Source organism: Dipodomys merriami, unplaced genomic scaffold, assembly GCF_024711535.1.
Source record: "Dipodomys merriami isolate MVZ:Mamm:240054 unplaced genomic scaffold, mDipMer1.0.p SCAF_15, whole genome shotgun sequence".
Lineage (NCBI taxonomy): Eukaryota > Metazoa > Chordata > Mammalia > Rodentia > Heteromyidae > Dipodomys > Dipodomys merriami.
In genome coordinates this window covers 18,213,108-18,284,766 of record NW_027202826.1, presented here as the reverse complement: position 1 = coordinate 18,284,766, position 71,659 = coordinate 18,213,108, and the positions used below count along the sequence as shown (strand labels likewise).

At 39.3% G+C, this 71,659-nt stretch overlaps 4 protein-coding genes and 1 pseudogene across 4 annotated transcripts in view; all 5 read left to right on the top strand.

Moving 5' to 3' along the window:
- LOC138826928 (alcohol dehydrogenase 1-like) overlaps window positions 1-5,722 on the top strand; it is a 37,308-nt gene extending 31,586 nt beyond the window's left edge. Inside the window, exon 10 of the transcript XR_011371906.1 lies at window positions 5,663-5,722. The gene's annotated coding sequence lies outside the window, so the exon portion shown is untranslated. The remainder of the gene's footprint in view (window positions 1-5,662) is intronic.
- A 2,843-nt stretch (window positions 5,723-8,565) lies between these two features.
- Window positions 8,566-23,357, top strand: LOC138826927 (all-trans-retinol dehydrogenase [NAD(+)] ADH4-like). Its single transcript, XM_070022321.1, has 9 exons — window positions 8,566-8,678; window positions 9,922-10,023; window positions 11,069-11,210; window positions 13,388-13,475; window positions 15,194-15,425; window positions 16,914-17,174; window positions 18,917-19,052; window positions 20,164-20,302; window positions 22,263-23,357. The coding sequence occupies exons 1-9, from the start codon at window positions 8,661-8,663 to the stop codon at window positions 22,285-22,287; spliced, it is 1,143 nt and encodes a 380-aa protein (XP_069878422.1). The 5' UTR covers window positions 8,566-8,660; the 3' UTR covers window positions 22,288-23,357.
- Window positions 23,358-32,034: 8,677 nt separating this feature from the next.
- Window positions 32,035-36,368, top strand: LOC138826732 (large ribosomal subunit protein eL32-like). Its single transcript, XM_070021974.1, has 2 exons — window positions 32,035-32,090; window positions 36,014-36,368. Exons 1-2 carry the CDS (start codon window positions 32,035-32,037, stop codon window positions 36,366-36,368), a joined length of 411 nt encoding a protein of 136 aa, XP_069878075.1.
- Window positions 36,369-38,721: 2,353 nt separating this feature from the next.
- Window positions 38,722-52,803, top strand: LOC138826926 (all-trans-retinol dehydrogenase [NAD(+)] ADH4-like). The gene is made up of 9 exons (XM_070022320.1): window positions 38,722-38,826; window positions 40,045-40,146; window positions 41,434-41,575; window positions 43,262-43,349; window positions 45,103-45,334; window positions 46,666-46,926; window positions 48,791-48,926; window positions 49,741-49,879; window positions 52,218-52,803. The coding sequence occupies exons 1-9, from the start codon at window positions 38,809-38,811 to the stop codon at window positions 52,240-52,242; spliced, it is 1,143 nt and encodes a 380-aa protein (XP_069878421.1). The 5' UTR covers window positions 38,722-38,808; the 3' UTR covers window positions 52,243-52,803.
- A 5,765-nt stretch (window positions 52,804-58,568) lies between these two features.
- Window positions 58,569-66,949, top strand: LOC138826925 (alcohol dehydrogenase class-3-like; annotated as a pseudogene).
- The last annotated feature ends 4,710 nt before the right edge of the window (window positions 66,950-71,659 follow it).

The following is a 71,659-nucleotide window of genomic DNA, read 5'->3' as shown; positions in this document are numbered from 1 at the left end:
ACAAAAGATGTTATTACCATTCCTGTTATTATTTTCACTGTATTTTTATTTGTTGAGTACTAAAGTGATAGGTACTATCCTAAGCAGCACATAATACCTTAGCTTTGTTTCAAAACATCCTTGGAAGCTGGGAGCAATTGTTCAAGCCTGTAATTCTAGCTACTCTGGAGGTGAAGAACAAGGCCAGCAAAGGCAAAAAGAAAGTTAGGAAGACCCCATCCCAATCAATAACTAGGCTGGTGACACAAGCCTGTCATGTAGCAAGAGGGTAGTGGTAGGAGGCCAGCAGGAACAAAATCTTCAGCCCACTACCACAAGAATAACTAACGCAATAAAGGAATAGGAGCATGGCTCAGGAGTTAAGAGTACATTCTTAGCTAGTGCAAAGCTCAGAGTTTAAAGACCAGGTAGCAAATAAATAAACATCTCATAAGATAAATGTTATTTCACATGAGGTTGGGGTCCTGAAGGAGTCCTCAGTTTAAAAAAAAAAAAAGACAGGTCCCTTCTTAACACCTAATGAACATGCAGATGTCCAGGCATCTGGTGTATGTGCTACTAATGTTGATAATGCTCCATGAATTTGCAAGTGATAGCCATCAGCTCTTGTCTATTCACCTAGAATCTATTCTATGGTTGTTGGCACAAGCTGCTGAGAATGATTTTATTAAATTCTGTTTTATTGTAAAGATGCTGTACAGAGGGGTTACAGTTACATGAATAACGTAATGAGTACATTTCTTGTCGAACATTGTTACCCCCTCCTTTGTTTTTCTCCTACTATCTCGCTCCTCCCCTGCCTCCTTCACTCCTCCCCCCCCCACCGAAGTTGTAAAGTTAATTTCCAACATAGTGTCTTGTGAATATTATTGTTGCAATGGGTCATCCTGTGTCCTTATTACAACATTTTGTTATTCTCCTTCCCCTCCCCAAATTAGGTAAGTGTAAGTACAAGATGCAGAGCACCGAAGTCAAATACGGTGACAACAGGGAATATACTATAGGAGGAAGAACATACAAAAGAAACAAAAACATCACATAATACATTAAAAGCAAACAAACAAAAAAACCCTCTGTGTCCATATCTTAGGGCTCATTTCTCTTAGCATCATTTTATATGGTCTTATGTACATAGCTTTTAAACTTTTCTGCTCATCTGATAAGATTATCCTAGACATATACTAATTGTTGCAAATAAGGGAAACCATGGGACCTATATTTCTTTGGGTCTGGCTTACTTCATTTAATATGGAATGTTTTAAGACTCTCAATTTCCTATTAGCTGTAAATTACACTAGGGTTCCCTCTATTGGTAAGATCTGACATTGACCTACACTATAACATCAAAATCGTTTTTTGAACCACTACTTCTCTTTAAAAGCATTCATAAACCCAGATAAACTATCACATAATGACGGGCATAATCCTGAAGAGATTCATTGGTTTGTCTTTGTCTTTTTGATGAGCCTTGGCAGTCATTTAATCATTATTAACGCAAAACACATTTTTTACTATGTGCAATAATGGGGACTGGTCTAGCTTGACATCTAAAGAGAACTACACAAATACTCAAAATTCAATATCAGAAGCTACATGCCAGAATGAATATCCAACCAGTAAACAGGAGGCAAAAGATATTTCTGTAGAGGACAGATGAGAGAAAACTTCAGAGAGGAGATAAGCCTCTGTGAGGACATCAGCTTTTGCCAATTAAGAAAACACTGAGAACCTTGGTAACAGCATGAGAGAAGTTCAAGGTGATTAAAGCGTTTGGTCTGGGGATGGGGATGGGGCTCAGTGGTACAGCCTTCACCTCGGGTGACCAAAGCCATAGTCACAATCCCTAGCAACACTAAAGCTAAAAGAGTGCAATCTGTCATCATGCACACGACGAGAGAGGTTTGGCTGAATCTAAGAGAAGAGAAGCACAAGAATTCTATAGCTTAGGAATGGCCACATAAAGTTCTCAATAATTTAATTCCATAGACTAATGACAATACCAAAAGTGTTTCAAGGAAAATTTGGCATGTTCAAACCTGTACATCAGAAAATATGATTGGTAGCACTATGGAGAATAGTGTAGAAAGCAGAGTGGGAATAAGAAATATAATTCAGAAGCTGTGTATATCAGTAGATTAGAAAAAAAAATCTTCATCTGGGCATGGTGACTCATGCCTATAATCCCAGCATGTAGGAGGCTGAGGCAGAAGTATACTAAGCCTGAGGCCAGTCTTTACTACAATAGTGAATCCCAGGCCTCCCTGGACTACATACTGACATCCTGTCCCAAAGGAAAAAAGGAAGGGAAGAGGAAGAAACGGAAGGAGGGAGGAGGGAAGAAAGGAAAAAAGAATGAAGGCAGGAGGAAGGAAGGAGTGAAAGAAGAGAGGGAGGGAGGGAGGAAAAAGAAAAAAAATCTAGGAACTATAACTAGGCCATTTGGAGATGGTCACATGAAGCAAATCAATTTTACTTCCCATTCACTAACATCACAATGTTGGATTAATACCTCCAGCCCCTGAGCCAGGTGGGCACCGGTGGCTCATATGTGTAACCCTAGCTACTCAGGAAGCTGAGATATGAAGATTGAAATTTAAAGCCAGCCCAGGAAGGAAAGTCTGAGGACTCATCTCCAATTAATCAGCAAAAATTCAGAAGTGAAGCTATGGCTAAGAGTAGCAACCTTGAGTGAAAAAGCTGAAGAGTAGCACCCAGGCCCTGCGTTCAAGCCTCAGTACCTACACACAAAAGAACAACAACAAAGAAAAAGACCTTCAAGTCCTGACAACTAACATACAGTTGGCCCCTTACCTAGCTGCTCACCTCTCTCTCCCTTGAAGTGTACTATTCTCATGAAGACAGCTGACTTTTAGCTAATTGCCTCTCATGCTTTGAGGTGTACTTATGCTTTACTAGGAAATCACTCTTGAATATATATAAAAGAGAGCCCAGAGTGGTGGTTCATACCTGTAACCCCAGCTACTTGGAAGGCAGAAACAGAAGGAGTACAGTTCAAAGCCAGCCTGGGCAAAAACGCGAGACTCTACCTCACAAAACCAAAACACAGCAAAAGGCAAAGAGAATTGTGCTCAAGTTCAGGACTTGCACATAGAAAGCACAAGGCCCTGAGCTCCAATCACAGTGGAGTTGGCAAGGGCTAGGAGGGGAAGGGAGCTGGGAGTTAGTGTTTATGGGCATACAATGTCATTTGAAAAAGAAAGGATGGCAAGGATAGTTCCACAAACCTGAGTGCACCTGAAATAGCCAAGCTGTCAAGATGGTTAGAAATGGGTTGGATGGTAAACTTTATGCTATATACTTTATCACAATACAAATGCACTCATTAATGGCATCGTTCACTTCCTTGTCCCACCTGCCCTCACGAGGCTACTAGAAAGTGTTCCATTCACCCTTCGGACATTGCTATTAGAAGTCATAATACCAAAAGTCTAATTTGGGGCTTCTAGGGGAGCCCAAACTAAGATAGTATTACCAGAAACAGGACTAGCACAAAGAGCCTAAGGACAAGAGTCAGGACTCAGATCACTTTCCCGCAAGATAGCAAAGGGGTATGAATGTGGGCTGGGGTAAGATAGACTCCATTTCTGAGCAGGTCAGACTTGAAAGTAAACGTTAAAAGGATTATGAAGGAAATACAAACATGGTTTGTAACCCAAAGGGCTCTGCCCCAGCCTGCAAGACTTGAAGAAGTCATGTTTACCATGAAACCTGAAAATAAGGTCAAATTGTATTTACCTGGTATCCAGCGGTACAAATAACCATTTACTAGTATGAATAGTTATCTTAACAGACATTCCTCCTAAAATGAAAGAAACCATCTTTTCTCCTGTATTCTAAGTTCTAGAGTACAAATGTCATAAAGCAATTATTAACAAAATTATAAACATAAATTGAACAATTATTAACTTACAATTATAAATGTAAACTGAACAATATCGCAGAGTTCAAAATTCTATTCTCAGATAATAATAGGACAACTACACAGTCCAAATTTTATCAAACAACCGAAAACTTTCTAAAGTGGTGATAGCTTGACAACAAATATGAACTTTGTAATCAAACAAACTGCAAATCTAACCCTAATCTAAACAATGGGGGTGATACCAGACTGTGACTATGTTTCTCATTTGACAGTAAAGAGAATAATATCTCATAAAGTTGTTGTAAGAATTAAATTGATTAAATGAAGGTTAAATTAAATTAAATGAAGATTAAATTAAATTGATTAAATGATAGTCACTGGGCATTAGTGAGTGACAGTTAATTCCTACTAAATAAAGCCAGATGGCAATAATGCTATTTTCTTTTTTTTTTCTTTTTTGCTGGCCATGGGGCCTGAACTCTGGGCCTGGGCGCTGTCCCTCAGCTTTTCAGCTCAAGGCTAGTGCTCCACTCCAGCTACAGTGCCACTTCCGGCTTTTTCTGCTTAGATGGTGCTAAGGAATTGAACCCAGGGCCTCATGCATGCAAGGCAAGCACTCTACCACTGAGCCACCTTCCCAGCCACCTTCTTTTTCTTTTTGAGACAGGTATTTCTACATAGCTTAGGCTTGCTTGGAACTTGTGACTCTCAAGCCAACCTCCTGCCCTAGCCTCTGGAGTGCCGGCATTATAGGTGTGCACCATCATGCTCAACTCGGCAATGATTTTCTCTGAGATAATCACTTAAAGAGCAAAAAAATATATATAACAAGAACAAACTATTATAAAAAATGAATCTGTTAAAGGAAAAAGTTTGTCCTTTGCCTTCTCCATGACAACAGGAGCAAAGGTCCTTTGAACCGGCATTCAAGTGAGACCTTGCCAGACTGGGCACTTCTAAGTCTGTTTTCTGGAAAACAAAGAAGTGCCACTGAAGAGTCAGTAGCTCTATTACTAGAGCTCTGGCTAGCCCAAGCACTAAATTAAACGACTTACAGATGGAAGAAAGACATGAAAGCCTCATCCAAGGTGACAATTAAATGATCCTCTCCTTCTCAATATAATTTTAGAACATGTATTTCCTGAGAATTAATGCTTATTCTTGGGTTATAGGTTTGTGTATGTTCTATATGTATGACAAACTCAAAAGATCACTCTTCCAATGGGTACAAACCCATGTAGAAGACCCATGCTCACTATACTTGAACTGGGACCCTCAAATTACCCCACAAATTTTTCTGGGAAATAGAGGGATGTAATTTAATATTAGATTCTGCTGCCCTGGTCCTGAAATTCTAGTCCTGTTTTGGCTGAAGATTTGGGGAAATTACAGAACTGCAAACCATGTGTCACAGTCTAAGAAGAGAACATCAGATCCAATGAGTGAGACTTCTGAAGTCTCAGTTTCTCAAGGGTGCTTGTATCTTGCTACAGAAAACATCTGACAAGGCCACAGGGGAATCAGACAGAAACATGGGATTTCAAAAGGCTGAGTTCTGAATAATCATAGTTTGAAGCCAGTCTGGGCAGAAAAAACCAATTAGCCAGCAAAAAGACAGACTCAAGGCTTGCCTCAAGTGGTAGAGTACCAGCCATGAGCAAGAGAGCCTACCAAAGCCTGAAGCCCTGGTGTCAGATAGATAGATAGATAGATAGATAGATAGATAGATAGATAGATAGATAGATAGATAGATAGATAGATAGATAGATGGATAGATAGATAGATAGATAGATAGATAGATAGATAGATAGATAGATAGATAGATAGATAGATAGATAGATAGATAGATAGATGACAGACAGGCAAATAGATACAGCAACAAGAAAGTCATCAATTTGAGTTAAAGCAATAAAGCAGTAGTGAGCAATAAGGAACAAGTGCTTCTGAAAAAAGAAAAGAGTTTACAGTGAAACATTGAGGCATTGATAGAAGAACACTGTTCTGCATACTTACATTTGTAACTAGCAACAGTAATTTGCAACAGCAATTACTTCTTTGACTTCTGTCTTATAGCCGACAATGAACAAGAGCTCAGGGAACAAAAAGGTACAATATAATGGAGTTGTTCTCAGGGTAGAACATTTTGCCACCTTCTCAACCTTGTAAATGAGCTACTTTGGCAAGGGTAATTGCATTCCTCTTTACATTACAGCATGGAATCCCATGTAAGAAACTCAGTAATAGGTGGTTGCACTAAGAAAAACCAAAAAAATGAGAAGACACATGCCAGAATACTTAGACTTTGTTAGCCAGGGCAGTAGAAAGATGGGGGGGTTTTAGAATTATAAGAAAAAAGAAAGATGCTTATGTCAAAACAAAGAAATCAAAATTGCTGTTTTGAAGCTGTGAGAGAAAATAATGCAATTGCTTTGTGAACATAAACACTATTAAAATAGAGATGTTTATCAGCAACCAGAAACTGCATATAAAGTTCATATTTATTATTTTTAAAGTAAAAAAATAAAATGGAACAGGGAGAAGACAAAGGCTAGAAAAGTTAGATGATATGGGAGATTGTGTGTGTGTGTGTGTGTGTGTGTGTGTGTGTGTGTGTGTGTGTGTGTGTGTGTGTTCGCGCGCGCGTGCGCATTGGTGGTGGTGCTGAGGAGCAAATTTAGGGCCTTGAACTTGCTAGACAAACTAAATCCCCACCCCAACAAGGGAGTTTTTTATAAGACTAATTTTGGACTTGTTTGGTTGATTTTGTCTTTTTTTTATGAAACAACAATTCTCAAAGAAAAAACAGTCTCAGTATAATAATAAAGATGGAACTAAATGAACTAAGAACTTAAACCTAGGGTAGTAAGAAATTGGAAGCAAAGAAAGTTGGGACAGTCTTCAGACCTATCATCTTAGCCACTTAGGAAACAGAGATTAGAAATAAAGCCTCTCTAGGCCAGCCTAGATTTTATATAGATATATAATTAATATATGATTATAATTTAATATATATTACTATATAAATTAATATACATATGTATACACTAAGAAACCTATGTACATACCTTCTCAAACAAAAGGCCAAGCATACTAGCATACACCTTTGATCCCATCTTTGATCCCATCTGTGAGACGTGTTGTAAGTGAAGGGTCATAGTCTAAAGCCAACTCTAAGGACAAGTAATGTAAGAATTTATCTGAAACACAATTAAAGCCAAAAAAAAAGGATTTGGGATATAATAAAGTATGTATGTAGCTAGCACAGGCCCTGAGTTCAAACTCCAGTGCTAAGGAGACAGAGGAGGAGAAGAGAAGAAAGGAAGAGGAAGAGGAAGGAAGAAATAGAAGGAGGGAGAGAGGGAAAGAGGGAAGAAAGGGAAGGAGGAAGGAAGGAGGGAAGGAGAGGGGGAAGGAAGGAACAAAGGGAATGAGGAAGAGAAGGAGGAAAGGAGGGAAGGGGAGAGAGGGAAGAAGGAAGTAAGGAGTAATTTAGAAGCTAAATCTGGAGGAGATAGTGAAATTCTATGAGACCATGAAAAACAATGACACACACTAAAAAAATAAAAAATATTGATAGTGAAAATAGTAAAATTATTAAAAAATGGAATACAGAACATTTACACACCTAAGATCAAGCTTTAAAATATGTACAGCAAAAAGTTAAGAGAAGCACTATAAGAAATCCACAAATGCTAAAAGCACTTTTAAACAGTATAAAGTATACATCTCTAGAGCTTTTCCTCATTATTACAGAGATGTAAATTAAAATCCATTTGCATAGCCTTACGCACCACCAGAGTATCAAACATTTCTTAAGTCTGGCAGCGTGAACACAGGGAGGATGGGATAATGAGAGTCTTCCACTGTTGCTCATGGGGACATCCACTTTGTAAATCTCTTTGGCCTTGACTTTCAAAGTTGGAGCACAACATGCATGCTACTCATAAACTGATGTGTTGTATGGCTCCTTTCTAAAATTAAAATAATAATTGTTGGAAAAGAGTGAGAGCCAGCAACTCCATTCCTAATCACAATAGTTATCGAGCAATAGGAACAGCCATACAAGTGTGACTCCAGGGGACCTCAGCCCATAGCACCAGAGGTTGTAGCCGGGGGGCACTAGGCTTTGGTCCCCAAGGTTCCAGAGGATAATCAGAGACTTTTCAGCAATGACTCCACAGCACTCCCCAGGAAAAAAAAAAAAGCAGCTAAAAGGAAAATGGATGAATAAAATAGTCAATTCATACAGTTAGAATATTCAAGAATCATGAAAATGAAATGCAACAAAGGCAGCATCTCACTAACAGGTCAGAGGGAAGCACAGGAAAGAATACATACATTCATTTTTAATACATTAAACTATTGTATAGGGAAATAGAAATATACAGAAAGACTATACCATCCTCAGGTAAATGGCTCTCAAGGAGAGAGAAAAGAAGTTCTAGAGCAGTGGGGATGCCCGTAATAATTATTTGTATAACTCAGCCCAATATGTTTCATGCACTTTTCTTTATTATTTTAAGTTTTGTGATGAAAAAAATTCTTGGAGCTCTCCAGAGCAATAAGTTTACAGCTGAAACATGATAACACAAATCACGTGGGGAATGCTGAGCTAAGCTGTGAAGCAATAGAAAGGCAAGTGATTGAAGGAGGAAACAGCAGGACTAGTATTTATTCAGACTTTTCAGTGCAGGACACAGAGTATTCTGGATAGAGGTGGACAGCTTCTCACGCCAGAAAGAAATTTCCAAGGCAAGCTTCCCTAAAGGAAAGAGAAATGAGCACCAAGGGAAAAGTAAGTACATAACCTGTATCTGTTCAGTTTGTGCATTTGAGGGATTACCCTCAGATCAGAGCAATTTACTGCTGATTAAAAGGAAATGAGTAGTCCCTATGCTAAGAATTTATTCTAAGGAATTAAGTATAGATTTGCCAAAGTGTTTACTAGAAGGATATTTTAAATTAAATATTATTTAAACAGCAAAATGTTATTTAAGCAACTATGCTATCACCATAAAATAGAATATGTACCTATAGTGTATAAATATAGATTAAAAATATTATCTGCAATATGATCCTATTCAGGGAGACACACAGAATAAAATGAAAAGATAAAATGAATTTAAAGTATCCATTTATACTTTTATTTTCCATCTGTATTTTATTTTTATTTTGAAACTTTCTGTAATTAATGTGAATGTCATTTGTAATGAAAGTAATGATATTTAAAAATAGTGCAGAATTACATCTGAATGGTTGAAAAATAGATACTCAGTGGTTAAAAGATGAGATACTTGAAATTCAAAATAAAAATTGAGTTTTAATCTAGGAATCAGCAAATCCTCAGTATTTAATTTCTTTCATTGCCTTTTTATAATTCTTACATTGAGATCATATTTTTTCTGTACTTATTCATTTATACTGTACTGATTAATTTGGTAATTATTTAAGCTTCACTTCTCAGACTTTTGATGAACTACCTAGAGTTTATGTTCAAAATGAGACTTCATTTGATTTTAGGCAAGACTTTCTTCTCTAAGAATTCTCAGGTTATGAGAACACCTGATCTGAAGACTAAACTCAAGTAGCAAACCTGTAAAACACATCTGTGCTCTGAGAAATATAACTGATCATTCACATTGGAATGAGATTGGTTAACCCAACACATCATTTTTGGTCACTTACCAAAATCTTTAAGTCCTATAAATACATACTCTTTCTTAATGAAGGGGGGGGAAATCAAGTCATTATATCAGAATAAACTTTAAATATAACCATTTGTTAAAAATAATAATTTAATGTAATGACCATAACATAAAATTTGATTTATATGCAACTGAAGATCCCTTGTCTTCAAAAACAATATAATTATATACAACAATCTGCCAAAAACTTCTAAACTGTTCATCAACAAATTACAATAGGCGCTTTCCCCTCATGATACTGTATTCCTTTGCCTCTCTCTTTCTCTCTCCATCTCCTTTTCCCCTCACTTCCATTTCTTCTCTCTCTCACTCCTTCATTCCCCTCTCTTTCAGGTTATTAAATGCAAAGCAGCTGTTGCCTGGGAAGCAGGCAAGCCCTTATCTATTGAGGAGGTTGAAGTAGCTCCCCCCAAGGCTCATGAAGTTCGAATTCAGGTGAGTGAGGACTTTCTCTGGTAGATATACCCATACCCAAAGTGCAGGCTTGATTTCTAACAGTTTACTCTGACCTGGTATGAGTGAGAGGCCTTAGAGTCTCCTCTCCCCCAGTAGTTATAGTATATAACTTGAGTTATACTTATAGGTCCAGATTAAAGTAGGCATTATCTCATTTTTTACAATGGGCTTAAAATCTGAGAATCAGCAAAGGAATTCACTTAGAACTAGGCTTTTGTTGTTCTCCATTTACCAATTATTGAAAAGTGTTATTAAAGGAAAGTAGAAGCCGGACACCTGTGCTTCATCTCTATAACCCTATCTACTCAAAGGCTAAAATCTGAAAATGGTGGTTTGAAGCCATCCCAGGCAGAAATATCCTCAAGACTCTATCTTCAATTAACCACCAAATAAGCTGGACTGGAAGCTTGGCTCAAGTGGTAGATTACCAGCTATGCACAAAAAAAAATGTGAGGAACAGAATAGGTTCTCAGTTCAAGCCCCAGTACCAACACACACACACAGCGAGGAAAAGAAAAGGCAGAGCTGTGGACACAGGTAAGTTCTTCATTTTTGCTCAAGACATTATAGGTTTGTATGTGAGAATGAATGGAACAATCTTTTTGTCAGATACTAAAGAACAATTACACAAAGATACTCTGATGATTCATTGGCAATATTTTCATTTAACTATAAAAATGTTATTTCCTCAACATTATTTCATGTAGTTTCAACAGAATTTGAACAAGCCATGGAACCTATTTTCTCTCTCTGCCTAATAGATTTTATTCTGCTCTGACTACTTGCATTTTTCCTCTGCTGGAGACAATAACAGCCAATCCTACATCTTAGGTTTTTCAACAATGATAGTTAGAATACTTGCCCAGACTATTTTTATTTGCTCTTTGGGTTTTTTTTCTAAATGTAATTCTTAAGTTCCAGGGGTGCTGTAAGGTTTCAAGATGATATGAGACCTAAAATTATTGTAACATCTATCTCAACAGTAACTATAGAAATATGACTCAAGTCTGTAATTACTTTGTAGGTAATGGCCACTTCCATCTGCCACACTGATGCCTTTAATATCGATCCTAATTTCAAGAAAGGTGTGTTCCCAGTGATTGTTGGCCATGAGTGCGCAGGAATTGTGGAAAGCATTGGGCCAGGAGTGACCAACTTCAAACCAGGTCATTTTGCCTTCTGATTCAAACTCAATAGAAAAACCAGGCTTTTTCAGTGATGATTTCTGGTGGTGTCTTGGCTTTGCATGCTGTAAGTGATCTCTGTTAACATAAGAGGACCAACCATCTTTTCCCAAATCAAAAGTGAGACATAGAACCTATAGTTAACATGGAGATGGGATATTTGAATTTGGAAGTGTCTTTATTTATATATTATGCTAAGAAAAATTTTCTGTAACACAAAATTTTATGATTAGTTAAAACTGAAGCAACCATGGTTCAGAAACTATATACTTCTGAAACAGAAAACTATTTCAACTACATTAACATTATATAAAGAATAAGAAGGAGGCTTAGGGTGAAAAGAGCCACTATAATGTACATAGCAATGTTGGTGTCATGTTCTTTTGAAGCCTGTAAGATACATATAATACCTAATAAAGCATGTCAATGGCTGAGATTATTTTCTCACCTCACACTGCCATGTGACCTATGTACTACTCTCTTGTCTCACAGGATAAACCCTCTTCTTTGATGAGATTGCTCCAGACTTAGATACATGGCAATGGTATCAAATTTCCTATCTCTATCTGGCCTATGTACCCTCTATATTAAGAAAGGATCTGCTTTTCTATTCATAGTGGTTGAAAATATAAGTAATAATAGTCATGCCACAAAGAATTACAGTGAAAACACAGGAGTCTGCAAGAGATAAGACCAACCAATCTGTCACTTGACTGCCCAGTGGGGTATTTAAAAGAAAAACCAATATGCCATCTGTAATCCCACCTACATAGAAAGCCATAAGAGAATCACAGTCTACGGCTGACCCTTGGGCAAAAATGTGAGACTCTATCTGAAAAAAAAATAACTAAGGCAAAATAAAGGCTGGGAGCATGGCTCAAGTGCTAGAACACCTGCTTAGCAAGCACAAGGCCTTTGGTTCAAATGCCAGTACTACCAAAATAAACAAAAAGACAACATATGCAATACATAGAAGAATCCATACTCTTACATTTTAATGAAATAAAACATTTTAGCTACAGTACTTTCTAGGGAATATGTAAAAGTGATAGGAGTGACTTTGATCATAACTTGAATATCCTTTGTATAACTACTGAAAATAGTTTAAAAAGGAAAGAAAAGGGCTTGCCTAGCATGCATGAAGTCCTGGGTTCAATTCCTCAGCACCACATAAACAGAAAAATTGGTGCTGTGGCTCAAGTGGTAGTATGCTAGCCTTGAGCAAAAAGAAGCTCAGGGACAGTGCTCTGGCCCTGAGTTTAAACCCTAGGACTAGCAAAAAGAAAGAAAGAAAGAAAGAAAGAAAGAAAGAAAGAAAGAAAGAAAGAAAGAAAGAAAGAAAGAAAGAAAGAAAGAAAGAAAGAAAGAAAGAAAGAAAGAAAGAAAGAAAGAAAGAAAGAAAGAAAGGAAGAAAGGAAGGAAGGAAGAAAGAAAGAAAGAAAGAAAGAAAGGAGAGAGAAAGAAAGAAAGAAAGAAAGAAAGAAAGAAAGAAAGAAAGAAAGAAAGAAAGAAAGAAAGAAAGGAGAGAGAAAGAAAGAAAGAAAGAGAAAGAAAGAAAGAAAGAAAGAAAGAAGAAAGGAAAGAAAGAAAGGAAAGAAAGAAAGGAGAGAGAGAGAAAGAAAGAAAGAAAGAAAGAAAGAAAGAAAGAAAGAAAGAAAGAAAGAAAGAAAGAAAGAAAGAAAGAGAAAAAAGAAAGAAAGGAAGGAAGGAAGGAAAGGAAGGAAGGAAAGAGAGAAAGAAAGAAAGAAAGAAAGAAAGAAAGAAAGAAAGAAAGAAAGAAAGAAAGAAAGAAAGAAAGAAAGAAAAAGAAAGAAAGAAAGAAAGGAAGGAAGGAAGGAAGAAAGAAAAAAAGAAGGAAAGAAATTTGAAAAAAATTAAATGGTGTTCTCTTCTACACAGGTTTTGGTTTTGGTTTTTGTTTTTTTGGAGGGGGATGGAGTTAGGTATAGAACTCAAGGCCATGCATATGATAGATAAACACTCTACCACTGGGCCCCATCTCTAGCCTTGCTGCTAGAAACTTACAATACCTAAGGATGTGGATCAGTGGTAGAGTACCAGACTAGCAAATGAAAGGCCTTGAGTTCAAAGCCCAGCACTGCCAAAGAGTCAGTAAATACTACCTTCAGGATCACCCAACATATGGTCTTTCTTTCTAGGTGATAAGGTAATTCCATTCTTTGCACCTCAGTGTAAAAAATGCAAGTTCTGTCTGAGTCCACGTACAAACATTTGTGGAAAACTGTGGTAAGTTCTATATGCTGTTAATAGCAATGTAGATTACATAAATATTTTAACAATGGATTAGCCATACCTAAATGGAGTTCAGAACAGGCAAACGTTCTGTCCACTAATTCTACTTATAGTGTATCCCAGACACTGCTCCAAATATGCAGTCATATACTGTAATATTCATTGCAAAACTATTTACAATAGCAAACAAAAGGAATGTCATATAATAGAATGGATTAACAAACTGCTGTATGGTGACACAATGGAAAACTACAATGAAAAGGTTTAAATTTGAAATATTCATATAAACATAAAACAATCTGATGTATATATAATATTTTTCACACACATACTAATATTAGGGAAAAAGGAAGTAGCTGAAGAATATATAGTAGATGATGTTATATAAAAATGCAATACATTGTTTATGTTTAAAAGTATATGCAGTAAAAGTAAATAGATATCACTGAGATGATAAATGGCAAATTCAGAACAGTATCTACTCTATAGGAATGAGAGTAGAATCATTTACTTCATAATTTCATAGCTTACTGTCTCCTAAGAGCATGACTTGAGTCTAAATCTTAACCACCTTATTTTTATTTTACTGAAACCATAAAAAGACCTATTGTTCTTAATGCTAGTTGAAGCTAGTTATCTCAGAAATTAGAAACTATAATACTCTTATGCCCTGCAGTTTGGCAGCAAAGTAAGGAGACTATTTCAAAAGCAAAATACAAAGGAAAGGGCTGAGGTTGTAGTTCAAGTGGTAGGCTGCTGGCCTAACATGTGAAAGACCCTAAATTCAATCCTTACTACCAAACAAAACCACAACAAACACTATACAATGCTTGTACTACTTCTGTGCTTCAGTTTCCTCACCTATAACATGAGGATAGTAATAACATCTGATTTGCAGGGCTGTTATCATTGTTCAAAAAACCAAAACCACACTCTTGTGCAAACCTTTAATGAAATAACAGATTTGGCGATGATGAGATGATCAGAATCTGTGTCCTTCCAGATGAAATTCATCACATTGCCTACCTCCTTCTCCCCAAAAGAAGATTTTAATTAGATCAAGTGTTTAGGTCATAAGTGTTAGTTTAGGAGGAAACATATTAACAGAAAAATATGTTAAACACAATTTCAGATACATCATCAGAAAAATTCCCTAGAAAGAACACTCAGACAAATAACTTGTTTTTAAAAAATTAAATTGAAAACCTAGGAGAAGAGAAGCTACATATGAAAGGCTACCAAGAGACTTACCAACCATATGTAATATGAAGAGCTAAAATAATCTTTTGGAGATATATACTGAAATAATTCAGTGTAGATGAAATAGTGATGTCTGGAATTCATATTAAAACATTCCATACATATTGTGGAAAATAACAGATGAACTAGACAGACTATGAGTTGATTGTTACTGAAGCCAGGAACAGACACACAGTCTTCATTATACTCTTCTATTTTTATAACTGAACTTTCCGCAATAAAAAATGTGAATTAATACATACCAATAATTCCACAAAAGTTTGTTGCTATGATCTTTAAATTTCATCCAAAAGACTATATATTACTACTTTAGTTTACCATTTCCTCCATGTGAATTCCATAAAATTGTCATGATAGATAATATAATAACCAACATCTTTTTTTTAAGTGAGCAGTGTCCTATTTACTTTCTTCTTTGTATCTCTCACCCCTCTCTCTTTTTAATTGTCTAGTGATTTTAAAACTCCTACTGCTGATCAAATACTAATGGAAGACAAAACCAGCAGGTTTACCTGCAAAGGAAAGCCAGTTTACCATTTCCTGGGAGTCAGTTCATTCTCTCAGTACACTGTGGTGTCTGATGTCAACCTTGCCAAAATACATGATGATGCAAATTTAGAGCGTGCATGTCTGTTTGGATGTGGGTTTTCATCTGGCTATGGTGCTGCAATCAATACTGCCAAGGTAAATCGTTAAAAGGTCCAAGGTTTACAAACAGAGATTACTTGGAGGTAAAATAAAGAAGCCTGCATTAATTATCTTCAAATCTTGGCTATTTGTTTCTTACTTTGTGATAAATAATTTAAACTCTCTAGAAAAATACCCTCTGGTAATACTTGTAAAAATAATTAAATTATAGCACCTGTGTAAAATAGCTGGCCTCATAGCTGGCATAGGCTTAGCACCTGTTTCATGTTATGTGCTATACCAGCCTGCTAGATTATAAATCATCCTGATAAAGCCTGATCAAATATGTTTCATATTATCTTATCTCAGGACAACGGACCCAAAAGGCAACAGAAACAATAGAAACTGTCACCATAACCATTCAGGCTCCTACTTCCTCCCTAATGTAGGGGATTCATGTTCAATCAATAATAATTTATCTTGGATTCCCATCCCTTTATGAGTACAAGTGACTGTATCTTCTGCCACTCCTGATGGTAGCAAGATATGGCTCTGGAATCCCACATTAGAAAAAAATTTACCAGGATGTTTAAGCTAGATATGAGAGATATTGAGAAAGTTTCTCCTAAGCGAATGTCTCAAATGTTGCAGGGAAGACTTCCTCAACCTCTCAGATTCTTCATTGTCAGGCAAGGCATCTGGATTCCATTCCATCTTCTAAAGAAATCAGTGATCTGGAATCATAAGTGCATCAATCACGCGAGATCTAATTTTTAAAGGGCAAATATTACCTCCTTAAAATATGTGGACTTTTTTTTCTGACCACACTGAAAAGTAAAATAAGGGAATTATTTTTATTTGAAATGTTCTTTATGAACTGATCATCTTTTTTTTTAATTTAATTTTATTTTATTTGAGAACATACTGTACAGAGGGGTCACAATTACATTGGCAGGATAATGCATACATTTCTTACCAAGCATTGCAGCCTCCTCCTTTGTTTACCCTTCACCTCCCTTCCCAGCCTCCCCCCTCCCCCCCACCCAATCATACCCCCCTCCCCCACACACACACGGACATTGTAAAGCTTGCTTTGACATGACATTTTGTAATTCTCCTTGTTGCAACAGGTCCACCTAAATCCTTAAACGACTTGTTTGTCCCCATCTCCTCCACATGTTATACTGACATCAAATAAAGTGAAAGCGGGGGGTTACACTGTGGGGGAGGGACATACAAAGCAACAAAGAAATAATCTTATAAATGCGTTAGAAACACATGCATGAAAGAAACGAAAACATTAAAATACATATTTAAGGTGAACTGATCATCTTCATGGCCCTTAAATAATTCTCTAAACTTAGAAAGTAATGCACTGATTTTCATATTGGCAGATTTTTTTCATTGAATGTATCATATAGTTATATAACAAGTAGTCTTAGGCTTGTATTTTGGAGGCTTCACCTCACCCTACCCTTTAAGAAAAACTAAAACTGTGGAGCCATCTGCTATAAAAATTATATTCTATAATTTTTCTGCCTGCAGGTCACCCCTGGTTCTACCTGTGCTATCTTTGGCCTAGGAAGTGTAGGTCTTTCTGCTGTAATTGGCTGTAAAGTAGCAGGAGCTTCCAGAATCATCGTTACTGACATCAACAATGAGAAGTTTACTCGCGCCAAAGCCCTGGGAGCAACTGATTGTCTAAATCCTAGAGAGCTAGACAGACCCATCCAGGAAGTCATCATTGAAATGACCAATGGCGGGGTGGACTTTGCCATTGAGTGTATAGGAGGATATCAACACATGGTTTGTACATTTTTTTCCTTGTGTATTTTCAATGTGTTCTTTAATCATCAAATGATAGATGAAGATGGGCTGCTTGCAGTTGGTATGATTATTCCTTCTTAATCTTTTCAAACAAAATAAGAACTGTCAGCCATAATTCATTTAAACATGCCCTCAGCCTTCCATGCCCACTGACATATCCTATATTCATCTTCTTTCTGTTACCAACAAGGAAGTATCTGAGACTGGGCACTTATATAGAAAAGAGGTTTGTGTGCGGTTATGTAGGCTAGAAGTCCAAACTGTATAAGGCTGTCTACAGTCAGGATGGCCCTCAGGGCTGACAGCATCTGGGTGGGAATATGTATGAGGAAAAAGTCACATGGCAAGACAGGAAGCCAGAGTGAGGATCTGGGCCAGTAACAACCACAAACTGGGCCATTCCTCTTCATTTGAGATCCCTTTTAATTGCTCAATATAACATATTATTAGACTGAAAATAATTTTCAATTGTGTTTTCCAATTTCCTATGTCTTTTTTATTTACTTTTTTCTGACTTTCATAAGGAGGTTAAGATTTCATGGGTCCAGTGAGGTGCCCAGTACTTCCTGTTTAGAGTCACCCTTCCATCATTCTTCCCCATCCCATCTGTTCTCTCTCACCAGGCTCATTTCACATTGCCTGCTTTCTTTACCACATAGGAACAGTTAATAACTTGGCTGTATTTGTCCCCTGTCCCTTCTCCTTTGGGAATAAAAAAAATCATTTTTGTTTTGTAGCCAGGTTGGCCTCAAAGTCACTGTATAGCCAAACTGGCCTTGAATTCACAATGTTCCTGGAATAATCCTCTAGTACTAGAATCACAGGCTTGTGCAACCACACTGGGCTATCTTATTCATTTGTAATTGGCCAAGAAAATGCCCCTTTGACTATTAAATAAAATAAGGTAAAAAGTCAACTACAAAAGATAGACCATGAACAGAAAAGGTACCTTGCTATAATGCCCAGCATTATTCTTCACTAAATATTCATCTAATATGCATTTGTGCAAAGACACTAAACTGAGGGGAATTTTTTGTTTTGTTTGCTTTCTGACTGTTTATGAAATGATCAAATAACTGAAGAGAGCTCTAGTATAATACCCATACAGAAAGAAAATGAATTTATAAAAATGAATTATTTGTTCATGCATTCTTCTTGTTTGGTTAGTGGGAGTTACAAAAAGCAGTTGTGGTCAGGGACCAGAAGCTCAAGCCTATAATCCTAGCTACTCAGGAGGCAAAGATCTGAGGATTGCAGTTCAAAGGCAGCCCAGGCAGGAAAGTCTGTGAGACGCTTATCTGCTCAAAAAAAGCCAGAAATGGTGCTGTGGGCCAAGTGGTAGAATGCTAGCCTTGAGCAAAAGAAGCTCAGGGACAGAGCTGAGACCTAGACTTCAAGCCCCAAGCCTGGCAAAAAATAAAATAAAAATAAAAACTAGTTGTGATTTCATTCCTTTTCACTTACACCTTCACTCAGCCTGGTTCCTAAACACTCCTCTAAAGAATAGATAAAGAATAAAATTCAACATCTCCAGAAGTGGACTTCGTAATGTGTCCAACCCTGAATTTTATCTGACTGGTGCAATCCCTAGAAGAGAGAATGAAAACCCAGGAAGAACTGTGATGAGAACGATGTTCCCTAAAATATTGTGTATTTCCACACTGGAGTCCATGCTCTGCTCTTCTACTGACTCTAGAAATCTTTTGTGTTTGTCCCTTCAGAGAGCAGCTCTAGACTCCACATCAGTAGGTGGGGGAACCTGTACTTTGGTCGGCGTGAAGGCTGGCGACAAAGCACTGGACGTGTCTCCAGAGGAGCTAATAATGGGCCGTACTCTAAATGCAACATTCTTTGGAGGTTAGTACTTTTTTACCTTCATGGATTTTAATTTTCTTGGTAGCAGTATGAAATTGTTAGACTGGGCTGGGAAGGTGGCCCAGTGGTAGAGTGCTTGCCTTGCATTCATGAGGCACTGAGTTCAATTCCTCAGCACCACATAAGCAGCAAAAGCCAGAAGTGGCGCTGTGGCTCAAGTGGTAGAGCGCTAGCCTTGAGCTGAAGAGCTGAGGAACAGCGCCCAAACCCAGAGTTCAGGCCCATGACCGACAAAAAAAAAAAAAAAAAAGAAATTGTTACACTGAGGATTATTGAATCATCTGCTTAAAATTGAGAACCTAAAACATATCTGGAGAAAAACAAAGGAGGGGGCAACAATGCTCAACAAGAAATATACTCATTACCTTACTCCTGTAACTGTAATCCCTCTGTACAGCATCTTTACAATAAAATAAAAAAATTTTAAAGACTATATAAAAACTACTCATTATATGAAAGTAAATGGAATGTTCATAGAAAGATGATCACAAATGACATATTAAAATTCAAGTTGCATTCAAATGAACCAATATAGAGAAGCAGAACGTAAACACTGACCTAATTGAGGTAATTCCCTACCCAGAGTAGAAAATAATCTTGTGTGTGTGTATGTGTGTGAGTGTATGCAGGTATGTGCTTGTGCATGCATGCCAATATTGGGGCTTAAACTCAGGGCCTGGGCACTGTCCCTAAGCTTTGTTGCTCAAGATCAGTGCTCTATCACTTTAACCACAGCTCCACTTCCAGCTTTTCTTTGATAGTTTAGCCCACAGAGTTTCCTGCTTGGCTGGGTTCAAACTGTGATCCTCAGATCTCAGTCTCCTGAGTAGCTCCTGAGTAGAATTACAGACATGAGCCACTGGCACCTGGTTTGAATATTTCTTATAAAGAAAAAACTAGAGATAAAAAATTAAAGCTATATAGAGAGTATAGAATATTAAAGATGTACACAAAATTAAAGAGGAGAAGGTGTATAATGTATTTGAAACTTGGGTTCCTTCAAACTGACCTAATATTAATTCATTTAACTCATGCTTATTAAACTACTTCTTCATGTGACATCTTTTTATTTGGTATTTTGGCCATATTACAGGATGGAAGAGTGTAGATTCTGTACCAAAGTTGGTTAACGACTACATGAATAAGAAATTCAATCTGGATCTATTTGTGACCCACAACCTACCTTTTGACCAAGTCAATGAGGCATTCGACCTAATGAACCAAGGAAAAAGGTAAATCACTAGATAGATGATTAAGTAGTTTAGAAACCTTTGTGATGTCTTTTTTTAGTATCATGTAAGCCCTAACCATTTTCCTTTTCTGACTTTTCTTTTTGTAATTACTAAATGTGCTTCATCGACTAAACAATGGTCAGTTTTGAGCTGGGAGGAGAGAGGGGCAACTGTTAGTTCTATAAGGCACCCTGTTACTTACAGTATGATGTGGAGCACTAGTACAAACTGGTGTGTGCTTGCCCTTTCACCAGTGTTCACTAGGTGGCATTACTCCCCTACAAGGAGAGGCTTCTCAATATAATGTTAGACCCCTCTGGTTCACTGTACTCCTGAGTCTGGAATGTGTATGTTCTGCAATTTGACATGGAGTGTCCACACCAGACCCTACATGAAAACGCCCTGCGACACCACAGGGATATGAGCACACAGTGGCAGGTGTCAGACTGGTGAAAGATCCTTTGACTCTGTCATTATCTTGCTCTGACACTTTCTGACCCACAATTTTAGATATCAGCTGCTCCCTTGTCTTGGATCCTAGGAACTGATTTATAGCCATGTTCCTACTGAACACTACCCTAGGAGTGGAATGTGGGTACGGTTAGGATCAATTATTTTACTTAAAATGTTCAAGCATAACCTTGATTAGTAGAAGTAAACAGTAAAAAAAAAAACAAAAACAAAAACAAAAAAAAAACAAAAACATGAGGATTCAGGTTACTGATAAGAAATACAGGGCAAGGAGGAAAAGGAAACTTGAAGGCCTAGCAAGGACATAGGAGGAGCTTATGAGAAGGTAAAAATAACAGGAGTTCACAGAAGAGAATAAATATTTTAGAAAAAGAAAACAGGTCTATGGTTTGAGTACCCAGGCTGTTTCACAGAGAAGAAATCTGAGAAAGCCACAACATAACAAAAAGTAGCTCTATCAAAACAAAAGAAAAAATGAAGAATATCTTTAAACTATACTATATAAACTGTACTAAGCTAACATAATAAGCCCTAAAATAATATGCACATCTCACTACAGCTCAAAATATGTGTTCTTCAAGTTAGTAGTTGGGTATGGGTTTGGAGCCTTATGCCTGAAGTTCATAGCTCTCTACCATGACCCCTTAACCTAGAGATCTCACAGTCACAGACTGTACCAAAGGGAATGCTAAGTGGGGGACAAATGGTAAATGTTCCATCACTTTATCAGTAAGTTGGCAGGTCTCCATTTCTGCACGAAGGCTTCCCTCATAATTAGCGCTGAAGCAGAAGCCTATACTTCCTATTCCCTAGCTGGCCCCCAGATGAAACCATCTTACTGTCCACACAGATGGAAAAGTAGCATCAGGAAAGGAACTTAATGGTCCCTCCCAGGTATACTCACCATATGGGTACAGATGCTCCTTCCACAACTGCACAGAAACAAGGGAATAGAATAGATGGAGGGAGATGGGACACACATCTGTTTACCCTGGCTTGTGACGAGGAAAAGGCTGTTTCTCCTACTACATAAAGATGTCACTTCTAGTTTCTGGGTAGAGAAAATATGTAAGCATGGTACCCTCCTGATGTCAGGAAGTCTACAGTAATCTCTGAGATAAGGAATTCTCTGTCCTTGAGGCTTATCCCCTTCTTAATTCCCACACTTTGAAGTTATCAAGGATTGAAAACAACTGGGTTGTCAGAAAGTAGCATCCCAACACACAGAATTCCTCTCATGAGCATCTTTGCCTTGGCAAAGGGAAAGCCAAGAGCAGTGACTAGCCTCCTCCTCCCTCCGTGGTTGCCCTACTCATCAACAGCACCAGAGGGCAACAGGACGCCACAGCTCAAATGAGATCACAATTTCCTGAATGACTATGAAGAAAGATTAGACCAAATGCTGAACTGAAAGAGCAAATATTACTTGTGAGTTTTGGGTAAATTGTTCAGGTAAATTAATTTATTATTGCTTTATTTTTATTAACAGCATCCGAACAATTCTGACCTTTTGAAGACCCCAGGAACAATTTAGAAGATAAGATTGTCTGATTAATATGATAAATCAAGGAAAGTATGACTTGTAAGAAATAGTCTTAGTTAATATCGCAGCATAAAATAGCATTTAATAGTAGAAGAATCTCACCCAGGCCCAGAGTTCAAGCCCCGTGACTGACAAAAAATAAAAAAAAGGGAGATATGAGTGATACAAGAAAGTGATTTTTAAAAAAGATACAAAAAATAGTAGAAGAATCTGTAATCATAAATGTCTTCAGGGCTGGGAAGGTGGCTCAGTGGTAGAGTGCTTGCCTTGGATGCTTGAGGCCCTGGGTTCGATTCCTCAGCACCACATAAGCAAAAAACAAAAGAGCCGGAAGTGGCACTGTGACTCAAGTGGTAGAATGCTAGCCTTGAGCTGAAGAGCTGAGGAATAGCGCCCAGGCCCAGAGTTCAGGCCCCACGACTGGACCGCCCCCCCAAAAAAACAAACAAAACAAAACATAAATGTCTTCAGACTTACCTGTGTTAACAATGATAACAAAAGTGTTCAAGAATAGACTCACAGTGTGTCTACGAATTGTCTAAAACTAGTTTTGGGGAGAAAGAATGCAGGAATAAATAAACCTAGATTTTTATGTTTATAATTTTTAAGTTCACTAATGAATATATGGAGGTTGATTATACTAATCTCTTCACTTTTCTCTATGTTGAAATTTTTCTACAAAATAAAATCTTACTGGGCACTGTGGCTCAAGTGGTAGAGTGAATGCCTTTAGCTGAAGAGCTCAGGGACAGTGCCCAGGTCCAGAGTTCAGGCTCCACAACTGACAAAAAGTAAAAAGAAAAAAAAATCTTACTGGAAAGTATCACCATGTTTATCACTATATTGATCATATACATATATAAAATACTGTTATATGATTTGTGTTCCAATAAGCCAAAGGCACTCTTTGTAAATAAGCTGCCAGATTTTTTCCTTTTTAATCTGTGTCATCTTCTCATGTCCCCACTACTATAACCAGAAGTAATGAGATGCCAGAACCTATATTAATAAATATTTATTTAAAGAAAAATGAGTCTATACTCTGAAAGTTGTTTCCTAAAATATCTTCCATTTTATCTTTGATAATTATCATAACTGTAATATGTAGTGCTTTGAAGATCACTCTTACTATATTCAACTAAAAGTAACAAAGAGCAAAGCAAGTTGGTCTCCAGTGGGTCACATTTGTTTTTTTTGTTTTTTTTTTTTTTTTCAGTGGGTCACATTTGTAATCATACCTACTAAGGAAGCTGAGATTTGAGGATCAGGGTTTGAAGCTAGCCCAGACAGGAAAGTCTATGAGACAATTAATCACTAAAAAAAAAGCTAAAAATGGAACTGTGGCTTAAATGGTAGCATACTAGCCTGGGCAAAAAGGCTCAGAGACAGCACACAGGTCCTAAGTTCAAGCCCCAAGACAAACAAACACAAACCAAAAAGAGCAGTGCATTACCATAAAGTCATATAGAGGAGGAAGACATTTATGATTTTATAAGATTCAACAGTAAGACTAATGTAGGAGGAGCAAGTCGGACTTTTCTCTTACCATGATAGATGTTAGAATAGCTGCTCACAAAAGATGAGTTACATAATTCAGGTCAGAGTAAAAGTTACTAGCTTCCAACCTGGAGTAGTTGCTTAAATCCACCTGTTTTCTTTAAAAACTTGTCTACATTTTGAACTCTGAGAGAAAACCATCTCTGAAGTTTTAGCTGATGTGAGTAGTAATGACACAAAGCAGAAACTCACATTGCTGCTTATTTAAGATTTTAATTCTTTGGAAATAGAAGCCAGTTCATCTGTAGATGCTGCTTGTGTTGGCATTATGGAGACTAACATGTACCCCGCCATTGGTTGCCTTTCTCACACTATTCTCTGGGTGGTAGTCTTCTCTCTCCTCATCCTCTGTCTCTTTTCCTCTGCTTTTTAAAATTTCCTATGATCAGTTTGGGATTTACCTCTTCTTCAACTCCTCTCAGCCACAAAGCTACTTTCATAACCTGGTCTGCTTTGACTTCTTGTCTCTTTGCTAAGGCATATGCTGATTTTGTAGTTTTTCATTTGTTTGTAAACTCCTTGAAATTAGAACAATCTCTACACTCAAACACACTCTGTACACACTTCTTAATATCGAAAGTTTATCCTCATGAATGTGTAAATAGTTCATACTTTTTAGAATACAATTTTTCTAATACATTTTCCATACCAAAACTATGAAATTTTCAGGGAAAAATAATTAAATACACAAAATAATCAGATTCTGAATTTTCTGGATCTGAAATTATTACACATATTTAAGCTGCAAAGGTGCACAAAATTGAACCACCAGATTGTTTTCAAAGTGTGCTATAGCCCCCTCTTGTGGTAATTCTTCATTTCTTCATCTCCTAGGTGCTATCTTCTCCATTCCTTGCAATTACTAGGCTTTCTGGTTCATGGCTGTTCACAAAGAGCACTCTACCATTTGCTGGAGCAATGCCTCCAGTCAAGCTTTTCATTGGATAGTTTTGAGGATGGAGTCTCATGGATATGGCTGCCCAGAATGGCTTTGAACTGAGATCTTCCAGATCTCAACCTCCTCAGTACCTAGAATTATAGGCATAAGCTACTGGTATCCAATGCTGACATTTTAAAGAGCACTTTCATGTATTATTTCTTCTGCTCCTCAAACATTTTTAACTGTGCCATAAGCTGCCTTTGAGGTTTTCCAGCTATTCACCCAGAGACAGGCAAGATAGAATTTATTCACATTATTGAGTGAAACTTGTATTACAGGAAACACACTGTTTTCTAACTATCCTGTGGAACAGGCTGGAGACTGTTGTTGTCATTATGAGAACAGGAAGGAAGGAAGGAAGGAAGGGAGGGAGGGAGGGAGGGAGGAAAGGAAGGAAGGAAAGAAGGAAGGAAAGAAGGAAGGGAGGGAGGGAGGGAGGGAGGGAGGGAAGGAAGGAAGGAAGGAAGGAAGGAAGGAAGGAAGGAAGGAAGGAAGGAAGGAAGGAAGGAAGGAAGGAAGGAAGGAAGGAAGGAAGGAAGGAAAGAAGGAAGGAAGGCTGCTGAAGGGGTAGTAATTTCACTCTCGATAAAAATAGAGGGGGTATGGGAAGGAGAAACAAAGGAGGAGGCAACAATGCTTGATAAGAAATGTACTCATTATCTTGCCCATGTAATTGTAACCTGTCTGTATGGTATTTTCACAATAAAAAAATTTTAAAAATAAAAATATATAATGGTAAAGAGAAGACCCTTTATATCCTGCCTCAGGATATTATCATGGAAAGATATTGCAGGCTAGAGCTACAGATGTCTTGCAACTATTGTGGGAAAGATAAAGCCATGGCAGAAAAACTAGTGTCAGGGAGCAGCACTTTTGCCACCCCCCAAAATCATGGTAGATCAGATAACACTACTTGGCAAACTGATCCTGCTGCCTGACTAGTGAGGGTGCCTACTTTGCCTCTCTTGCCTCGCTAGTTGGTCATGACTACCCCAGTATCTGGTACCCTGGGTAAAACCAGACAGCCATCTCAACCATAGCATCCTACCAACCTAGAGAGAAAATTAGTCACCACATTCTTCCTCCACAATAGGTTTCCCAATACTTGTGTGAATGTTTCCTTTTTGCTCTTTCACCTTCCCCTTAAGGAAGAAGTAAATGGATTAAGTGATCAGATAGAACATGGCAGATTATTTCCAGCATTCGTCTTCCTTTGTAATCATTTTCTTTATACTCATTCCTTTACATTATCACCAGAAGATCTGAGAGCTCAACTTCATTTAACGTGCATTAGTGAGGTTGGGTTTCTATGTATAAATAGATGATTTTAACCATTCATGTTACAGCTGTGCCATAAAGCACCCACAGTGCTCCTAATAACACCTAAAATTATGTTCTGCAGAAATTAGTTCCCTATGTGCATCCATCCAGGCATTTAGAGGACTCTGTAACATGACATGAAGAGGCCCAGCTATTTTTGCAGTTGTCATACCTTGGCAATGTGTTACTAGTTTTGCATGCATGCAGAATGCAAGAATTACAGAGTAAAAGAGGAAACGCATTTCAAAGCAAAGTGTGCAAGGCCAGACTGTAAGGCAGAGTTTGAGACCTTACTAAAAGTCTCTGAGAGGACAATACATGAAGCTGTAAGAGAAAGCCCAAGCTGTATGAACACCCCAAGAAGCTGGAGAGACCAGGAACCTACCTACTAAAGAAAGCTACAGATACCCAGCCACTGGTGGCTCATGCCTGTAATCCTACTCAGGAGGCTGACATCTGAGGATCTTGGTTCAAAGCCAGCCCAGGCAGGAAAGTCTGTGAGACTCTTATCCCCAATAAACCAACAGAATACTGGAAGTCGCACTGTGGTGGAAGGGAAGGGGAGGGGAAGGGAGGGGAGGGATCTACAGAGAACAGATTCATAACTAGAAATAGACATGGGATTCTGCCAGCAAGGCTAGGGGTAGGAATGTTCAAGTTCATTAGACCTCACATCATGTTCTCTGGTAGGCAGAACAGTATGACTTTGAAAGAATTCTCACTAAATTACTCCATAACAAGAGGCAGCCAGATAATTGTTATTTACAAGCCAGAAATTTTAAGTGAGATAAGACTGGATACATTACCCAATAAAACTGAACTTTGTACTTTCAGTGAAATCTTGCAGTTTGGATCTGAAATAAATTACCAAAGAAAGTATTTACAAATCCTGGTAATATAGGCTCATTTCAAAAAATGAAGAAAAACATTGGCTGTTTTTCTGGCTGAACATGATTAATAGAAGAAAACTGAACTTTTGTGAGGAAATTATTTCAGAATGCCAAGGTTGCTTTCTTTAGGGTCTTGCAGAAATAGCGTATTGTTGGATTGCTTGGTTCTGTCTTCTAGTCAACTATATGAAAACTAAAGAACGTGCACTTCCAATTTGAGCCCTTTTCCCAGCATGCAAAATGTTTTTATTTTTCACTGTACAAGAACTCTGATCAGAAAAAAAAGATACAGCAAACCCTTTCTCATTGTCTTGCTCTGAGAAGTAGCTTTTGACAATAACAAATGGGACAATGTCTATCACTCTGTTAATATGCCATAGTTTATACAAACATCTACCTGTCCCCTTTAATGTCCAATAGAATTCATACCAGGTGCCAATAGTTCATGCCTGTAATTCTAGCTACTTAGGAAGCTAAGATCTGAGGCTCACAGTTCAAAGCCAGTATGGGAATGTAAATCCATGAAATTTTTTTTTTCTAAGTGGAGCTGTGGCTCAAGTGGTAGAGCACTAGGCCTTGAGCAGACAGTCTCCAAGTCCTAAGTTTTAACCCCAAAACTTGCACAGAAAGAAAGAAAGAAAGAAAGAAAGAAAGAAAGAAAGAAAGAAAGAAAGAAAGAAAGAAAGAAAGAAAGAAAGAAAGAAGAAAGAGAGAAAGGAAGAAAGAGAGAGAGAGAGAAAGAAAGGCAGGAAGGAAGGAAGGAAGAGAGAGAAAGAAAGAAAGGGAAAGAGAAAGTTGTTGGTGGGAGTGAAAACTTGTTCAACCACTTTGGAAAGCAGTATGGAGGTTCCTCAAAAGACTCCACATAGAGCTCCCCTATGACCCAGCAATCCCACTTTTGGGCATTTACCCAAATGATCACAAACAAGGCCACACTAAAGCTACCAGCATGACTATGTTTATTGCAGCATTATTTACCATAGCTAAGATATGGAACCAACCCAGATGCCCCTCAGTAGATGAATGGATCAAGAAAATGTGGTATATATACACAATGGAATTCTATGCCTCCCTCAGAAAGAATGACATTGCCCCATTTGTTAGAAAATGGAAAGACTTGGAAAAAATTATATTAAGTGAAGTAAGCCAGGCCCAAAGAATCATAAACCCATGGTTTCCCTTATTTGCAATAACTAGTATATGTCTGAGTCAAGCAGAAAAGGTCAGACAAGTTGATGTTAGGGAAATGAACCCTAAGCTATGTATTCAAATGTTTTTTTTTTCTTTCAGGTGATTGTTTCTAACACATTTATATGATTATTTCTTTGTTGCTTTGTATGTCCCTCCTCCACTTTCACTGTATTTGATGTTGGTATAATTTGTGGAGGGGAAGGGAAAAAACAAATCATTTAAATAGGGATACAGGTGGACCGATTGCAACAATGAGATGTACAAGTCGTTATGTTGAAAACGAACTTTTCAATTTTGGTGGGGGGGAGGAGAATTAGGTGGGGGGGGACCGGAGGAGGATGGGAAGGGATGGGAAGGGGAAACAAAGGAGGAGGCTACAATGCTTGGTAAGAAATGTACTCATGATCTTTCCCATGAAATTGTAACCCCTCTGTACAGTATTTTCACAATTTAAAAAAAAAAGGAAAGAGAAAGGAAGGAAGAAAAAAAGAGAAAAAGAATAAAAGGAGGGAAGGATGAATCTTTACAAAGTTTATCTGTGTCAGCAACAGTTCTTACAAAAGTTGTTATTACCATTCCTACTGTTATTTTCATTGTGTTTTTATTTGTTGAGTACTAAAGTGATAGGTACTATCCTAAGCAGGACATAATACCTTACCTTTGTTTCAAAACATCCTTGGAAGCTGGGAGCAATTGTTCAAGCCTGTAATTCTAGCTACTCTGGAGATGGAGAACAAGGCCAGCAAAGGCAAAAAGAAAGTTAGGAAGACCCCATCCCAATCAATAACTAGGCTGGTGACACAAGCCTGTCATGTGGCAGAAGGGTAGTGGTATGAGGCCAGCAGGAACAAAATCTTCAGCCCACTACCACAAGAATAACTAACATAATAAAGGAATAGGAGCATGGCTCAGGAGTTAAGAGTACATTCCTAGCTAGTGCAAAGCTCAGAGTTTAAAGACCAGGTAGCAAATAAATAAACATAAGATAAATGTTATTTCACATGAGTTTGGGGTCCTGAAGGAGTCCTCTGATACTATAGAGAAGAATTATTTAAAAATAGACAGGTCCCTTCTTAACACCTAATGAACATGCAGATGTCCAGGCACCTGGTGTATGTGCTACTAAATGTTGATCATGCTCCATGAATTTGCTCCTGTCTGTTCACCTCTTTTCTATTGTTGGCACACCTGCTGAGCACCCTCAATTTCCTACTAGATGTAAGTAGCAATAGGGTTCCTTGTAGTGGTGAGATCTGACATTGACCTACACTATAACATCAAAATAGTGTTTTGAACTACTACTTATTTCTCTTTAAAAGCACTCAAAACCCAGATAACCTATCACACCCATGACTTGCATCATCTGTAGAGGTTCATTAGTTTGTCTTTGTCTTTCTAATAACCTTTGCCAGTCACTTAATTAGTCATTATTAATGCAAAACACATTTGTAAGTGTATGCAATAATGGGGACTGGTCTAGCTTGACATCTAAAGAGAACTACACAAATACTCAAAATTCAATATCAGAAGCTTCATACCAGAATGAATATCCAACCAGTAAACAGGAGGCAAAAGATTAGTTCTGTAGAGGACAGATGAGAGAAAACTTCAGAGAGGAGATAAGCCTCTGTGAGAACATCAGCTTTTGCCAATTAAGAAAACACTGAGTACCTTGGTAACTGCATGAGAGAAGTTCGAGGTGATTAAAGCGTTTGGTCTGGGGATGGGGACGGGACTCAGTGGTACAACCTTCACCTCGGGTGACCAAAGCCATAGTCACAATCCCTAGCAACACTAAAGATAAAAGAGTGCAATCTGTCATCATGCACACGACGAGAGAGGTTTGGCTGAATCTAAGAGAAGAGAAGCACAAGAATTCTATAGATTAGGAATGGCCACATAAAGTTCTCAAGAATTTAATTCCGTAGCCCAATGACAATACCAAAAATGTTTCAAGGAAAAATGGGAATGTTCAAACCTGTATATCAGAAAATATGATTGGTAGCACTATGGAGAATAGAGTAGAAAGCACAGAGTGGGAATAAGAAATATAATTCAGAAGCTGTGTATATCAGTCAATCAGAAAAAAAAAGATTTTCATCTGGGCATGGTGACTCATGCCTATAATCCCACCAGTAGGAGGCTGAGGCAGAAGGATACAGAGTCTGAGGCTAGTCTTTACTATAATAGTGAATCCCAGGCCTCGCTGGACTACATACTGACATCCTGTCGAAAAAGAAGGAAAGAAGGAAGAAGGGAGGGAGGCAGGAGGGAGGGAGGAAGGAAGGGAGGAAGGAAGGGAGGAAGGAAGGAAGGAAGGAAGGAAGGAAGGAAGGAAGGAAGGAAGGAAGGAAGGAAGGAAGGAAGGAAGGAAGAAGGCAGGCAGGCAGAAAGAAGGAAAGGAAGGGAGGGGAAGGGAAGGAGAAAGGGAAGGGAAGGAGAAAGGGAAGGAGAAAGTGAAGGGAAGGGGAAAGGGAAGGTAAGGGGAAAGGGAAAGGAGGGAAAAAGAAAAACCTTGGAACTATAACCAGCTTATTTGGAGATGGCCACAGGAATTGAGTCTCATTTCAATTCCCATTCACTAACATCACACTGCTGAATTAATACCTCCAACCCTGAGCCAGAAGGGCACTGGTAGCTCACACCTATAATCCTAGATACTCAGGAAGTTGAGATACGAGGATTGTAATTTAAAGTCAGCCCAGGCAGGAAAGTCTGGGAAGTCTTATCTCCAATTAACTAGCAAAAACTCAGAAGTGAAGCTATGGCTCAGAGAGTAGAGCAGCAGTCTTGAGTGAAAAAGCTAAAGAGCAACACCCAGGCCCTGCATTCAAGCCTCAGTACCTACACACAAAAGAACAACAACAAAGAAAAAGACCCTCAAGTCCTGACAACTAACATACAGTTGGCCCCTTATCTAGCTGCTCACCTCTCTCTCCCTTGAAGTGTATTATTCTCATGAAGACAGCTGACTTTTAGCTAATTGCCTCTCATGCTTTGAGGTGTACTTATGCTTTACTAGGATATCACTCTTGAATATATATAAAAGAGAGCCCAGAGTGGTGGTTCATACCTGTAACCCCAGCTATTTGGAAGGCAGAAACAGAAGGAGTACAGTTCAAAGCCAGCCTGAACAAAAAACGCGAGACTCTACCTCACAAAACCAAAACACAGCAAAAGGCAAAGAGGATTGTGCTCAAGTTCAGGACTTGCACATAGAAAGCACAAGGCCCTGAGCTCCAACCACAGTGGAGTTGGCAAGGGCTAGGAGGGGAAGGGAGCTGGGAGTTAGTGTTTATGGGCATACAATGTCATTTGAAAAAGAAAGGATGGCAAAGATAGTTCCACAAACCTGAGTGCACCTGAAATAGCCAAGCTGTCAAGATGGTTAGAAATGGGTTGGATGGTAAACTTTATGCTATATACTTTATCACAATACAAATGCACTCATTAATGGCATCGTTCACTTCCTTGTCCCACCTGCCCTCACGAGGCTACTAGAAAGTGTTCCATTCACTCTGCGGACATTGCTATTAGAAGTTATAATACCAAAAGTCTAATTTGGGGCTTCTAGGGGAGCCCAAACTAAGATAGTATTACCAGAAACAGGACTAGCACAAAGAGCCTAAAGACAAGAGTCAGGAGTCAGATCACTTTCCCGCAAGATAGCAAAGGGATGTGAATGTGGGCTGGGGTAAGACAGACTCCATTTCTGAGCAGGTCAGACTTGAAAGTAAACGTTAAAAGGATTATGAAGGAAATACAAACATGGTTTGTAACCCAAAGGGCTCTGCCCCAGCCAGCAAGACTTGAAGAAGTCATGTTTACCATGAAACCTGAAAATAAGGCCAAAGTGTATTTACCTGGTATCCAGCTGTACAAATAACTATTTACTAGTATGAATAGTTATCTTAACAGACATTCCTCCTAAAATGAAAGAAACCATCTTTTCTCCTGTATTCTAAGTTCTAGAGTACAAATGCCATAAAGCAATTATTAACTTACAATTATAAACATAAACTGAACAATTATTAACTTACAATTATAAATGTAAACTGAGGGCTGGGAAGGTGGCTCAGTGGTAGAGCGCTTGCCTTGCATGCCTGAGGCCCTGGGTTCGATTCCTCAGCACCACATAAGCAAAAAGAAAAAAAAGCCAGAAGTGGCGCTGTGGCTCAGTGGTAGAGCGCTAGCCTTGAGCTGAAGAGCTGAGGGACAGCGCCCAGGCCCAGAGTTCAGGCCCCATTACTGGACCCAAAAAAACAAAAAAAAACAAATGTAAACTGAACAATATTGCAGCGTTCAAAATTCTATTCTCAGATAATAATAGGACAACTACACAGTCCAAATTTTATCAAACAACCGAAAACTTTCTAAAGTAGTGATAGCTTGACAACAAACATGAACTTTGTAATCAAACAAACTTCAAATCTAACCCTAATCTAAACAATGGGGGTGATACCAAACTGTGACTATGTTTTCTCATTTGACAGTAAAGAGAATAATATCTACCTCATGAAGTTTAAATTAAATTAAATGATTAAATTAAATTGATTAAATGATAGTCACTGGGCACTAGTGAGTGACAGTTAATTCCTACTAAATAAAGCCAGATGGTAATAATGCTATTTTTTTCTTTTTCTTTATTATTTTTTGCCGGTCATGGGGCCTGAACTCTGGGCCTGGGCGCTGTCCCTCAGCTCTTCAGCTTAAGGCTAACACTCTACCACTGGGACCACAGTGCCGCTTCTGGCTTTTTTTTCTGCTTATGTGCTGCTGAGGAATTGAATCCAGGGCCTCATGCAAGCCAGGGAAGCACTCTACCACTGAGCCACCTTCCCAGCCACCTTCTTTTTCTTTTTGAGACAGGTATTTCTACATAGCTTAGGCTTGCTTGGAACTTGTGACTCTCAAGCCAACCTCCTGCCCTAGCCTCTGGAGTGCTGGCATTATAGGTATGCACCATCATGCTCAACTCGGCAATGATTTTCTCTGAGATAATCACTTAAAGAGCAAAAAAATATATAAAACAAGAACAAACTATTATAAAAAATGAATCTGTTAAAGGAAAAAGTTTGTCCTTTGCCTTCTCCATGACAACAGGAGCAAAGGTCCTTTGAACTGGCATTCAAGTGAGACCTTGCCAGACTGGGCACTTCTAAGTCTGTTTTCTGGAAAACAAAGAAGTGCCACTGAAGAGTCAGTAGCTCTATTACTAGAGCTCTGGCTAGCCCAAGCACTAAATTAAACAACTTACAGATGGAAGAAAGACATGAAAGCCTCATCCAAGGTGACAATTAAATGGTGCTCTCCTTCTCTTTTCAATATAATTTTAGAACATGTATTTCCTGAGAATTAATGCTTATTCTTGGGTTATAGGTCTGTGTATGTTCTATATGTATGACAAACTCAAAAGATCACTCTTCCAATGGGTACAAACCCATGTAGAAGACCCATGCTCACTATACTTGAACTGGGACCCTCAAATTATCCTACAAATTATTCTGGGAAATAGAAGGATGTAATTTAATATTAGATTCTGCTGCCCTGGTCCTGAAATTCTAGTCCTGTTTTGGCTGAAGATTTGGGGAAATTACAGAACTGCAAGCTATGTGTCACAGTCTAAGAAAGGAACATCAGATCCAAGGGAGTCTCAGTTTTGGCTGAAGATTTGGGGAAATTACAGAACTGCAAGCTATGTGTCACAGTCTAAGAAAGGAACATCAGATCCAAGGGAGTCTCAGTTTCTCAAGGGTGCTTGTATCTTGCTACAGAAAACATTTGACAAGGCCACAGGGGAATCAGACAGAAACATGGGATTTCAAAAGGCTGAGTTCTGAATAATCATAGTTTGAAGCCAGTCTGGGCAGAAAAAACCAAGAGACTCCATCTCCAATTAGCCAGCAAAAAGACAGACTCAAGGCTTGCCTCAAGTGGTAGAGTGCCAGCCATGAGCAAGAAAGCCTACCAAAGCCTGAAGCCCTGGGTTCAAGTCCTAGTGTCAGAGAGAGAGAGAGAGGGAGAGAGAGAGAAAGAGAGAGAGAGAGAGAGAGAGAGAGAGAGAGAGAGAGAGAGAGAGAGAGAGAGAGAGAGGATAGATAGGCAAATACATGATAGATTGATGGATAGATATAGGCAAATAGATACAGCAACAAAAAAGGCATACTTTGAGTTAAAGCAATAGAGCAGTAGTGAGCAACAAGGAACAAGTGCTTCTGAAAAAAGAAAAGGGTTTACAGTAGAACATTCAGGTATTTGTGACTGCGTGTGTTCACCTTTGTAGCTAGATTTGTCTTGCACCAGCAAGTACTTCTTTGAATACTGTTTCATAAGTGGACAATTTACAAGAGTTCAGGCAAGAAAAAAGATACAACATAATAGAGTTCTTTCTCAGGGTAAAACATGTTGCCACTCTCTCCGCCTTGTAACTCAGCTACTTTGGGAAGGGAAATTGCATAATTGTTTGTTACAGCCTGTAAGCCTATATAGGAAACTCAGAAAATGGTGGTTACTCTAATAAAAACCAGAAATTTTGTATGGCCTAATAATAATAGGAAAAAGAAAATGATAGACACATGACGGAACACTTAGACCTTGTCATTCAATGATATATGATGATGGGGAAGTTTTAGAATTATAAGGAAAAACAGAGATGATTGGGTCAAAACAAAGAAATCAAAATTGCTGTTTTGAAGCTGTGAGAGAAAATAATGCAATTGCTTTGTGAACATAAACACTGTTAAAATAGAGATGTTTATCAGCAACTGGAAACTCCATCTAAAACTCATATTTATTAAAGTAAAAAAATAAAATGGAACAAGGGTGAAGCTAGAAATGTTAGATGTTATGGGAGATTTTGTGTGTGTGTGTGTGTGTGTGTGTGTGTGTGTGTGTGTGTGTGTTGGTGGTGGTGCTGAGGATCAGAACTCAGGGCCTTGTACTTGTTTAGACAAGCTAAACCCCACCCAAACATTTGGGAATTTTCTATAAGGCTAGTTTGAGACTTGCTTGGTTGATTTTGTTTTGTTTTTATGAGACAACTAATAATTCTCAAAGAAAAAAACAGTCTCATTAAATGATAAAGATGGAACTAAATGAATTAAGAACTTAAACGTAGGTAATAAGAAATTAGAAGCAAAGAAGGTTGGGACAGTCTTCAAACCTATAATCTTAGCTACTTTGGAAACAAGAGGCAGCCCTCAGACCTCTGGTGAAGCCCAAGATCATCAAAAAGGGGACCAACAAGTTCATCCATGTTGGGAGCCAACAGTAAAGCTCTAAGGTCATCTTGACCCCTGTGCTCACTTGAAGGCATGTACAAGGAGCTGGCTTACTTAAAAAACACCGGTGCCCAGGATTGTTTTGCTATGTCTGCAGAGTTTGTTTTACTTTCTACCAGTTGACCTTGTCTTGTTTTACTGCACTCTGTTTTTACTGAAATTTTCCTTGTTTTTCTGGACTATTGTAACTTTATGTTACCTCTTGACTTCTAATAGTATATATTTTAAAAAGTTAAAAATAGGGCTGGGAAGGTGGCTCAGTGGTAGAGCGCTTGCCTTGCATGCCTGAGGCTCTGGGTTCGATTCCTCAGCACCACATAAGCAAAAAGAAAAAAGCTGGAAGTGGCACTGTGGCTCAAGTGGTAGAGCACTAGCCTTGAGCTGAAATGCTGAGGGACAACGCCCAGGCCCAGGCCCAGTGCTGCAATCTTGAGCTGCAGACCTCCCGACCCCATCTTTTGTCTTATGTCTTTATTTTTCCGTCCTCGCCACCTAATTCAGGATTCCCTTTTGTTGCAGGCAGGCTCCGGCACATCCACCACCAGTCAAGATTAAGCATAACTGGCAGAAACCCAGGGGCATAGACAACAGGGTGCAGAAGAGATTCAAGGGCCAGATCTTGATGCCCAACATTGGTTATGGGAGTAACAAGAAAACAAAGAACATGCTGCCCAGTGGATTCTGGAAGTTCCTGCTCCACAACGTCAAGGAGCTGGAAGTGCTGCTCATGTGCCACAAGTCTTACTGCGCTGAGATTGCCCACAATGTTACCTCCAAGAACCGAAGAGCCATCGTGGAAAGAGCAGCCCAGCTGGCCATCAGAGTCACCAATCCCAATCCCAATGCCAGGCTGCACAGTGAAGAAAACGAATAGATGCCTCACATACACCTTTTATTTGGGCTTAAATAAACCACAGAAACAAGAAAGAAAGAAAGAAAGAAAGAAAGAAAGAAAGAAAGAAAGAAAGAAAGAAAGAAAGAAAGAAAGAAAGAAAGAAAGAAAGAAAGAAAGAAAGAAAGAAAGAAAGAAAGAAAGAAAGGAAGGAAGGAAGGGAAAGAGAGAGAGAGAAAGAAAGAAAGAAAGGAAAGAAGAGAGAGAGAAAGAGAGAGAAAGAGAGAGAGAAAGAGAAAGAGAAAGAAAGAGAGAGAAAGAAAGAGAGAGAGAAAGAAAGAGAGAGAAAGAAAGAAAGAAAGAAAGGAAAGAAAGAGAAAGGAAAGAAAAAGAAAGGAAGGAAGGAAGGAAGGAAAGATCGCCTCCCTAGGCCAGCCTGGATTTTATATATAATATATGTTTATATAATATAAATATAATGTGATTATATTATAAATATATGCTAATATAATGTATACTAATATACACACTAATATATATATATATATATATATATATATATATATACACACATACTAAGAAACCCATGCACACACCTTCTCAAACAAAAATCAAAGAATGCTAGCATACAACTTTGATCCCATTTTTTATCCCATCTGTGAGACAGGTCATAAGTGAAGAGTCACAGTCTGAAGCCAGCTCTGAGGGCAGGCAATGCAAGAATCTACCTGAAACACAATTAAAGCAACAAAAGGATCTGGGATATGGCTCAGATGGTAAAGCATTTGTGTAGCTAACAAAGGCCCTGAGTTCAAATTCCAGTGCTGAGGAAACAGAGGAGGAGGAAAAGGAGGAGGAGGAGGAGGACGAGGAGGAGGACGAGGAGGAGGAGGAGGAGGAGGACGACGAGGACGAGGAGGAGGAGAGAAGAAAGGGGAGGAAGAAACAGATGAGAAGGAAGGAAGAAAGAAAAGGAAGGAAGGAAGGAAGGGAGGGAGGGAGGAAGGGAAGGAGGGAGGGAGGGAGGGAGGAATGATTTAGAAACTAAGTCTGGAGAAGATAGTGAAATTCTATGAGACCATGAAAAGCAATGACACACACTAAAAAAAAAATACTGACAGGGAAAGATGTTTAAAAAAAACTGTTAAAAAGAAAATATGTGGGATGCGTAACAGCTGCACACACCTAATATAAAATTTTAAATTATGTAAAGCAAAAAGTTAAGAGGAGTACTGTAAGAAATCAACACATGCTAAAAAGCAATTTAAAACAGTATGGTCTATGCATCTCCAGTGCTTATCCTCACTAGTAACCACAGAAACGTAAATTAAAAATACATTTGCATACCCTTACGCACCTCCAGAGTATCAAGTGTTTTTTAAGTCTGGCAAAGTGAGCACGAGTGAGGGACATCCACTCTTGTAAATCTCTTTGGCCTTGACTTTCAAAGTTGGAGCACAACATGCATGGTACGCATAAACCGACATGTTGTACAGCTCCTTTCTACAACTACAATACTAATTTTTGAAAAAGAGTTGGAGAGCCAGCGATTCCATTCCTAATCATAATACTTACCAACCGTTAGGAGGCATTCCACTTCTTACAAACGGCCGTACAAGTGTGACTCCAGGAGACTTCACTCCACCTCAGTGGTTGCACCTAAGGGGTACTTGGCTTTGGTCCCAAAGGTTCCAGAAAAACCTGTGTTCTAGAGGATAAGCAGAGAGTCCCAAGGAATACTGAGAGGAGCTTTTTGGCAGTGACTCCACACCATTCTCCGGGACTTTGAGTTTTTGTGACTGGGTTTTTTCTAGTATGCTAATTATCTTAACAGTGGACTTATGAGTATTAGTTCTAAAGAGTACCTAAGGAAACTCAAACCTATATGCATCAGGAAACATGAACAGAACTTTCACACAACCACTGACTCATCTTCAGCAAATAAAGAATAAAATAGTCAATTCATACAGTAGAATATTCAAGAATCATGAAAATGAAATGCAACAAAGGCAGCATCTCACTAACAGGTCAGAGGGAAGCACAGGGAAGAATACATACATTCATTTTTAATACATTAAACTATTGTATAGGGAAATAGAAATATACAGAAAGACTATACCATCTTCAAGTAAATGACTCTCAAGGAGAGAGCAGTGGGGATGCCTGTAATAATTATTTGTATAACTCAGCCCAATATGTTTCATGCACTTTTCTTTATTATCTTAAGTTTTGTGATGAAAAAAAATTCTTGGAGCTCTCCAGAGCAATAAGTTTACAGCTGAAACATGATAACACAAATCACGTGGGGAATGCTGAGCTAAGCTGTGAAGCAATAAAAAGGCAAGTGATTGGAGGAGGAAACAGCAGGACTAGTATTTATTCAGACTTTTCAGTGCAGGACACAGAGTATTCTGGGTAGAGGTGGACAGCTTCTCACGCCAGAAAGAAATTTCCAAGGCAAGCTCCCCTAAGGGAAAGAGAAATGAGCACCAAGGGAAAGGTAAGTACATAACCTGTATCTGTTCAGTTTGTACATTTGTGAAAGAAGCTTCCTTCAGGGGTTAAGCTCAGATCAAAGAAATTTAAAGCTGATTAAAAGGAAATGAGTAGTCTCCATGCTAAGAATTTATTCTAAGGAATTAACTGTAGATTTGCCAAAGCATTTACTAGAAGGATATTTTAAATTAAATACTATTTAAACAGCAAAATTTAAGCAACTATGCTATCACCATAAAATAGAATTGTACCTATTGTGTATAAATCTAGATTTGAAAATATTATCTGCAATATGATCCTATTCAGGAAGACATCCAAGATAAAAATCTGCTGGTTTGAAGACTAAACTCAAGCAGCACACCTACAAAACACATCAGTGCTCTGACAAACAAAACTGTGATCACTCACAATGGAATGAAATTTGTTAAGCCAACACGTCCTTCTGGCCACTTACAAAAATCTTTAAGCACTATAAAAACATATTTTTTTCTTTTTTGGGGGGGGTGTGGTTGTGGGGCCTGAACTCTGGGCCTGGGGGCTGTCCCTCAGCTCTTCAGTTCAAGGCTAGCGCTCTACCACTTGAGCCACAGTGCCATTTCCGGCTTTTTTCTTTTTTGCTTATGTGGTGCTGAGGAATTGAACCCAGGGCCTCAGGCATGCCAGGCAAGCGCTCTACCACTGAGCTAGCGTCCTAGCCCAAAAACATATTCTTTCTTATGAAGGGGGGGAAATCAAGTCATTCTATCAGGATAAATTTTTAATAGAATTATTTGTTTAAAAATAATTTATGGGACTGGGAATGTGGCTCAGTGGTAAAGTACTTGCCTATCATGCATGAAGCCCTGGGTTCAATTCCTCAGTACCACACAAACAGAAAAAGCCAGAAGTAGTGCTGTGGCTCAAGTGATAGAACACTAGTCTTGAGTACAGAAAAACTCAAGAACAGAGCCCAGGCCCCAAGTTCAAGCACAGGACAGGCAAAAATAATAATAGTTTAATGTAATGACTATAACATAGAATTGACTTAGGTTCAAATGAAGATCCCTTGTCTTCAAAATAATATATGTAACAATCTGCCACAAACAATTTATCAACAAATTTCAGTACTACCTTTTCTCCCATGATACTGTATTCCTTTGCCTCTCTCTTTCTCTCTCCATCTCTCCTTTCCCTTCACTTCCATTTCTTCTCTCTCTCACTCCTTCATTCCCCTCTCTTTCAGGTTATTAAATGCAAAGCAGCTGTTGCCTGGGAAGCAGGCAAGCCCTTATCTATTGAGGAGATTGAAGTAGCTCCCCCCAAGGCTCATGAAGTTCGAATTCAGGTGAGTGAGGACTTTCCCTGGTAGATATACCCATACCCAAAGTGCAGGCTTGATTTCTAACAGTTTACTCTGACCTGGTATGAGTGAGAGGCCTTAGAGTCTCCTCTCCACCAGTAGTTATAGTATATAACTTGAGTTATATTTATAGGTCCAGATTAAAGTAGGCATTATCTCATTTTTTATAATGGGCTTAAAATCTGAGAATCAGCAAAGGAATTCACTTAGAACTAGGCTTTTGTTATTCTCCATTTACCAACTATTAAAAAGTGTTATTAAAGGAAAGTAGAAGGTGGACACCTGTGCCTCACATCTATAACCCTATCTACTCAAAGGCTAAGATCTGAGAATGGTAGTTTGAAGCCAGCCCAGGCAGAAATATCCTCAAGACTCTATCTTCAATTAACCACCAAATAAGCTGGACTGGAAGCTTGGCTCAAGTGGTAGATTACCAGCTATGCACAAAAAAAAATGTGAGGAACAGAATAGGTTCTCAGTTCAAGCCCCAGTACCAACACACACACACACACACACATACACACACACACACACGAAAAGCAGAGCAGTGAAGACAGGTAAGTTCTTCATTTTTGTTCAAGCCATTATAGGTTTGTATGTGAGAATGAATGGAACAACCTTTTTGTCAGATACTAAAGAACAATTATACAAAGATACTCTGAAAATTCATTTAGGCAATATTTCCCATTTAACTATAAAAATGTTATTTCCTCAACATTATTTCATGTAGTTTCAACAGAATTTGAATAAGCCATGGAACCTTTCTTCTCTCTCTGCCTAATAGGTTTTATTCTGCTCTTACTACTTGCATTTTTCCTCTGCTGAAGACAATAACAGCCAATCCTACATCTTAGGTTTTTTCAACAATGATAGTTAGAAAACTTGCCCAGGGGCTGGGAAGGTGGCTCAGTGGTAGAGTGCTTGCCTTGCATTCATGAGGCCCTGGGTTCAATTCTTCAGCACCACATAAGTAAAAAGAAAAAAGCCGGAAGTGGCGCTGTGGCTCAAGTGGTAGAGTGCTAGCCTTGAGCTGAAGAGCTGAGGGACAGTGCCCAGGCCCACAGTTCAGGCCCCACGACCGGACAAAAACAAAAAAAACAAAAAAACTTGCCCAGCCTATTTTCATTTGTTCTTTTGGTTTTTTACAAAATATAATTCCTAAGTTCTAGGGGTGCTGTAAGGTTTCAAGATGACATGAGACCTGAAATTATTGTAACATCTATCTCAACAGTAACTGTAGAAATATGACTCAAGTCTGTAATTACTTTGTAGGTAATGGCCACTTCCGTCTGCCACACTGATGCCCTTAATATTGACCCTAATTTCAAGAATGGTGTGTTCCCAGTGATTGTTGGACATGAGTGTGCAGGAATTGTGGAAAGCATTGGGCCAGGAGTGACCAACTTCAAGCCAGGTAATTTTACCTTCTGATTCAAACTCAATAGAAAAACCAGGCTTTTTCAGAGATGATTTCTGGTGGTGTCTTGGCTTTGCATGTTGTAAGTGATCTCTGTTAACATAAGAGGACCAACCATCTTTTCCCAAATCAAAAGTGAGACATAGAACCTATAGTTAACATGGAGATGGGACATTTGAATTTGGAAGTGTCTAATAAGATCTAGGAAATATGGCCACTTTATTTATATAATGTGCTCAGAAATTGTCCTAAAAGCTGGGCACCAGTGGCTAACCCCTGTAATCCTAGCTACTCAGGAGGCAAAGAGCTGAAGATCGTGGTTCAAAGGCAGCCTGGCAGGAAAGTCCATGAGACTATTATGTCCAATAAACCAGTCGAAAAATCGGAAGTGGTGCAGTGGCTCAAGTGGGACAGTGCTAGTCTTAAGCTGAAGAGCGCAGGGACACCATTCAGGCCCAGAGTTCAAGCCCCATGACCAACAATAATAGAAAAGAAAAAAGAAAAGAAATTTGTCCTAAAACACAATATTTTATGATTAGTTAAAATTAAAGCAACCATGGTTCAGAAATGTTATACTTTATGTAAAATAGAAAGTATGTCACCTATTTTAACATTATATAAAGAATAAGAAGACAGTTTAAGGTTTAAAAACACTATACATATCAATGTTAGCCTAATTTTCTTTATGGAAGCTTGTAAGATACATATAATACCTAAATAAAGCATGTCAATGGCTGAGATTATTTTCTTCACCTCACACTGCCATGTGACCTATGTACTGCCCTCTTGTCACACAGGATAAACATGACTCTCTTCTTTGATGAGATTGCTCCAGACTTAGATACATGGCAATGGTATCAAATTTCCTATCTCTATCTAGCCTATGTACCATCTATATTAAAAAAGGATCTGTTTTACTATTCATAGTGTTTGAAAATACAAATAATAATAGTCATGCTACAAAGAATTACAATGAAATCATAGGACTCTGAAGAGATAAGACCAACAGATTTGTCACTTGACTGCCCAGTGCAGTACATAAAGAAAAACTGATATCTCACCTACATAGAAAACCGTAAGAGAATCACAGTCTAAGGCTGACCCCTGGGCAAAAATGTGAGACTCTATCTGAAAAAAATAACTAAAGCAAAATAAAGGTTGGGGACATGGCTCGAGTGGTAGAACACCTGCTTAGCAAGCACAAGGCCTTTGGTTCAAATGCCAATACTACCAAAATAAACAAAAAGACAACACATGCAATACGTAGAAGAATCCATACTCTTACATTTTAATGAAATAAAACATTTTAGCTAACTGTACTTTCTAGTGAATATGTAAAAATGATAGGAGTGACTCTGATCATAAGTTGAATATCCTTTGTATAGCTACTGAAAAATAGTTTTAAAAGGAAAAAAATGAAAAAATTTAAATGCTGTTCCCTTGTACAGAGATTTTTGGAGGGGGAAGGAGTTAGGGATAGAGTTCAAGGCCTTGTACATGATACAAAGCACTCTACTACTGGGCCCTATCTCCAGCCTTGCTTTTAGAAACTTATAATACCTTAGGATGCCTAGAGGTATGGATCAGTGGTAGAGTGTCAGACTAGCAAACAACAGGCCCTGAGTCAAACCCCAATACTGCCAAAAAAGACAGAATCATACCACATATGACCTTTCTTTCTAGGTGACAAGGTTATTCCATTCTATACACCTCAGTGTAAAAAATGCAAGTTCTGTCTGAATCCACACACAAATTTTTGTGGAAAATTGCGGTAAGTTTCTATATGTTATTATTAGGATGTTTAGCAATGGGTTGGTTATACCTAAATGGAGTTCAGAAGAGGCAAACCTTCTGTTCACTAATTGTACTTCTAATGTATCCCAGACAGTGCTCCAAATATGCAGTAACATGCTGCAATATTCTTTGCAAATTTTGCAATGAATATCAATATCAAAAGGAATGTCCTCTAGTAATAGAGAGGACTAACAAATTGCTATATAGTAGCACATTGGAAAAGTACAGTGAAATGGTCTAAGTTTGAAGTATGTGTATAGAACGATTTGACACACATAATGTCTTTTCACACAAATAATGATATTAGGGGGAAAAAACAAGTAGCTGAAGGATATATAGTATATGCTATTATACACAAAACAATAGGCTAGAAGCGCATACTATAAAATAGATATCATTGAGGTGATAAATGGCAAATTCAAAATAGTATCTACTCTGCAGGAATGAGAGTAGAGTCATTTGCTTCCGCGCTTCATAGCTCAATGTCTCCTGACAGATTTTCACATAGGCAGCATGGCTTGAGTCTAAATCTTAACCACCTTATTTTTATTTCACTGAAACTATAGGAGGGCCTATTTGTTCTTAATGCTAACTGAAGCTAGTTATCTCAGAAATTAAAATACTACTCATAGGCCCTGAAGCTTGGTAGGCTATAAGCCAGCTCCAGCAAAGTAAAGAGACCGTATGTCAAAAGCAAAACACAAAGGAAAGGGCTGAGGATATAGTTCAAGTTGTAGACTGCTTGCCTAGTATGTAAAAGGCCCTGAGTTCAATCCCTACTACCAAATAAAACCACAACAAATACTATACTGTGCTTGTATCTACTTCTGTGCTTCGGGCTCCTCATTTATAACATGGGGATAGTAATGTCTGATTTGCAGACTTGTTGTTGATGCTCAAAAAACCAAAACTACATTCTTCTGCAAACTTTAATGAAATAAAAGATTTATCAATAGAGATGATCAGAATCTATGTCTACTTTTAACATGTTCATCCCCCCCCAAAAAATTAGCATCAGATCAAGTGTTTAGATCATAAATGTTAATTTAGGAGGAAATATGGTAACAGAAAAATATGTTAAGCCCAATTTCAGGTATAGCAACAGCAAAATTCCCTAAAAAGAACACTCTGTAGGACAAATGGCTTGGTTTCTTTAAAAAAAAATCAAAAAAACAGAGGAAGAGAGGATACAAATGAAAGGTTACCAAGATATTTATCAAACCTCATGCACTATGTAGATATATACATATGTAGATATATACAATATTGAGATATATACTGAAATATTTCAATGCAGATGAAATAGTGATATCTGAAATCCATACAGAAATAATTTACATATTGTGGAAGATAATAGATAGAACCAGACAACCTATGAGTTGATTGTAACTGAAGCCATGAACAGATGTACAGGCTTTATTATAGTCTTCTGTTTTTATAATAACATTCTTCAATAGAAACTGTTATGAATTAATACACACATAGACCTTAAAAGGGTTTCTGGCACACACACAAAGCCTTCAACAAATGTTTGTTGCTATGGTCTTTAAATTTTTTCCAAAAGACTATAAATTATCACCTTAGTTAGTTTCCCATTTTTTCCATGTGAATTCCATAAAATTGTCATTACAGATAATATAAGGCAAACACATTTATTTAAAAAGTGATCAGTGTCCTAATTACTTTCTTCTTCTTTGTATCTCTCCCCCTCTCTCTTTTCAATTATCCAGTAATTTAAAAAATCCTACTGTTGATCAAGAACTAATGGAAGATAAAACCAGCAGATTTACCTGCAAAGGAAAGCCAATTTACCATTTCATGGGAGTCAGTTCATTCTCTCAGTACACTGTGGTGTCTGATGTCAACCTTGCAAAAATACATGATGATGCAAATTTAGAGCGTGTCTGTCTGCTTGGATGTGGGTTTTCAACTGGCTATGGTGCTGCAATCAACACTGCCAAGGTGAGTTGTTAAACAGTCCAGGATATACAAACAGAGGGTTACTGGGAAGCAATGTAAAGAAACCATCATCAATTGTCTTCAAACGTTGGCTATTTTGTTTCTTGCTCTGGGATAAATAACTTAGCCCCTCTAGAAAAAATACCCATTGGTAATACTTGTGAGAATAATTGAATTATATCACCTATGTAAAATAGCTGGCCTCATAAATGGCTAGGCTTAGCACCTGTTACATGTTATATGCTATACCAGCCTGCTAGATTATAAATCATCCCGATGTAAATAAAGCCTGATCAGATATGTTTCATAGTATCTTATATCAGGACAACTGACCCAAAAGGCAACAGGAACCATAGAAACCCTTGCCATCACCTACTTCCTCCCTGATGCTGGGGATTCTCTTTCAATCAATAACAACTTATCTTAGTTTCCCATCCCTGTATCTTCTGCCACCCCTGATGGTAGTAAGATATGGCTCTGGAATCCCATGTTAGAAAAAAATTACCAAGATAATAAAGCTAGATACAAGAGAGATGTTGAGAAAGTATCTTCTAAGTGGATGCCTCAAATGTTGCAGAGATTTCCTCGACCTCTCTCAGATTCTTCACTGTCAGACAAGACATCTGGACTCCATTCCATCTAAAGAAATCAGTTATTTGGAATCATAAGTGAGACAATTGCCTCAGATCGAATTTTTAAAGGGTGAAATATTACCTCCTTGAAATGTGTGGGCTTTTATTTTTTATCTGACCACACTGAAAAGTAAAACAAGTGAGTTATTTTTATTTGAGTTTGTTCTTTATGAACTGACCATCTTCATATCCCTTAAATAATTCTCTAACCTTAAAAGGTAATGTATCCATTTTCACATTGGCAGAATTTCTTAATTGGATGTATCATATAGTTTTTTACCAAGCAGTCTCAGGCTTGTAATTTGGAGTCTTCACCTCACCCTACCCTTTAAGAGAAACTAAAAATGCTGGGCACTAGTGGGCACTAGCATTACTAGTGTAATCCTAGCTACTCAGGATCATTTTTCAAAGCCACCCTGGGAAGGAAAGTCTGTGAAACTCTTATCTCCATTAAACCACCAGAAAGACAGAAGTGGCACTGTATCTTAAGTGGTAGAGTGCTCACCTTGAGCTGAAAAGCTGAAGAACAATACCCAGGCCCCAGAGTTCAAGCCCAAAATTGACAAAAAAAAAAAAAAAAAAAAGCAAGAGAGAGAGGGGGGGAAGGAAGGAAGGAAGGAAGGAAGGGAGGGAGGGAGGGAGGGAGGAGGAAACCAGCTGCTATAAAAGTAAATTATAAAAGTGTAATTTTCCTGCCCCCAGGTCACTCCTGGTTCTACGTGTGCTATCTTTGGCCTAGGAGGTGTAGGTCTTTCTGCTGTAATTGGCTGTAAAGTAGCAGGAGCTTCCAGAATCATCGTTACTGACATCAACAACGAGAAGTTTACTCTCGCCAAAGCCCTGGGAGCAACTGATTGTCTAAATCCTAGAGAGCTAGACAGACCCATCCAGGAAGTCATCATTGAAATGACCAATGGCGGGGTGGACTTTGCCATTGAGTGTATAGGAGGATATCAACACATGGTTTGTACATTTTTTTTCCTTGTGTATTTTCAATGTGTTCTTTAATCATCAAATGATAGATGAAGATAGGCTGCTTGTAGTTGGTATAATTATTCCTTCTTAATCTTTTCAAACAAAATAAGAACTGTCAGCCATAATTCATTTAAACATGCCCTCAGCCTTCCATGCCCACTGACATATCCTGTATTCATCTTCTTTCTGTTACCAACAAGGAAGTGTCTGAGACTGGGCACTTGTATAGAAAAGAGGTTTGTGTGTGGTTATGTAGGCTAGAAGTCCAAACTGTATAAGGTTGTCTACAGTCAGGATGGCCCTCAGGGCTGACAGCATCTGGGTGGGAATATGTATGAGGAAAAAGTCACATGGCAAGACAGGAAGCCAGAGTGAGGATCTGGGCCAGTAACAATCACAAACTGGGCCATTCCTCTTCATTTGAGATCCCTTTTAATTGCTCAATATAACATATTACTAGACTGAAAATAATTTTCAATTGAGTTTTCCAATTTCCTATGTCTTTTTTATTTACTTTTTTCTGACTTTCATAAGGAGGTTAAGATTTCATGGGTCCAGTGAGGTGCCCAGTACTTCCTGTTTAGAGTCACCATTCCATCATTCTTCCCCATCCCATCTGCTCTCTCTCACCAGGCTCATTTCACATTGCCTACTTTCTTTACCACATAGGACAGTTAATAACTTGGCTGTATTTGTCCCCTGTCCCTTCTCCTTTGGGAATAAAAAAAATCATTTTTGTTTTGTAGCCAGGTTGGCCTCAAAGTCACTGTGTAACCAAACTGGCCTTGAATTCACAATGTTCCTGGAATAATCCTCTAGTACTAGAATCACAGGCTTGTGCAACCACATTTGTAACTGGCCAAGAAAATGTCCCTTTTGACTATTAAATAAAATAAAGTAAAAAGTCAACTATAACACATAGACCATGAACAGAAGTTAATTGCTATAATGCCCAGCATTATTCTTCACTAAATATTCACCTAATATGCATGTGCTCAAAGACACTAAACTGAGGGTGTTTTTTGTTTTGTTTGTTTGCTGGGAATAAATGAAGAGAACTAGAAGTGTGTGTGTGTGTGTGTGTGTGTGTGTGTGTGTGTGTGTGTGTGTGTGTGTGTATGTGTGTGTGTGTGTGTGTCTGTGTCTGTGTGTCTGTGTGTGTCTGTGTGTCTGTGTGTCTGTGTAGGGCAAGTGCCTAGCAAGTGCAAGAACCTGAATACAAGACTCCAGTATCATACCCATATAGAAAAGAATGAATTTATGAACTGAATTATCTGCCCATGGATTCTTCTTGTTTCATTAGTGTGAGTTATAGAAAGCATTTGTGACCAAGTGCCAGAGGCTCACCCATGTATAGCTAGCTACTCAGGAGGCTGAGATCTGAGGATCCCAGTTCAAAGGCAGCCCAGGAAAAAGTCTGTGAGTGTCTTATCTCTAATAAATTGCTCAAAAAAGGCCAGAAGTGGTACCGTGGCTCAAGTGGTAGAATGCTATCCTTAAGCAAAAGAAGCTCAAGTACAGAGCCCAGGCCCAGATTTTAAGCCCCAAGACTAGCAAAAATAAAATAAAAATAAAAACTAGTTGTGATTTCATTCCTTTTCACTTACATCTTTACTCAGCCTGATTCCTAAACCTCTTCTAGAGAAGAGATAAAGAATAAATTCAACATCCCCAGAAGTGGACTCCGTAATGTGTCCAACCCTGAATTTTATCTGACTGATGCAAACCCTAGAAGAGAATGAAAACTTGTGATGAGAACAAAATGTTCCCTAAAATATTGTGTATTTCCATACTGGAGTTCATGTTCTGCTCTTCTACTGACTCTAGAAATCTTTTGTGTTTGACCCTTCAGAGAGCAGCTCTAGACTCCACATCAGTAGGTGGGGGAACCTGTACTTTGGTTGGAGTGAAGGCTGGTGACAAAGCACTGGATGTGTCTCCAGAGGAGCTAATAATGGGCCGTACTCTAAATGCAACACTCTTTGGAGGTTAGTATTTTTTTACCTTCATAGATTTTAATTTTCTTCATAGTAATAAAAAATTGTAACACTGAGGATTATTGACTCATTTCCTTAATTAATAATTAACAATTAATTATTGAATCATCTCTTCACTGAGAAAGTAAACCATATCTAAAGACTGTATAAAAACTACTCATTATGTGAAAGTAAATGGAGTCAATATAGAAAGATAATCAAAACTAGCAAATTGAAATTCAAATTGTGCTGAAATAAACCAACATAGAGTAGCAGAAAGTAGACACTGACCTAATTGAGGTAATTTCTTATCTAGAGTAGAAAATAATCTTTCTGTGTGTGTTGTGTGTGTGCACAAGCACAGGTGCACCCCAGTATTGGAACTTGAATTCAGGGCCTGAGTGCCATCTCTAAGCTTTGTTACTTAAGGCTAGTGCTCTATCATTTGAGCCATAGCTCTACTTCCAGCTTTTTTGGTGATTAATTAGAGATGAGTCCCACAGAGTTTCCTGCCTAGCTCGCTTCAAACTGTGATCCTCAGATCTCAGCCTCCTGAATAGCTAGGATTACAGACATGAGCCATGGTACCTGGTTTGACTATTTCTTATGAAGACAAAAAATAATAGATATAGAAAACTAAAGCTATATAGAAAGTATAGAAAATTAAAGATGTATACAATATCAAAAATGGAGGGGAGGTGTTATATATATTTGAAACTTGGATTGCTTCAGACTGACCTAATATTAATTCACCTAACACATACTTATTAAACTACTTCTTCATGTGACATCTTTTTCTTTATGTGGTATTTTGACCAAATTACAGGATGGAAGAGTGTAGATTCTGTACCAAAGCTGGTTAATGACTACATGAATAAGAAATTCAATCTGGATTTATTTGTGACCCACACCCTGCCCTTTGACAAAGTCAATGAAGCATATGACCTAATGAACCAAGGAAAAAGGTAAATCACTAGATAGATGATTTGAGTGGTTTAGAAACCTTTGTGCTGAGTCTTTTAAAATATCATTTAAGCCAGGTGCCGGTGGCTCACAACCGTAATCCTAGCTACTAAGGAGGCTGAGATCTGTAGATCACGGTTCAAAGCTAGCCTGGGCAGGAAGGTCTATGAGACTCCAATAAACCACTAGAAAACCAAAAGTGGCACTGTGGCACAAGCGAAAGAGTGCTCGTCTTGAGCTGAAGAGTGCAGGGATAGCACCCAGGCCCAGAGTTCAAGAACCCACAACCAACAACAACAACAAAAAAAAAAACATTTAAGACCTCTCCAGTTTGCCTTTTCTGACTTTCTTTATTGTAACTGTTAAATTACAATAACAAATCAACAATTAAATAATGGCCACTTTGAAAAAAAAAGCTGTTAGTTCTGTAACGCAGCACCCTGTTACTTACAGTATGATGTGGAGCACTAGTACAAACTGGTATGTGCTTGCCCTTTCACCAGTGTTCACGAGGTGGCATTACTCCCCTACAAGGAGAGGCTTCTCAATATAATGTTAGACCCCCTCTGGTTCAGTGTACTCCTGAGTCTAGAATGCATATGTTCTGCAATTTGACATGGAGTGTCCACACCAGGCCCTACATGAAAGCGCCCTGCGACACCACAGGGATGTGAGCACACAGTGGCAGGTGTCAGACTGGTGAAGGATCCTTCGACTCTGTCATTATCTTGCTCTGACACTTTGACCCACAATTTTAGATATCAGGTGCTCTCTTTTATTGGACTCTAGGAACTGATTTATAGCCATGTTCCAATTGAACATTACCCTAGGAGTGGGATGTGGGTAAGACAAGGATTGATTAATTTACTTAAAATGTTCAATATTGTTCAGTAGAAGCAAAGAATGAAAAACATGAGGAATAAGATTACTTAGAGGAGGGGGGTGGGAAGGTGGCTCAGTGGTAGTGCTTGCCTAGCATGCATGAAGCCCTGGATTTGATTCATCAGTACCACACACAAAGAAAAAGCAAGAAGTAGGGCTGTGGCTCAGGTGGTAGAGTGCTAGCCTTGAGCAAAAGAAGCTCAGGGAGAGTGTCCAGGGCCTGAGTTCAAGCCCCCAGGACTAACAAAAATAAAAAGATTACTTAGAGGAGATACAGGGCAAGGAGGAAAAGTAAACTTGAAGGCCTAACAAAGATATGAGAAGCTAATGAGGAGGTAAAAATGACAGGAGTTCACAGAAGAGAATAAATGTTTTAGAAAACGTAAGAAGGTCTATGATTTGAGGACCCAGGCTTTTTCACAAAGAAAGAATATGTGAAAGCCACAACATAACGAAAAGAAGTTCAATCAAACAGAAAGAAAAAATAAAGATTATCTTTAAACTATACTATAAAACTTTACTAGTAAAGTAATATGCACATCTCGCTACGGCCCAAATTGTGTGTTCTTCAAGTTAGTAGCTGGGTATGGGTATGGAGCCTTATGGCTGAAGTTCATAGTTCCTCTACCACGACCCCTTACCCTAGAGATCTCAGTCACAGACTTAAGTGATAGTCAAATGGAAAATATTCCATCACTTTATCAGTAGGTTGGCAGGTCTCCATTTCTGCAAGGAGGCTTCCCTCATAATTAGCGCTGAAACAGAGGCCTAGATGTCATTTTCCCTTGCTGATCTCCAGAAGAAACCACCTGATTGTCCACACAGATGGAAAGGTAGCATCAGGAAAGGAACTTAATGGTCCTCCCAGGTATACTCACCATGTGGCACAGGTCCTCTTTCCACAACTGCACAGAAGCAAGGGAGTAGATGAAGGGGGTTCGGACACCACATCTGCTTACCCTGGCTTGTGATGAGGAAAAGTCTCAGTTTCTCCTCCTACACAAAGATGTCACTTCCAGTTTCTGGGTAGAGAAAATATGTAAGCATGGTACCCTGCTGATGTCAGGAAGTCTACAGTAATGTCTGAGATAAGGAATTCTCTGTCCTTGAGGCTTATCCCCTTCTTAATTCCCACACTTTGAAGTTATCAAGGATTGAAAACATCTGGGTTGTCAGAAAGTAGCATCCCAACACACAGAATTCCTCTCATGAGCATCTTTGCCTTGGCAAAGAGAAAGCCAAGAGCAGTGACTAGCCTCATTCCTCCTTGGTATGCTCTATTATCAACAGCACCAGAGGGCAACAGGACCTCCACAGCTCAAATGAGATCACATTTTCCTGAATGACTATGAAGAAAGATTAGACCAAACGCTGAACTTATAGAACAAGTATTTCTTGTGGGCTTTGGGTAAATTGATCGGGTAAATTAATTTATTAATGCTTTATTTTTATTAACAGCATCCGAACAATTCTGACCTTTTGAAGATCCCAGGAACAATTTGGAAGATCATTGTCTGGTTAATATGATAAATCAAGGAAAGTATGACTTGTAAGAAACAGTCTCTGTTAATATCTCAGCATAAAATAGCAATTAATAGGAGCAGCATCTGTAATCATCTATGTTTTCAGACTTACCTGTGTTAACAATGATAACTAAAGTATTCAAGAATAGAATCATAAGATAGTTAGGAATTGTCTAAAACTTTGGGGAGAAAGAATGAAGGAATAAATAAAACTGGATTTTGTTGTTTATAATTTTTAAGCTCACTAGTGAATATATGGAGTCTCATTATACTATTGTCTTCACTTTTGTCTGTTGAAATTTTTCTACAAAAACCTTAAAGTATTACTATGTTTATCACTATGTTGATTATATACATATATAAATTACTGTTACATGATTTCTGTGTTCTACTAAGCCACAAGACATTCTTTGTAAATAAGTTGCCAAATTATTTCCTTTTTAATTTGTGTTATCTTCTCTTGTCCCCTCTACTATAACCAGAAGTAATGAGATATCAGAACCTACATAAATAAAGATTTATTTAAAGAAAAATGAGTCTATGCTCTGAAAGTTCTGTTTCCTAAAATAATCTTCCTTTTTATCTTTGATAATTATCATAACTGTAATGTGTAGTGCTTTCTTTGCAGATCACTCTTACTCACATTAACTGGCATGATTTTCTACATCCAATTAAAAGTAACAAAGAAGGCTGGGAAGGTGGCTCAGAGTGATTGCCTTGAATGCATGAGGCCCTGGGTTCCATTCCTCAGCACCACATATGCAGGAAAAGCCAGAAGTGGCACTGTGCCTCAAGTGGTAAAGTGATAGCCTTGAGCTGAAAAGCTGAGGGACAGTGCCCAGGCCCAGAGTTCAGGCCCCACAACCAACAAAAAGAAAAAAAAAGTAACAAAAAGTGAAGCAAATTGGGCTCTAGCGGCTCACATTTGTAATCCTACCTACTCAGGAAGCTGAGATCTGAAGGTCAGGGTTTGAAACTAGCCCATACAGGAAAGTCTATGAGACAATTAACCACTAAAAAAAAACTAGAAGTGGAGCTGTGGCTCAAATGGTAGCATAATAGCCTGGGGCAAAAATGCTCAGAGACAGCACTCAGGCCCTGAGTTCAAGCCCCAGTACAAACACACACACACACAAACAAAAGAGCAATGCATTACCATAAAGTTATATAGTGGGTGAAGACATTTGTGTAAGATTCAACAGTAAGATTAATGTAGGAGGAGCAAGTGGGAGTTTTCAAACTCTTACTATTATAGATGTTAGAATAGTTATTCACAAAAGATGAGTTACCTAATTCATGTTAGAGTAATAGACACTAGCTTCCAACCTGGAGTAATTTCTTAAATCTACCTGTTTTCTTTAAAACGTCTACATTTTGAACTCTGAGAGAAAACCATCTGTGAAGCTTTAGCTGATGTGAGTAGTAATGACACAAAGCAGAAACTCACATTGCTTAGTTAAGATTTTATTTCTTTGGAAATAGAAGCCAGTTGATCTGTAGATGTTTCCTGTGTTGGCATTATGGAGACTAAGATGTACCCTGCTGTTGGTTGCCTTTCTCACATTTTCTCTGGATAGAGGTTTTTTTTCTCCTCATCCTCTGTCTCCTCTCCTTTGCCGTTTCAAATCTCCTAGGTTGTTTGGGACTCTGCCTCCTCTTCAACTCCTCACAGCCACAAAGCTGTTTTCATGATCAGGTCTACATTGACTTCTTGTCTCTTTGCTGAAGTCTTGGCATATGCTGCTTTGTAGTTTTTCAAGCATTTGTTTGTAAACTTCTTGAAATTAAAACAATCTCTAAATACATTCAAAGACACTCTGTAAACACTTTTCTTGATATTGAAAGTTTATCCTCATGAATGTGTAAATAGTTCATACTTTTTAGAATAGAATTTTTCTAAGATACTTCCTAAGACACTTTCTATACCAAAAACTATTAATTTTTCAGAGAAAAATAATTAAATACACAACATAATGAGAGGCTGATTTTTCTGGATCTGAAATTATTACACATATTTTTAAATGCCAGCTGCAAAGGTGCACAATATTGAATCACCAGACTGCCAGTTTTCAAAATACTGCTACAACACCCTCTTGTGGTAATTCTTCATTTCTTCATCTCTTGCAATTACTAGGCTTTCTAGTTCATGGCTGTTCACAAAGAGCACTTTACCATTTGAGCCAAACCTCTAGCCAAACTTCTGGTTGGATAGTTTGGGGTGGAGTCTCAGGGATATGGCTGCCCAGGATGGCTTTGAACTGAGATCCTCCAAGTCTCAACTTCCTGAGTACCTAGAATGATAGGCATAAGCCACTGACACCCAACATTGACATTTATAAAGAGCACTTTCATGCATTATTTCTTCTGGTCCTCAAACATTTTTAACTATGTCATAAGCTCTTTAACGACAGGTCCATTTGCCTACTTCCTGCCTGCCTTTGAGGTCTTCTAGCTATTCACCCAGAGACAGGCAAGAGAGAATTTATTCACATTATTGAGTGAATCCTGTATTTCAGGAAACACACTGTTTTCTAACTAGCCTATGAGAACCACAGTCTCTGCAAACTGAACCCATGGAAGGATGGACAGGAACAGGTAGGAGACTGTTGTTGTCTTTATGAGAACAGGAAAGAAGGAAGGGAGGAAGGGAGGAAGGGAGGGAGGGAGGGAGGGAGGGAGGGAGGGAGGGAGGAAGGGAGGGAGGGAGGAAGGGAGGGAGGGAGGGAGGAAGGTAGGCTGAAGGGGTAGCAATTTCACTCTCCATAAAAATAAAAAAGATAATGGTAGAGAGAAGACCCTTTACATCCTGCCTCAGGAAAGATATTGCAGGCTAGAGCTACAGATGTCTTGCAACTATTGTGGGAAAGATAAAGCCATGGCAGAAAAACTAGTGTCATGGAGCAGCACTTTTGCCACCCCCCAAAATCATGGTAGATCAGATAACACTGATCCTGGCAAACTGATCCTGCTGCCTGACTAGTGAGGGTGCCTACTTTGCCTCTCTTGCCTCGCTAGTTGGTCATGACTACCCCAGTATCTGGTACCCTGGGTAAAGCCAGACAGCCATCTCAACCATAGCATCCTACCAACCTAGAGAGAAAATTAGTCACCACATTCTTCCTCCACAATAGGTTTCCCAATACTTGTGTAAATGTTTACTTTTTACTCTTTTACCTTCCCCTTAAGGAAGAAGTAAATGGAATAAGTGATCAGATAGAACATGGCAGATTATTTCCAGCATTCCTCTTCCTTTGTAATCATTTTTCTTTATACTCATTCCTTTACATTATCACCAGAAGATCTGAGCGCTCAACTTCATTTAACCCGCATTAGTACTGAGGTTGGGTTTCTATGTATAAATAGGGGCTGGGAAGGTGGCTCAGTGGTAGAGCGCTTGCCTTGCATGCCTGAGGTCCTGAGTTCGATTCCTCAGCACCACATAAGCAAAAAGAAAAAAAGCCAGAAGTGGCGCTGTGGCTCAAGCGGTAGAGCGCTAGCCCTGGGCTGAAGAGCTGAGGGACAACACCCAGGCCCAGAGTTCAGGCCCCACGACCGGACCCCCCCCCAAAAAAATCTATGTATAAATAGATGGTCTTAACCATTCTTGTTACAGCAGTGCCATAAAGCAACCACAGTGCTCCTAACATAACATACAATTATGTTCTGCCCTTGAATTCCCTCAGAATTTATTCTCACAAAAACTGGTCAGAAATTTTTTATCTTTATGAATTATCAAAATGTAGTGCAAATTATTGTGGTACTTAAGCTATCTCCTTCCACAATTAATTTGTAATTAGTCCTCACAACTTAATCTGACCATAATTACAGGTGTGAGAAATGAGGGATAATGAGGGATGGAATATGAGGGCTTGGCTTCCTCTAATAACTCTAATACTCCTTTTGCAGTGGTAAAATCCATGGGCAAGCCTTATTAAGAACAGAATTTCCTGGCACATTTCAGAATGGTTGCTTTCCAACTCCTGACAGGAAAGGGGAAAGATTTTTCTCCAATCTTCACTGTGAGGACTTATGGAGATGACACTCCTCAATCATGAATGCCTGCCTTCATCCATGAATAGGTTGCAGCTGACCACAAGAAGACTCTAGCAGTTCAACATTTACATTGCAACTCCAATACTGGTTCCAGCAGTGATGGGTTTTTGAGTAAATATGGTTGTCTATAACCATCTGCCTCTCTAATTTTGGAGGCAGCAGTTTCCCCTGTGACCTCACTTCTCTTACAGATCTAAGAATTCTTAATTCCCCAGTTCATTCAGCTTTTTACTGGAGAGATGTCTACTTACATGTCAGACCACAAACCAGAAGTCCTATTACTGTTAAACAACATACTATAAAGCTCAATGGTCTCTTTCCAGAAGATAAATGATGTGTCTTCAATAGGGAAAAGAAAAATAACTCACTGCTAAAAGTTCCATCACTAGAAATTGCTTCCCACATCCCAAGCAGACGTACCAGAATATGCAAGAAAGCACAGTCTTTTGAAAGAATGACAAATGTTCCACAAGAGAGACTTGTCTGGCAGAATAGCAAGAAACAAGAACAGAATGAGGTGATTCAGGGCTGACTAGGCTAAGGACAGAGTTTAGATTTTATATCTTAGTCCATGAATAATTTAAAATAGTGACATTTTGCTTATAACACAACTCACTCAAAAACGTTAAGCAGTAGAAAGGAAATGGCATCAATTAATGTATGTTTTAATAGGGAATATTAATTTAATAGCACATTCGATTTTAACCTTCTGGTATCAAGTAACTCAGATGGAAGGCTTTTTCCACAACAGTGTAAGAAATAATGAGAGGCTGAATAAAGGCAGGGATAAAGATGTGAAAGATATTTAGGGTTTGATGACAGATGGGATGTTGGAAGTGAGGGAGAAGTTGTGATTCTCGGGTTTCTGGCTGGAGGAAGAAGGTGGATGCTATCAATGTACAGAGACACAGAGGGGAAACAAGTCCCTGTAAGGATAAATACAAGATAAACTGTAGATGAATTGAGTTTGAAATACTGCCGAATCTCCTAGTAGAGACAAGTATCTAAAAGGCAGTTGTGCATGCAATCCTAAAGTTTAGGAGAGTCATCCCGATTGGAGATTATAATCTGGTAACCATTCTTGTATCATTAGAGAAGTTAAAAGTTATTGTTTGGGTTTGGGGGGGGGGGGGGAGAAGGACTTTGAACAGAATCTTCGAAAACACCAACCATTAAGTGTTAGGTATTTAAATAGGTTTAAGTGTAGGCAGCCGGTAAGGAGACACCGTGCGCTTTCAGGCAGGAAGAGAAGTCTATTTTACCGAACTGCTTGCCCCCGCCATGCATGGTGGAGACCCACATGGGCAAAAGAAGGGGCAGCCTGAGGTATGACCTGGGTTTAGGTAGGGAAAGGGAAGGGGAGAAGGTAACGCTAGGTGAGGGAAGGTGTGGCGATCCCGGATGTGGATGTGACCTAAGGGACTGGGACCCTCCCCTGGTCCTATGGGAAAAGTGCATGACCCCGGTGAGGCCCAGGATGTGACCTCCACGTGTGCCAGTTACCCACGTGACACAGCACAGGGAAGACTTAGCCAGGAGGAGGGAAGAGCCAGCCTTGCCTTCCCGGCGCAGACCTTCCATGAAGGCGTATACTTAGGAAATGAAGCATGAAGGACTGAACAGTAGACCAAGCGTCTCCGTCTGCCAGGGCCATTCCAGCAAACCATCTTCCCGCCCCACAGGGTCCCACTGGGAGGCTTCTCACAGCCGCCATCCCTCCCTGCCAGGTTCTTCCCCAACCCAGAAACCCTACCCACCCGTCAGGAGCGGCTGCAATGGCACCGGGAAGTTTCTAGAAAGCCCCTCCCTCGTGCGCCCCGCTTGCCCCCGTCCCTCGGTGTGGCGGGGCCACAGGAGGTAGAAAGGAAGAAGGCCTCGGCCCAGGGAGGGCAGTCACTGACTTCCGGTCACGTGCTCCCGGGCCCGGCCACAGCTCTCCTCCACACTCGCGGTTCCTAGGCTGAACCTACATGGGGAGATTTCCAACCAGGGTGACTTGCAATGAGCCTATCGAATGACCCACGAAGGCGTCGCCCGGTGCCCCGCCAGGCTGGAAGCCACCTCAGACAAGCACAACTCTAGTGTACTTCCGTTTTTCACCCCGCACTTCCGGTCCTCCCCCCCCCCGTCTCCCACGCTGCCAAGCCCCGCCTCCGCGCATGCTCCGCGGGAGGCAGCACCGCCCAGGCCCGCCTCCACGCTTGCCCCGCCCACATCCCCAGGCCCAGGCTGTCCATCCGGGACTTCTGCGCAGATTCGACATGGCGAACCAGGTATCCCGGGGCGCGCGATGGGTCCCGAGGCGGGAAGGGGGGGCACAGGTGGCTGCGGGTCCCCAGCCCGGGAGCGCGCGGGCTTGGATAACAGGATCCCCGGCCAGCACGGGAAGGAGAGGAAGGGAGGCTTTGGGACCCGGGCTTGCAACGCGGCTTCCTCTGCTCTCTGCAGCAGCGTCGGGAGACCGGGGCGCGGGTCGGGCGGGAGGAGCGGGGCCGGGAGCCCGGGGTCGGCAGGCGCGGGCCTCGAACCTTCGGTCCTTCTGGGACCGGCTTGTTCGGCCCGATCCTCCGTGGATGGCGTCCGCGGTGGGCCGTGCCGTCGGCGTCCGCCCGCTCGTCGCTGTGCTGCTTTGGGGAGGACGCCGGGCCCCCTGGACGGCGGGGCCGCGGCCCCGGAGAGCCGCCTCCTCCTGAAAGCCTTCCACAGCGGCTCTGCGGGCTCTCGGCCCATCAGAGCAAAGGTCGGAGGTCGGCCTTCCCAAGTCGGATGTGCTTGTGGTCAACACCCGATGCCCAGTGGGCAGCCGACGTGGTTCTGCGCCCTGGGTCTGTTGGCACACTTCGGTCCCCGGGCCCTGGAAAACATATTACACAAGCAAGACAGGCCATCAGCCTCCTGTTGCTGATCACATTGCACACTTGGGATATTTTCTAGAAGGGTCTGAAATGTTGAAGTTTAAAAGAAATGAGACATTGTGACAGATCTTTCAGTTTTCAACATGCAGCTTTTGCTGCTTTAATTTTAAAGGCAATATTTGTAGTTACATTATTTATGTAGGCTGCTTTTTGTATCTATGTAAGTTCACCTCTCTTTTTCCACCACACTTTGTTGTACTACTTACTTATGTAAAACTTCATTCTAGCTGCACTAGATACCTCACTTTGGGAAATCAGCATATGTAGGTGTTTTATCACCTTCTGTGGCAAACTCCTCTTCAACCTTCCACTCCAGTTTAAAAGTGGAGCTTTCCCAAAAGTGCCACCCAATGTTTCTGTTCTTCCTTCCACTCATAATTATTGACTTTCAAGTTTCCTATAAATCGGGGGATTTGTGACCTTGATTCTGCCAACACATTTCAGAAGCATGTGAATAGACCCAAACCTAACTTTCCCAGTGCTTGATGATGGTAGTGATTCTCACTAACCACTAGCTACTCTGTGCTGTAGATAAGTAAGCTGCATATGTAGTTTTAATTTTTTCAGTAACAAAATACATAAGAACAAGTGAAATTAATGTTAATAGCTTGTTGGGTTCTTTTTGCCCAGACTGGCCACAAACCACAATCCCTCTCATCCCTACCTCTAGAGTAGATGGGATTGATTATAGGTGAACACCACCATGCCCACCTCATCTGCTCTTCTTTATGCATTATAGTCATTGAATAGTTGATGAATACAGATTTTAGCTGAGAGAGGCTTTTATAGAGTGAAGAGGTAGCCATCTCAAGTACACTTTTTTAAAGCATATTATTCATGTGAAATCTTAAAACAATTCTGCATATCCCTTAGAAGGACATGTCTCTCTGTGAAACGATGATACACTTTCAAAGGTTAGCATTCACCAGTACCCAAATTGTCCACTAAGTTTTTTTGTTTTTTGTTTTTTTTTTGCCAGTCGTGAGGCCTGAACTCTGGGCCTGGGCACTGTTCCTCAGCTTTTCAGCTCAAGGCTAGTGCTCTACCACTGGAGCCACAGCGCCAGTCCAGCTTTTTTCTGCTTATGTGGTGCTGAGGAATCAAACCCAAGGCCTCATGCGTGCAAGGCAAGCACTCTACCACTGAGCCACCTTCCCAGCCCCCCACTAAGTATTTTATTAGTAAACAATTTACTTTCTTTTTCTCCTCACCCTGCTGTAGGTTATCAAGTGCAAGGCTGCAGTTGCCTGGGAGCCTGGAAAGCCTCTCTCCATAGAGGAGATAGAGGTAGCTCCACCAAAGGCTCATGAAGTACGAATTAAGGTAATGATGCACCTGAGACACTGGGAAAGGACTCATAATGAGGTCTCTGCAGAGATGAGTAAGTCTGAGGCCTACAAAGATTAGGTCTCAAAGGACAGAGTCAGGGAGAAGGTATGGAAAGTCTCTCCAGCCCTAGAATCACAGCATCCTGTTCTTAACCCTGCTCATCTTTGCAGGATTCCCCTCCAGCATTTTAGCTGTGGAATGGACCTAAGCAACCATCCCCAAGGATTACTGAGTTAGTGCAATATGTGTAACTTCAGTCTTTTGGGTTTAAGGTAGTTTTATAAGCTCCTCCTTTTCTGCTATATATATAATTTCAAAGGTACTATGTTGTATTAGAAATAGAATAAGAAATGATTTTCAGTTTTGTTAGAAGCACCCCAGGAAAATCTGGAAGGAGGCTCCAGATGAACTACAGCAATAAGCAAATGAAGTCCCTTGATTGTGGAGCTTTTTGATGGATGATTCATGGCAGCAGGGCCAGGCATTCAGTGGATTTGTGTTCCCTGTACTGCTCAGCCTCACAAGAGAAAGGAAGTTACCTCTGAATAGAGGTCTCTTGAACAAGGCAGCCAGCTCTAGCCTTGACATTTATAAACTTGCTCCTTTCAGCATTCTCTTCTCTACTTGTTTTTAGACATAAAGTTAATGCTTGAAAGTAGTGGGTGTTTCCTTAATATCCTATGAAAAGGTTACATTTGAGAAAAAGAGTCACAGCTCTCTTTAAGTTGGCAAATTAAGCAGGTTGTGAGTTTTGCCACCAATGAAGACAGTGTCTGTCCTGGGAAGTAAGGTGAGCTGTTTGCAACAGGATGGGTTCGGTTCTCATTCCTGGGAAACAGCTAATGGGTGGCAAAGAATGTTACACTTCACAGACACATGCAGGCCAGAAGCAGAGCAGTGCAAGAGCTCTGAGAGTTCTGTGCTTTAGTAGCTCAGAAAGATAAGATTCTTGAGAGCCAAAAAAAAAGATTCTTGAGAGCCAGAGAGAGAGGAGTTAAAGGCTTATGTACTACTTATCTTTGGTGGCAGAAAAGAACTGCTGTGACTGAAAGCTCTTAGTTTGGACCCATACTCCAGGAGACACCTGGCATATTTCAGAATTAGCTAATTTTTTTAAAGAAATCCTATTTCCCTACAGGAAACCAGCAATGAGAAAGCCATGATGTTCCTTTTCACACCCGAAAATACAGTGCCCATAATACCATCTCTTACTTTAACCTGCCTACAGAACAAACAAAGAGAATAGTGGGGCATTTTTCATTTCATAGAAATGTACCACCAAACCAGGTGCCGGTGGCTCACGCCTGTAATCCTAGCTACTCAGGAGGCTGAGATCTGAGGATCTCGGTTCAAAGCCAGCCTGGGCAAGAGAGACCGTGAGACTCCTATCTCCAATAAACCACTAGAAAACCGGAAGTGGCACTGTAGCTCAGGTGGTAGAGCGCTCGCCTTGAGCTGAAGAGCTGAGGGACAGCGCCCAGGCCCAGAGTTCCGGCCCCACGACCAGACCCAAAAAAAAAGAAATGCACCACCAGCAAATGCTACCAGGACTCATTGTGAGGACTCCTTGGGTTGCAAACACTACTAACTTTCAGGAAGTTAAACTCTGAATGAAATGTCCCTCAAAGTTAACAGAAGTGGTAAAGTACCTTTCATTGACTTGACTACTCTCCCAGAATTGCATGATCACACACTCTGAGTGCCTTTTATTTTAATCTCCTTGTAGATCATTGCCACTGCTGTCTGCCACACTGATGCCCATACCCTGAGTGGAGCTGATTCTGAGGGATGGTTTTCCAGTGATCTTGGGACATGAAAGTGCTAGAATTGTGGAAAGTGTTGGAGAAAGAGTGACTAAGCTAAAGGCAGGTAAGCAAAGCATTTGAACCACTTACCTCATGATTTGGGTTCATTTCTATAGAGAAATTACTTTTCTGATACACTGCATAGATGATTATGTATGAATAGTTATCACCAAGGAAAATCATCAAGATTGATGTCTTCATCTTGGAAGCACGATACTGGGATTTATTCCCCTCTCATTCTGCAGGCTTGCTGTATATTTGAAATTGTTTTAAGTACACTTCCAAAGCCAATCTTGGCAATTAAAAAAATGATTTTTAGGTACAGTAGTGAATCATTTTATTTACATAAAAACCTTTGAAGTATACTTTTCTTTTTGGGGGGAGGGAGTCAGTGTTTGGTCTTGAACTCTAGGCCTGGGCACTGCCCCTCAGCTCTTCCGCTCTTCAGCAAGCACTCTACCATTTGGGCTTCAGTGCTTCTTCTGAATTTCTTGTGGTTTATTGGAGATAACAGTCTCATGGATTTTCCTGCCCAAGCTGGCTTTGAGCCAAGATCCTCAGATCTCTGCCTCCTGAATAACTAGGATTATAGGTGTGAGCCACCAGTGCTTTGAAGCATACTTTTTTTGCATGGTCAGTGTCAGAACGCTATTCTGTAAGTAGTTTCAGATCTTGATGTGAATGTGTGGAACTGCATCAGCAGACAGGAATGAATGAATGAGGCTGCTGTATTGATAGAATCACATTTCCTAATTCAGGATAATATCTGTGTGTTTGCTTTCCAGGAGATACGGTCATCCCACTTTACATCCCACAGTGTGGAGAGTACAAATTCTGTCTAAATCCTAAAACAAACCTATTACAGAAGATCAGGTTGGTGTCCTTTTATTATGCTTTTCTTTGTTTTTTAATTTTTTTTTTGAGACAGGATATTCCCACCTAACCTAGATTGTCTTGCTACTTCCCATCCTCCTACAGTCTCCCAAATGCAGCTATTTTTTTAATTAATTACTTTTACTGTTATTGTAAAGGTGATATACAGAGGGGATTACAATTACATTAGTCAGGTAATGAATGTATTTCCTTTTGTACAGTGTCTTCTGTTCCCTCACTCTCTCCCAGTCATAGCCAGCTATTCTTAAAACAAGAGGATATATTTGTAGTATTTATGTGTTCACTTTTACATGAATTACTTCATCCCATCTTTCAAGTTACCTGTCACCATCATACATTTTCCTGTTTTCCAGTATGACAATGTCAAGACTCAGAAGTTAAATTGTTCAGTGTCATAGCCATTAAGTTACAAATCAGAATTTTCTGAACCTATTCTCTTCTTACATTCTCTTTTTATAAGGAAGGGGATGTTTCGAGATTAAGTGTAATCGTTTTATGGGCCATTTTGTTGTCCATGTAATCAAAGTAATAGAGTAATAAAAGTTACCTCGAGGTTACTGGGAAGCTTAGGAGAGAGAACATAACCTTTTGATCTAGAAAAGGTAGTTTACCTTATTGTTAGGTGATACCATATTCAGGACTGCTGATTGGAGTAATTGGAGGCAGTTTTTTGTGGGGTTTTTTTTTGTGGATTTTCTCTTTGTCTATGTATTCACACATAACAACAAAGAATTTATTTGAGTGTACAAGTTACAGAGTTTTATTTTGTTTAAATGATTACTGGGATAGGGTGGAGTGCTTACCTAGCATGCATGAGGCCCTGGGTTCAATTCTTCAGTACCACATAAACAAAAAACAATTATAAAATGATTACAGGGTGCACTAGCTCATGTTTGTAATCTTAACTCCTAGGGAAGCATAGATCAGGAGGATTATGGTTAAAGGCCAGCCTGAGCAAAACATTAGCAAGACCTCATCTCATTTTGTAAGCCAGCTGTCCTGTAATCCTAGCTTCTCAGGAGGCTGAGATCTGAGGATCGCAGTTCAAAGCCAGCCTGGGCAGGAAAGTCCGTGAGATGTTTATCTCCACTAAACCACCCAGAAAACCAGAAGTGGCCCTGTGGCTCAAGTGGTAGAGTGCTTGCTTTGAGCTGAAGAGCTAAGAGATAGCACCCAGGTGCAGAGATCAAGCCCCATGACCAACAAAAAAAAAGAAAGAACTGAGGATACCTGTCCCACTTAAGAATCTGCTATGGAAATCAGATTTTTTTTAGACTACTTGGAAACAAATGATATAAATATAGCTTTCATTGTTATCTGTTCAAGTTCTGGTATAGATGAGTAGGCATTTGAATTATAGAATTATAATTTAATTATCAGCTAGAAAAGAGTAACACAGATTAAATTATCTGCGTTCCATCAGAAAGAAACACAAGTGTTGATACTGGAAGAATATAATGATTGTCTTCATGCAGCCATTTTTGTGTGTGTGTGTGTGTGTGTGTGTGTGTGTGTGTGTGTGTGTGTGTGTGTGTGTGTTACTGGGCTTTGTGTGTGTGTGTGTATGTGGTACTGGGCTTCACTCAGGGCCTCTTCCCCTTACTGTGTGTGTGTGTGTGTGTGTGTGTGTGTGTGTGTGTGTGTGTGTGTGTGTGTGTGTGTGTGTGTGTGTGTGTGTGTGTGTGTGTGTGTGTGTGTGTGTGTGTGTGTGTGTGTGTGTGTGTGTGGTACTGGGCTTCACTCAGGGCCTCTTCCCCTTACTTTTTGCTCAAGGCTTATGCTCTTCCACTTGAGCCATACCTCCCTTTTTTCAGCAAACCAGTGAGTGGGAGTCTGAGCAGATGTGGCACAGGGAAGAGGGCCCTGTCACTACTCAGGGAACTTTCTCCCCTTATTGTATCTGCTTCTCATTGCTGAAATCAGATCCCACAGTTACTAGTTTCCTGCTGTATTTTATCCCAGAGACTTTTTCTGGTATCTAGAAGGGAAGGGGCAAAAATGAAAATGGAGAAAAGACATGCATGAAAATTTTACCATGTAATCCCTTCTCCCCATATAACTGATATAAGTCGATAGAAATGATTTTAATTGAAGAGTGGGAAAAAAAGAGACAAAATATGGGGGGTAGATAATTCTCTCTTATAATCATGTTGTAATTATTCTACAGTCTGCATCTGTACCAGCAAATGGCTGCTTCAATATTGAGGGCTTTTGTGTTTCAGCTTCCGCTGCGTCCTCGTGTTCTGATCCCAGCTGCTGAGGGTGGAGCACAAGCCTCCTGAGCTCCCCTGAGCTTCTTCACCTCCCAGATGACTCCACTGCTATCAGTGAGGTCAACATTGGAAGGAGGATACTGTGGAATCTCCAGAAGGAAAACTATTATAAAACTAACTCTTTGGGGCACAATATTTACTGATGAAATGAGTTTTGTATCGATGCTAATAATCACACTTTAAATTTGTTTTATTTTAGGCTTCAACTTGTATTTATCTTAACCATTTGTATTGTGTGAAATGCTTCCCTTCCATCTTGCTTCAGAAGTACTCTTACCAGTATTCTGAGGGGGAAGATGGGGAAGATGGGTGAGAAGAGGGATGACTAAGTCTGAGCCTGACATGCATTGAGTTAAAGTCTCCTAGTTGGTGTTGTAGAGTTTTTGATTATTAATCCTGCTTCAAAAAGAACTATTGGACAGTCACTTTTACAATTCTTCTACAAATAGAACTGCATCTTAACATGCTAGATAGATTTACAAACTTGGAGCTGAGCTTGGACTTGAGCCATTCCCTTTCTCTGTCCAATCTATTTCAGTTTAAATAGATGAAGAATTTGGGGTAGAGGGTTAGAGGTTTGCATAATTATTAAACAAATCTGGTAAGAGATGTATTCTGGTGGATCATTCTCCCAGATAGGAGCTCATGTCTATGCCTGGAAAATGTCCTGAAGCATTTATTTTGCTTCTTCCCATGGCATGCCATGTTTACATTATGAAGTCATACCTGGGAGCAAAAAGAATAAAGATAAACAGAATCTCAAACAAATGCAGAATCTCTTAAATATCCATGTAGTAGTGCCAGAATGAGAACAAAGAGAAAAGGGAGTAGAAAATGCTTAAAGAAGAAATAGATATAAATGGCCAAATTGTTTATCTTTATAAACATGAATCTACACATCCTGGAAACCAAACAAATTCAAGGAGAGGATAAACAAAAAGAGCTCTACAAATATGCCACAGTTAAAAAAGCCTAAGGGAAAAAAATTTTAAGCAGCAAGACAAATGTGATTCCTCAATTATGCGACAGTTTCTATAAGCTTAACTGGCTTCACATCAGAAACAATGGAGACAGTGCATAACAGATAGTGGCACAATATATTCAAAGAATTCAAAGGAAAACAGTGCCAATTAGAATACCATAATCAGTTTAACCATCTCCCACAGATGAAGTAAAAGACACTTCAACATTTTAAAAAATGACTGGGATGAGCAGAAAAGGTCAAAAGTTACGTACATATGAATAAGATGATGCTAAGTGAAATGAACCCCAAGATAGGGACATAAGAGGTTTTATCTTCATTGCTGTTGTTTTTAATGTACTTGTAATGTGCTATGTGATTTTTTTTGTTTCTTTTGTATGTTCTTCCCCCATAGTATAACCCCTGTTTTCACAGTATTTGATTCTGGTGTCCTGCATCTTGTATATACATTTTTCTAATTTGGGGAGGGGAAGAGATATAAGAAAATGCTAAAATAAGGATACAGGTTGACACATTGTAACAATTAGATGAACAAGACACTATGTTGAAAATGAACTTTATAACTTGGCCAGGTTGGGGAAGGGAGGAGTTGGGGGGGAAGTGTGGGGAGGGGGGAAGGGAAAGGATGGTAGGGAAAAACAAAAGAGGAGGTAACAGTGCTCAATAGTAAATGCACACATTACTTTATTCATGTAACTAACCCCTCTGTACACTATCTTTACAATAAAAATATATTTTTGAAAAAGAAAATACAAAAAAAGAAAAAAATGTTAGTAGAATTTATCAGAAGTCCAGCCTACATGAAGAAAAGTTCCTAAATTCTTCCTTGACAGAAGAACACCTTAAAAATCATTCTAGCTGGCACCAGTGGCTCACACCTATAATCCTACCTACTCAAGAGGTTGAGATCTAAGGATCACAGTTCAAAGCAACCCAGGCAGAAAAATCCATAAGACTCTTATCTCCAATTAACCGCCAGAAAACCGAAAGTGGTACTGTGGCTCAAGTGGTTTAGCACTCACCTTGAGCTGAAGAGCTGAAAGACAGCATCCAAGTCCAGAGTACAAGCCCCATAACCAAAAAAAAAAAAAAAAAAAAAAATTCTATTATGATAGTACCACTCTAATATCAAAAACAAAGATAGTATAATAAAAGAAACATAGAACTTGTATCCCTGATTTAAAAAAAAAGAAAAATATGCAGAAATCTTCAATGAGAGATCAGCAAACTAAATAAACATTAAAAAGCATCTCACACCCTAAACATACAGGATTTATTTTGGATATGCAAGGATCATCATGGGTTAAGTATAGTAAACCGTTACCAAATATTCATACATTGGAAGACTTGACCACCAGTTGGGGACGCTATTACAAAGTGGTGGAAACTTCAGGAAGATGCCCTGATGGCTTTAGACCTCACTCTTCACAGGCTCAAAAGTATAAAACTAAATTATTTTGAAAGATTTTGCTCTGAGAAGAGATTCATCAAGTCACCCAGAACTCCCTGGGGAAGTACTTCCCCAGAATTTGTTTCTGCAGAAATTAGTTCCCTATGTGCATCCATCCAGGCACTTAGAGGACTCTGTAACATGACATGAAGAGGCCCAGCTATTTTTGCAGTTGTCATACCTTGGCAATGTGTTACTAGTTTTGCACGCATGCAGAATGCAAGAATTACAGAGTAAAAGAGGAAACGCATTTCAAAGCAAAGTGTGCAAGGCCAGACTGTAAGGCAGAGTTTGAGACCTTACTAAAAGTCCCTGAGAGGACAATACATGAAGCTGTAAGAGAAAGCCCAAGCTGTATGAACACCCCAAGAAGCTGGAGAGACCAGGAACCTACCTACTAAAGAAAGCTACAGATACCCAGCCACTGGTGGCTCATGCCTGTAATCCTACTCAGGAGGCTGACATCTGAGGATCTTGGTTCAAAGCCAGCCCAGGCAGGAAAGTCTGTGAGACTCTTATCCCCAATAAACCAACAGAATACTGGAAGTCGCACTGTGGTGGAAGGGAAGGGGAGGGGAGGGAGCTACAGAGAACAGATTCATAACTAGAAATAGACATGGGATTCTGCCAGCAAGGCTAGGGGTAGGAATGTTCAAGTTCATCAGACCTCACATCATGTTCTCTGGTAGGCAGAACAGTATGACTTTGAAAGAATTCTCACTAAATTACTCCATAACAAGAGGCAGCCAGATAATTGTTATTTACAAGCCAGAAATTTTAAGTGAGATAAGACTGGATACATTACCCAATAAAACTGAACTTTGTACTTTCAGTGAAATCTTGCAGTTTGGATCTGAAATAAATTACCAAAGAAAGTATTTACAAATCCTGGTAATATAGGCTCATTTCAAAAAATGAAGAAAAACATTGGCTGTTTTTCTGGCTGAACATGATTAATAGAATAAAACTGAACTTTTGTGAGGAAATTATTTCAGAATGCCAAGGTTGCTTTCTTTAGGGTCTTGCAGAAATAGCGTATTGTTGGATTGCTTGGTTCTGTCTTCTAGTCAACTATATGAAAACTAAAGAACGTGCACTTCCAATTTGAGCCCTTTTCCCAGCATGCAAAATGTTTTTATTTTTCACTGTACAAGAACTCTCTGATCAGAAAAAAAGATACAGCAAACCCTTTCTCATTGTCTTGCTCTGAGAAGTAGCTTTTGACAATAACAAATGGGACAATGTCTATCACTGTTAATATGCCATAGTTTACAAAGATCTAGCTGTCCCCTTTAATGTCCAATAGAATTCATACCAGGTGCCAATAGTTCATGCCTGTAATTCTAGCTTCTTAGGAAGCTAAGATCTGAGGCTCACAGTTCAAAGCCAGTATGGGAATGTAAATCCATGAAATTTTTTTTTCTAAGTGGAGCTGTGGCTCAAGTGGTAGAGCACTAGGCCTTGAGCAGACAGTCTCCAAGTCCTAAGTTTTAACCCCAAAACTTGCACAGAAAGAAAGAAAGAAAAAGAAAGAAAGAAAGAAAGAAAGAAAGAAAGAGAAAGAAAGAAGAAAGAGAAAGGAAGAAAGAGAGAGAGAAAGAAAGGCAGGAAGGAAGGAAGGAAGAGAGAGAAAGAAAGAAAGGGAAAGAGAAAGTTGTTGGTGGGAGTGAAAACTTGTTCAACCACTTTGGAAAGCAGTATGGAGGTTCCTCAAAAGACTCCACATAGAGCTCCCCTATGACCCAGCAATCCCACTTTTGGGCATTTACCCAAATGATCACAAACAAAGCCACACTAAAGCTACCAGCATGACTATGTTTATTGCAGCATTATTTACCATAGCTAAGATATGGAACCAACCCAGATGCCCCTCAGTAGATGAATGGATCAAGAAAATGTGGTATATACACAATGGAATTCTATGCCTCCCTCAGAAAGAATGACATTGCCCCATTTGTTAGATAATGGAAAGACTTGGAAAAAATTATATTAAGTGAAGTAAGCCAGGCCCAAAGAATCATAAACCCATGGTTTCCCTTATTTGCAATAACTAGTATATGTCTGAGTCAAGCAGAAAAGGTCAGATAAGTTGATGTTAGGGAAATGAACCCTAAGCTATGTATTCAAATGTTTTTTTTTTCTTTCAGGTGATTGTTTCTAACACATTTATATGATTATTTCTTTGTTGCTTTGTATGTCCCTCCTCCACTTTCACTGTATTTGATGTTGGTATAATTTGTGGAGGGGAAGGGAAAAAACAAATCGTTTAAATAGGGATACAGGTGGACCCATTGCAACAATGAGATGTACAAGTCGTTATGTTGAAAACGAACTTTTCGATTTTGGTGGGGGGGGGGGGGAGAATTAGGTGGGGGGGGGCCGGAGGAGGATGGGAAGGGATGGGAAGGGGAAACAAAGGAGGAGGCTACAATGCTTGGTAAGAAATGTACTCATGATCTTTCCCATGAAATTGTAACCCCTCTGTACAGTATTTTCACAATTTTAAAAAAAAAAGGAAAGAGAAAGGAAGGAAGAAAAAAAGAGAAAAAGAATAAAAGGAGGGAAGGATGAATCTTTACAAAGTTTATCTGTGTCAGCAACAGTTCTTACAAAAGTTGTTATTACCATTCCTACTGTTATTTTCATTGTGTTTTTATTTGTTGAGTACTAAAGTGATAGGTACTATCCTAAGCAGGACATAATACCTTACCTTTGTTTCAAAACATCCTTGGAAGCTGGGAGCAATTGTTCAAGCCTGTAATTCTAGCTACTCTGGAGATGGAGAACAAGGCCAGCAAAGGCAAAAAGAAAGTTAGGGAGACCCCATCCCAATCAATAACTAGGCTGGTGACACAAGCCTGTCATGTGGCAGAAGGGTAGTGGTATGAGGCCAGCAGGAACAATATCTTCAGTCCCCTACCACAAGAATAACTAACATAATAAAGGAATAGGAGCATGACTCAGGAGTTAAGAGTACATTCCTAGCTAGTGCAAAGCTCAGAGTTTAAAGACCAGGTAGCAAATAAATAAACATAAGATAAATGTTATTTCACATGAGTTTGGGGTCCTGAAGGAGTCCTCTGATACTATAGAGAAGAATTGTTTAAAAATAGACAGGTCCCTTCTTAACACCTAATGAACATGCAGATGTCCAGGCACCTGGTGTATGTGCTACTAAATGTTGATCATGCTCCATGAATTTGCTCCTGTCTGTTCACCTCTTTTCTATTGTTGGCACACCTGCTGAGCACCCTCAATTTCCTACTAGATGTAAGTTGCAATAGGGTTCCTTCTAGTGGTGAGATCTGACATTGACCTACACTATAACATCAAAATAGTGTTTTGAACTACTACTTATTTCTCTTTAAAAGCACTCAAAACCCAGATAACCTATCACACCCATGATTTGCATCATCTGTAGAGGTTCATTAGTTTGTCTTTGTCTTTTTAATAACCTTTGCCAGTCACTTAATTAGTCATTATTAATGCAAAACACATTTGTAAGTGTATGCAATAATGGGGACTGGTCTAGCTTGACATCTAAAGAGAACTACACAAATACTAAAAATTCAATATCAGAAGCTTCATGCCAGGATGAATATCCAACCAGTAAACAGGAGGCAAAAGATTAGTTCTGTAGAGGACAGATGAGAGAAAACTTCAGAGAGGAGATAAG

What these genes read in the sequence shown, in the direction of transcription:
- LOC138826927 (XM_070022321.1), top strand. An exon ending in AACATTTGTGGAAAACTGTG is followed by an intron (nt 13,476 to 15,193) that starts GTAAGTTCTATA and finishes TTAATTGTCTAG; the next exon opens with TGATTTTAAAACTCCTACTG. An exon ending in TAGGAGGATATCAACACATG is followed by an intron (nt 17,175 to 18,916) that starts GTTTGTACATTT and finishes TTGTCCCTTCAG; the next exon opens with AGAGCAGCTCTAGACTCCAC.
- LOC138826732 (XM_070021974.1), top strand. Translation starts at nt 32,035, where the DNA reads ATGTTTACCATGAAACCTGAAAATAAGGCCAAAGTGTATTTACCTGGT. An exon ending in TATTTACCTGGTATCCAGCT is followed by an intron (nt 32,091 to 36,013) that starts GTACAAATAACT and finishes CTTTTGTTGCAG; the next exon opens with GCAGGCTCCGGCACATCCAC.
- LOC138826926 (XM_070022320.1), top strand. An exon ending in CTCATGAAGTTCGAATTCAG is followed by an intron (nt 40,147 to 41,433) that starts GTGAGTGAGGAC and finishes ATTACTTTGTAG; the next exon opens with GTAATGGCCACTTCCGTCTG. An exon ending in AATTTTTGTGGAAAATTGCG is followed by an intron (nt 43,350 to 45,102) that starts GTAAGTTTCTAT and finishes TCAATTATCCAG; the next exon opens with TAATTTAAAAAATCCTACTG.